At 38.7% G+C, this 61,906-nt stretch overlaps 1 protein-coding gene and 1 long non-coding RNA gene across 5 annotated transcripts; one reads left to right on the top strand and one right to left on the bottom strand.

Moving 5' to 3' along the window:
- The first annotated feature begins 16,182 nt into the window (after positions 1 to 16,182).
- Positions 16,183 to 50,837, top strand: Lrrcc1 (leucine rich repeat and coiled-coil centrosomal protein 1). Of its 4 annotated transcripts, none has more exon segments than NM_001100645.3 (19): positions 16,183 to 16,326; positions 18,364 to 18,569; positions 18,832 to 18,897; positions 19,563 to 19,730; positions 22,090 to 22,265; positions 22,364 to 22,564; positions 23,712 to 23,908; positions 25,438 to 25,585; positions 26,278 to 26,426; positions 30,401 to 30,605; positions 31,527 to 31,666; positions 34,407 to 34,608; positions 36,976 to 37,161; positions 38,030 to 38,204; positions 39,037 to 39,200; positions 40,006 to 40,214; positions 40,310 to 40,447; positions 41,026 to 41,161; positions 43,799 to 44,320. In NM_001100645.3, coding segments are annotated over 19 exon segments (3,078 nt in total). In that variant the 5' UTR covers positions 16,183 to 16,237; the 3' UTR covers positions 43,922 to 44,320.
- Positions 34,314 to 37,717, bottom strand: LOC147996149 (uncharacterized). Its single transcript, XR_015671234.1, has 2 exons — positions 37,660 to 37,717; positions 34,314 to 35,477 (listed from the first exon to the last, which is right to left on the bottom strand). It is a non-coding gene; the product is annotated as an uncharacterized LOC147996149 (long non-coding RNA).
- Positions 50,838 to 61,906: the final 11,069 nt, after the last annotated feature.

Here is a 61,906-nt window from a genome sequence, read left to right as displayed (position 1 = left end):
CAGAAAGTCTGGGTCATGAAAAGACCAGATCTAAGAATATTAGGAATGGAAGAATGAGGTGAAAAACAGTGTATAGGCTCAGAAAATATTTGACAACAAAATCACATAAAATTTGTTCTAACTTAAAGTCATAGATGCCTACAAAGGTACAAGAAGAATACAGAATGACAAATAGATTGTAATAGATAATAAAATCTCCTAGGCACATAATTATCAAAATACTAAACATACAGAACAAGGAAAGAATTTTAAATTCTACAAGGGAAAAAAACCAAGTAACATATAAAGCCAGACCTATTGGAATTACATCTAACTTCTCAATGAACAAGATAATTGTTAGAATATCCTGTTTATACGTACTGGATACTCTAAGAGAGATCACGTCAGCCAAGTCTACTAGACCCAGAAAATCCTCAACTATCATAGAGGAAGAAAGTAAGATATTCTATATGTCATTGTTTGAATATGCTTGGTCCAGGGACTAGCATTATTTGAAGGTGTGGCCTTGTTGGAATAGGTGTGTCACTGTGAGCATAAGCTTTAAGACCCTCATCCTAGCTGCCTAGAAACCAGTATTCCCCCAGCAGGATTCTGATGAAAATGTAAAACTCTCAGCTCCTCCTGTACCATGCCTGCCTGGATGCTACCATGTTCCCACCTTGATGATAACGGACTGAACCTGTGAAGCTGCAAGCCAGCCCCAATTCAATGTTCTTATAAGTGTTGAGTCACGAGTCAAGGTGTCGGGGTTGGGGATTTAGCTCAGTGATAGAGCGCTTACCTAGGAAGCACAAGGCCCTGGGTTCGGTCCCCAGCTCCGAAAAAAAGAACCAAAAAAAAAAAAAAAAAAAAAGGCTGCCGCCGCGGAGAGCTCCTAGGCAGCACCCCACGAGCAAACGTGAGGCTCGGGAACACAGGTAAGACCAACATTTCTGCTGCAAGAGACCTGCCTGGTGAACTCAGGACACACAGAGGCAAAATTCCTCTAGGACCGGGCACTTCCTGTGTTTACCGGGAGTCCCAAACCCGCGGATCCCGGCCCGCAGCAGCTCTCCGCTCCCAAACCCCGTGGGAGAGAGACCTCACCGCCTGGTCAGGTGGGCACTCCTGAGGCTGCAGAGCGGAAGAGACCACCAACACTGCCCACCTCTGCCCACATCTCTGGCCCAAGAGGAAACTGTATACGGCCTCTGGGTTCCCGTGGGGGAGGGCCCAGGATCGGCAGGACCCCTGCGCCTGAGAAACCAAAGGAACCTGAAGGGACAGACCTGATAAACAGTTCTCTGCACCCAAATCCCGTGGGAGGGAGAGCTAAACCTACAGAGAGGCAGACACTCCTGGGAAACCAGAAGAGATAGCACTCTGCACACATCTCTGACGCCAGAGGAAAACACCAAACGCCATCTGGAACCCTGGTGCATGGAGGCTCCCGGAAAGGAGGGCGCAGATCTTCCTGGTTGCTGCCCCCGCAGAGAGCTCGTAGGCAGCACGCCACGAGCAAACTTGAGCCTCGGGACCACAGGTAAGACCAACTTTTTTGCTGCAAGTGACCTGTCTGGTGAACACCAGACACAGGCCCACAGGAACAGCTGAAGGCCTGTAGATAGGAAAAACTACACGCCCGAAAGCAGAACACTCTGTCCCCATAATTGGCTGAAAGAAAACAGGAAAACAGGTCTACAGCACTCCTGACACACAGGCTTATAGGACAGTCTAGCCATGGTCAGAAATAGCAGAACAAAGTAACACTAGAGATAATCTGATGGTGAGGGGCAAGCACAGGAACCCAAGCAACAGAATCCAAGACTACATTGAATCATCGGAGCCCAATTCTCCCACCAAAGCAAACACTGAATAACCAAACACACCAGAAAAGCAGGATCTAGATTTAAAATCACATTTGATCATAATGATGGAGGACTTCAAGAAAGACATGAAGAACTCCCTTAGAGAACAAGTAGAAGCCTACAGAGGGGAATTGCAAAAATCCCTGAAAGAATTCCAGGTAATCATAAATAAACAAGTAGAAGCCCATAGAGAGGAGTCAAAAAAATCCCTGAAAGAATTCCAGGAAAACACAATCAAACAGTTGAAGGAATTAAAAATGGAAATAGAAGCAATCAAGAAGGAACACATTGAAACAACACTGGATATAGAAAACCAAAAGAAGAGACAAGGAGCTGTAGATACGCGCTTCACCAACAGTATACAAGAAATGGAAGAGAGAATCTCAGGAGCAGAAGATTCCATAGAAATCATTGACTCAACTGTCAAAGATAATGTAAAGAGGAAAAAGCTACTGGTCAAAAACATACAGGAAATCCAGGACTCAATGAGAAGATCAAACGTAAGGATAATAGGTATAGAAGAGAGTGAAGACTCCCAGCTCAAAGGACCAGTAAATATCTTCAACAAAATCATACAAGAAAACTTCCATAATCTAAAAAAAGAGATACCCATAGGCATACAAGAAGCCTACAGAACTCCAAATAGATTGGACCAGAAAAGAAACACCTGCCGTCACATAATAGTCAAAACACCAAACGCACAAAATAAAGAAAGAATATTAAAAGCAGTAAGGGAAAAAGGTCAAGTAACATTTAAAGGCAGACCTATCAGAATCACACCAGACTTCTCGCCAGAAACTATGAAGGCCAGAAGATCCTGGACAGATGTCATACAGACCCTAAGAGAACACAAATGCCAGCCCAGGTTACTGTATCCTGCAAAACTCTAAATTAACATAGATGGAGAAACCAAGATATTCCATGACAAAACCAAATTTACACAATATCTTTCTACAAATCCAGCACTACAAAGGATAATAAATGGTAAAGCCCAACATAAGGAGGCAGGCTGTACCCTAAAAGAAGCAAGAAACTAATCGTCTTGGCAAAAAAACAAAGAGAAGAAAATCACATAAACATAACCTTAATTCCAATTATGAATATAATAGGAAGCAATAATCACTATTCCTTAATATCTCTAAACATCAATGGCCTCAACTCCCCAATAAAAAGACATAGATTAACAAACTGGATGCACAACGAGGACCCTGCATTCTGCTGCCTAGAGGAAACACACCTCAGAGACAAAGACAGACACTACCTCAGAGTGAAAGGCTGGAAAACAACTCTCGAAGCAAATGGTCAGAAGAAGCAAGCTGGAGTAGCCATTCTGATATCAAATAACATCAATTTTCAACTAAAATTCATCAAAAAAGATAAGGAAGGACACTTCATATTCATCAAAGGAAAAATCCACCAAGATGAACTCTCAATCCTAAATATCTATGCCCCAAATACAAGGGCACCTACATACATAAAAGAAACCTTATTAAAGCTCAAAACACACATTGAACCTCACACAATAATAGTAGGAGACTTCAACACCCCACTCTCATCAATGGACAGATCATGGAAACAGAAATTAAACAGAAACATAGACAGACTAAGAGAAGTCATGAGCCAAATGGACTTAACAGGTATTTATAGAACATTCTACCCTAAAACAAAAGGATATACCTTCTTCTCAGCTCCTCATGGTACTTTCTCCTAAATTGACCATATAATTGATCATAAAACGAGCCTCAACAGGTACAGAAAGATAGAAATAATCCCATGCGTGCTATCGGACAACTACGGCCTAAAACTGGTCTTCAATAACAATAAGGGAAGAATGCCCACATATACGTGGAAATTTAACAATGCTCTACTCAATGATAACCTGGTCAAGGAAGAAATAAAGAAAGAAATTAAAGACTTTTTAGAATTTAATGAAAATGAAGGTACAACATATCCAAACTTATGGGACACAATGAAAGCTGTGCTAACAGGAAAACACATAGCGCTGAGTGCCTGCAGAAAGAAACAGGAAAGAGCATATTTCACCGGCTTGACAGCACACCTAAAAGCTCTAGAACAAAAAGAAGCAAATACACCCAGGAGGAGTAGAAGGCAGGAAATAATCAAACTCAGAGCTGAAATCAACCAAGTAGAAACAAAAAGGACCATAGAAAGAATCAACAGAACCAAAAGTTGGTTCTTTGAGAAAATCAACAAGATAGATAAACCCTTAGCCAGACTAAAGAGAGGACACAGAGAGTGTATCCAAATGAACAAAATCAGAAATGAAAAGGGAGACATAACTACAGATTCAGAGAAAATTCAAAAAATCATCAGATCTTACTATAAAAGCCTATATTCAACAAAACTTGAAAATCTGCAGGAAATGGACAATTTCCTAGACAGATACAAAGTACCGAAGTTAAATCAGGAACAGATAAACCAGTTAAACAACCCCATAACTCCTAAGGAAATAGAAGCAGTCATTAAAGGTCTCCCAACCAAAAAGAGCCCAGGTCCAGACGGGTTTAGTGCAGAATTCTATCAGACCTTTATCGAAGAACTCGTACCAATATTATCCAAACTATTCCACAAAATTGAAACAGATGGAGCACTACCGAATTCCTTCTACGAAGCCACAATTACTCTTATACCTAAACCATACAAACACCCAACAAAGAAAGAGAACATCAGACAAATTTCCCTTATGAATATCGACGCAAAAATACTCAATAAAATTCTGGCAAACCGAATCCAAGAGCAAATCAAAACAATCATCCACCATGATCAAGTAGGCTTCATCCCAGGCATACAGGGATGGTTTAATATGCGGAAAACCATCAACGTGATCCATTATATAAACAAACTGAAAGAACAAAACCACAAGATCATTTCATTAGATGCTGAGAAAGCATTTGACAAAATTCAACACCCCTTCATGATAAAAGTCCTGGAAAGAATAGGAATTCAAGGCCCATACCTAAACATAGTAAAAGCCATATACAGCAAACCAGTTGCTAACATTAAACTAAATGGAGAGAAACTTGAAGCAATCCCACTAAAATCAGGGACTAGACAAGGCTGCCCACTCTCTCCCTACTTATTCAATATAGTTCTTGAAGTTCTAGCCAGAGCAATGAGACAACAAAAGGAGTTCAAGGGGATACAGATCGGAAAAGAAGAGGTCAAAATATCACTATTTGCAGATGACATGATAGTATATTTAAGTGATCCCAAAAGTTCCACCAGAGAACTACTAAAGCTGATAAACAACTTCAGCAAAGTGGCTGGGTATAAAATTAACTCAAATAAATCAGTTGCCTTCCTCTATACAAAAGAGAAACAAGCCGAGAAAGAAATTAGGGAAACGATACCCTTCATAATAGACCCAAATAATATAAAGTACCTCGGTGTGACTTTAACCAAGCAAGTAAAAGATCTGTACAATAAGAACTTCAAGACACTGAGGAAAGAAATTGAAGAAGACCTCAGAAGATGGAAAGATCTCCCATGCTCATGGATTGGCAGGATTAATATAGTAAAAATGGCCATTTTACCAAAAGCAATCTACAGATTCAATGCAATCCCCATCAAAATACCAATCCAATTCTTCAAAGAGTTAGACAGAACAATTTGCAAATTCATCTGGAATAACAAAAAACCCAGGATAGCTAAAGCTATCCTCAACAATAAAAGGACTTCAGGGGGAATCACTATCCCTGAACTCAAGCAGTATTACAGAGCAATAGTGATAAAAACTGCATGGTATTGGTACAGAGACAGACAGATAGACCAATGGAATAGAATTGAAGACCCAGAAATGAACCCACACACCTATGGTCACTTGATTTTTGACAAAGGAGCCAAAACCATCCAATGGAAAAAAGATAGCATTTTCAGCAAATGGTGCTGGTTCAACTGGAGGGCAACATGTAGAAGAATGCAGATCGATCCATGCTTATCACCCTGTACAAAGCTTAAGTCCAAGTGGATCAAGGACCTCCACATCAAACCAGACACACTCAAACTAATAGAAGAAAAACTAGGGAAGCATCTGGAACACATGGGCACTGGAAAAAATTTCCTGAACAAAACACCAATGGCTTATGCTCTAAGATCAAGAATCGACAAATGGGATCTCATAAAACTGCAAAGCTTCTGTAAGGCAAAGGACACTGTGGTTAGGACAAAACGGCAACCAACAGATTGGGAAAAGATCTTTACCAATCCTACAACAGATAGAGGCCTTATATCCAAAATATACAAAGAACTCAAGAAGTTAGACTGCAGGGAAACAAATAACCCTATTAAAAAATGGGGTTCATCCCGGCCCGCAGCAGCTCTCTGCTCCCAAACCCCGTGGGAGAGAGACCTCACCGCCTGATCAGGTGGGCACTCCTGAGGCTGCAGAGCGGAGGAGACCACCAACACTGCCCACCCCTGCCCACATCCCTGGCCCAAGAGGCAACTGTATAAGGCCTCTGGGTTCCCGTAGGGGAGGGCCCAGGAGCGGCAGGACCCCTGCGCCTGAGACACCGCCGGAACCTGAAGGAAACAGACCGGATAAACAGTTCTCTGCACCCAAATCCCGTGGGAGGGAGAGCTAAACCTTCAGAGAGGCAGACACGCCTGGGAAACCAGAAGAGACTGCACTATGTGCACATCCAGACGCCAGAGGAAAACACCAAACGTCATCTGGAACCCTGGTGCATGGAGGCTCCCGGAAAGAGCGGCGCAGATCTTCCCAGTTGCGGCCGCCGCGGAGAGGACTTAGGCAGTACCCCACAATCAAACTTGAGCCTTGGAACCACAGGTAGGACCAACTTTTCCCCTGCAAGAAACCTACCTGGTGAACTCAAGACACAGGCCCACAGGAACAGCTGAAGACCTGTAGAGAGGAAAAACTACACGCCCGAAAGCAGAACACTCTGTCCCCATAACTGGCTGAAAGAAAACAGGAAAACAGGTCTACAGCACTCCTGACACACAGGCTTATAGGACAGTCTAGCCATGGTCAGAAATAGCAGAACAAAGTAACACTAGAGATAATCTGATGGCGAGAGGCAAGCGCAGGAACCCAAGTAACAGAGACCAAGACTACATGGCACCATCGGAGCCCAATTCTCCCACCAAAGCAAACACGGAATTCCAAACACACCAGAAAAGCAAGATCTTGTTTCAAAATCATATTTGATCATGATGCTGGAGGACTTCAAGAAAGACATAAAGAACTCCCTTAGAGAACAAGTAGAAGCCTACAGAGAGGAATCGCAAAAATCCCTGAAAGAATTCCAGGAAAACACAACCAAACAGTTGAAGGAATTAAAAATGGAAATAGAAGCAATCAAGAAAGAACACATGGAAACAACCCTGGACATAGAAAATCAAAAGAAAAGACAAGGAGCTGTAGATACAAGCTTCACCAACAGAATACAAGAGATGGAAGAGAGAATCTCGGGAGCAGAAGATTCCATAGAAATCATTAACTCAACTGTCAAAGATAATGTAAAGCAGAAAAAGCTACTGGTCCAAAACATACAGGAAATCCAGGACTCAATGAGAAGATCAAACCTAAGGATAATAGATATAGAAGAGAGTGAAGACTCCCAGCTCAAAGGACCAGTAAATATCTTCAACAAAATCATAGAAGAAAACTTCCCTTACCTAAAAAAAGAGATACCCATAGGCATACAAGAAGCCTACAGAACTCCAAATAGATTGGACCAGAAAAGAAACACCTCCCGTCACATAATAGTCAAAATACCAAACACACAAAATAAAGAAAGAATATTAAAAGCAGTAAGGGAAAAAGGTCAAGTAACATATAAAGGGAGACCTATCAGAATCACACCAGACTTTTCGCCAGAAACTATGAAGGCCAGAAGATCCTGGACAGATGTCATACAGACCCTAAGAGAACACAAATGCCAGCCCAGGTTACTGTATCCTGCAAAACTCTCAATTAACATAGATGGAGAAACCAAGATATTCCATGACAAAACCAAATTTACACAATATCTTTCTACAAATCCAGCACTACAAAGGATTATAAAGGGTAAAGCCCAACATAAGGAGGCAAGCTATACCCTAGAAGAAGCAAGAAACTAATCATCTTGGCAACAAAACAAAGAGAAGAAAAGCACACAAACATAACCTCAATTCCAAATATGAATATAACGGGAAGCAATAATCACTATTCCTTAATATCTCTCAACATCAATGGCCTCAACTCCCCAATAAAAAGACATAGATTAACAAACTGGATACGCAGTGAGGACCCTGCATTCTGCTGCCTACAGGAAACACACCTCAGAGACAAAGACAGACACTACCTCAGAGTGAAAGGCTGGAAAACAACTTTCCAAGCAAATGGTCAGAAGAAGCAAGCTGGAGTAGCCATTCTAATATCAAATAAAATCAATTTTCAATTAAAAGTCATCAAAAAAGATAAGGAAGGACACTTCATATTCATCAAAGGAAAAATCCACCAAGATGAACTCTCAATCCTCATCTTCGGTTGGTTTATACACACGTGTGCAATTTCTAGGCTTGAAAGTAAAATGATGCTATCTGGTGCTGGATAGAGGAGCCTTATTTTTTATTATGGCAGCTTGCTATTTTTGTAACATAGTGATTTGGTTGAACACAATAAAGTACAGTAGTAACTGATCTCCCCTTCTTCCTGGATGAGTGAGGGATTATTAAATGTTGATGTCAGCATCCTTGAGCATATTCAGATGAGCTTCTGCTTCTGTTGAAAAGGATGCTGTGTTTGATTATGGTCCGAAGCTTTGAAGCACTACTTGGCATCTCCTTCCTTGGAGGTCTCACTGTTTAAACATAACAGATTTGATAGCTTGTTGGTAAGGTGAGGTCCAGCTTGTCTCCACTAGGTCATCTTCATGTGAATCCGGTGGTTATACGGTTTTGTTCTAGGGATATTTCATTTTTTTAATAACGGTTTTAGCTGACATTCATGGAGAGAATGAATCCTTAGAACTGTGCCACTAGTGAAAGGAAATCCTGTCTAGAGTATGTTTCTTTACAAAGCTGTGTCATACCATCATTTGGGCCCTCTGCTGGAAAAGTAGAATCAAGTCTCAAATAATGCCTTTTAAATTGTATCCTCTAGTATTATAGATGTAGGACAGTACTGTATCATACCTCTGTGAATGTAAAATAGCTTGTACCTGCTTTATGATACGTAGTAGTGACCGTGCTTTATCAGAGCTGTTTTTAATGATTTTGCTCAGAATGTTTTCTTTCCAGATGATGATTGAGAAGCTAATTTAAAAAAAAAATGGTGCCAGGTACCACAAGAGTAACAGAACTGTGCTGTTTTCTCGGGTTTTGTTTTTTTACTTTTTTTTTTTAATGGAGTGTGCTGGATGTCTCTACAGTTTTGTTCAGATGACTGCAGAACCTGGAAAAGCGGTTGCTTCTGTTGATGCATAACACACTGCTATTATTGGTCTTTTTATATAAATATAAATATATATATACAGATATATAATTTGAATTTTTTGAAACTTTAGCTGTGCTGTCAACTTTGGAAAAAATATCCCCGTTTACTGTGTTGAGTTGGCACTGTACAGAAATTAACAGCCATATTGGTCTAGAAATGTTTAACTTAAGTTTTTTCCATTTGTACAGGGGTAACACACTGTATTAAATATGTAAGGTCTTATCTACGTGGGTTTGATTACAAAAACTAATAAAGTATTCTCTAAATTTAAAAAAAATGGGGTTCAGAGCTAAACAAAGAATTCACAGCTGAGGAATGCCGAATGGCTGAGAAACACCTAAAGAAATGTTCAACATCTTTAGTCATAAGGGAAATGCAAATCAAAACAACCCTGAGATTTCACCTCACACCAGTGAGAATGGCTAAGATCAAAAACTCAGGGGACAGCAGATGCTGGCGAGGATGTGGAGAAAGAGGAACACTCCTCCATTGTTGGTGGGATTGAAGACTGGTAAAACCATCCTGGAAATCAGTCTGGAGGTTCCTCAGAAAATTGGACACTGAACTGCCTGAGGATCCAGCTATACCTCTCTTGGGCATATACCCAAAAGATGCCTCAACATATAAAAGAGACACGTGCTCCACTATGTTCATCGCAGCCTTATTTAGAATAGCCAGAAAATGGAAAGAACCCAGATGCCCTTCAACAGAGGAATGGATACAGAAAATGTGGTACATCTACACAATGGAATATTACTCAGCTATCAAAAACAACGAGTTTATGAAATTCGTAGGCAAATGGTTGGAACTGGAAAATATCATCCTGAGTGAGCTAACCCACTCACAGAAAGACATACATGGTATGCACTCATTGATAAGTGGCTATTAGCCCAAATGCTTGAATTATCCTAGATCCCTAGAACAAATGAAACTCAAGACGGATGATCAAAATGTGAATGCTTCACTCCTTCTTTAAATGAGGAAAAAGAATACCCTTGGCTGGGAAGGGAGAGGCAAAGATTAAAACAGAGACTGAAGGAACACCCATTCAGAGCCTGCCCCACAGGTGGCCCATACATATACAGCCACCCAATTGGACAAGATGGATGAAGCAAAGAAGTGCAGACCGACAGGAGCTGGATGTAGATCGCTCCTGAGAGACACAGCCAGAATACAGCAAATACAGAGGCGAATGCCAGCAGCAAACCACTGAACTGAGAATAGGTCCCCCATTGAAGGAATCAGAGAAAGAACTGGAAGAGCTTGAAGGGGCTCGAGACCCCAAAAGTACAACAATGTCAAGCAACCAGAGCATCCAGGGACTAAGCCACTACCTAAATACTATACATGGACTGACCCTGGACTCTGACCCCATAGGTAGCAATGAATATCCTAGTAAGAGCACCAGTGGAAGGGGAAGCCCTGGGTCCTGCTAAGACTGAACCCCCAGTGAACTAGACTATGGGGGAGGGCGGCAATGGGGGGAGGGTTGGGAGGGGGACACCCATAAGGAAGGGGAGGGGGGAGGGGGATGTTTGCCCGGAAACCGGGAAAGGGAATAACACTTGAAATGTATATAAGAAATACTCAAGTTAATAAAAAAAAAAAAAAGTTCCCAACATTTTCCACAGTTATATGTGATGAAATGTGTTTTTCACTTCTCTCATTATAAAAGTCTGTAATATATCCACTGGGGAAAAAAAAAGTCCTGGAAAGAATAGGAATTCAAGGCCCATACCTAAACATAGTAAAAGCCATATACAGCAAACCAGTTGCTAACATTAAACTAAATGGAGAGAAACTTGAAGCAATCGAACTAAAATCAGGGACTAGACAAGGCTGCCCACTCTCTCCCTACTTATTCAATATAGTTCTTGAAGTTCTAGCCAGAGCAATCAGACAACAAAAGGAGATCAAGGGGATACAGATCGGAAAAGAAGAAGTCAAAATATTACTATTTGCAGATGATATGATAGTATATTTAAGTGATCCCAAAAGTTCCACCAGAGAACTACTAAAGCTGATAAACAACTTCAGCAAAGTGGCTGAGTATAAAATTAACTCAAATAAATCAGTAGCCTTCTTCTACACAAAAGAGAAACAAGCCAAGAAAGAAATTAGGGAAACGACACCCTTCATAATAGACACAAATTATATAAAGTAGCTTGGTGTGACTTTAACCAAGCAAGTAAAAGACTTGTACAATAAGAACTTCAAGACTCTGAAGAAAGAAATTGAGGAGGCCCTCAGAAGATGGAAAGATCTCCCATGCTCATGGATTGGCAGGATTAATATAGTAAAAATGGCCATTTTACCAAAAGCAATCTACAGATTCAATGCAATCCCCATCAAAATACCAATCCAATTCTTCAAAGAGTTCGACAGAACAATTTGCAAATTCATCTGGAATAACAAAAAACCCAGGATAGCTAAAACTATCCTCAACAATAAAAGGACTTCAGGGGGAATCACTATCCCTGAACTCAAGCAGTATTACAGAGCAATAGTGATAAAAACTGCATGGTATTGGTACAGAGACAGACAGATAGACCAATGGAACAGAATTGAAGACCCAGAAATGAACCCACACACCCATGGGCACTTGATTTTTGACAAAGGAGCCAAAACCATCAAATGGAAAAAAGACAGCATTTTCAGCAAATGGTGCTGGTTCAACTGGAGGTCAGCATGTAGAAGAATGCAGATCGATCCTTTCTTATCACCCTGTACAAAGCATAAGTCCAAGTGGATAAAGGACCTCCACATCAAACAAGATACCCTCAAATTAATAGAAGAAAAACTAGGGAAGCATCTGGAACACATGGGCACTGGAAAAAATTTCCTGAACAAAACACCAATGGCTTATGCTCTGAGATAAAGAATCGACAAATGGGATCTCATAAAACTGCAAAGCTTCTGTAAGGCAAAGGACACTGTGGTTAGGACAAAACAGCAACCAACAGATTGGGAAAAGATCTTTACCAAACCTACAACAGATAGAGGCCTTATATCCAAAATATACAAAGAACTCAAGAAGTTAGACCGCAGGGAAACAAATAACCCTATTGAAAATGGGGTTCAGAGCTAAACAAAGAATTCACAGCTGAGGAATGCCGAATGGCTGAGAAACACCTAAAGAAATGTTCAACATCTTTAGTCATAAGGGAAATGTAAATCAAAACAATCCTGAGATTTCACCTCACACCAATGAGAATGGCTAAGATCAAAAACTCAGGTGACAGCAGATGCTGGCGAGGATGCGGAGAAAGAGGAACACTCCTCCATTGTTGGTGGGATTGCAGACTGGAACAACCATTCTGGAAATCAGTCTGGAGGTTCCTCAGAAAATTGGACATTGAACTGCCTGAGGATCCAGCTATACCTCTCTTGGGCATATACCCAAAAGATGCCCCAAAATATAAAAAGGACACGTGCTCCACTATGTTCATAGCAGCCTTATTTATAATAGCCAGAAGCTGGAAAGAACCCAGATGCCCTTCAACAGAGGAATGGATACAGAAAATGTGGTACATCTACACAATGGAATATTACTCAGCTATCAAAAACAATGACTTTATGAAATTCGTAGGCAAATGGTCGGAACTGGAAAATATCATCCTGAGTGAGGTAACCCAATCACAGAAAAACACACATAGTATGCACTGATTGATAAGTGGCTATTAGCCCAAATGCTTGAATTACCCTAGATGCCTAGAACAAATGAAACTCAAGACGGATGATCAAAATGTGAATTCTTCACTCCTTCTTTAAAAGGAGAACAAGAATACCCTTGGCAGGGAATAGAGAAGCAAAGATTAAAACAGACACAGAAGGAACACCCATTCAGAGCCTGCCCCACATGTGGCCCATGCATATACAGTCATCCTATTAGACAAGATGGATGAAGCAAAGAAGTGCAGGCCGACAGGATCGGATGTAGATCTCTCGAGAGAGACACAGCCAGAATACAGCAAACACAGAGGCGTATGCCAGCAGCAAACCACTGAATTGAGAATAGGACCCCCGTTGAAGGAATCAGAGAAAGAACTGGAAGAGCTTGAAGAGGCTCGAGACCCCATATGTACAACAATGCCAAGAAACCAGAGCTTCCAGGGACTAAGCCACTACCTAAACACTATACATGGACTGACCCTGGACTCTGACCTCATAGGTAGCAATGAATATCCTAGGAAGAGCACCAGTGGAAGGGGAAGCCCTGGGTCCTGTTAAGACTGAACCCCCAGTGAACTAGATTGTTGGGGGGAGGGCGGTAATGGGGGGAGGATGGGGAGGGGAACACCAATGAAGAAGGGGAGGGGGAGGGATTAGGGGAATGTTTGCCCGGAAAACAGGAAATGGAATAACACTCGAAATGTATATAAGAAATCCTCAAGTTAATAATTAAAAAAAAAAAGAATTCAAAACAGAGGAATCTCAGATAGCTAACAAGCACCTAAAGAAATGTTCAAAGTCCGTAGTGGTCACAGAAATGCAAATCAAAACAACCCTGAGATTCAACCTTATACCAATCAGAATGGCTATGATCAAAACCTCAGGTGACAACATATATTTATGAGTATGTAGAGAAAGAGGAACACTCCTCCATTCTTGGCAGGATTGCCAGCTAGTATAATAGTCTGGAAATCAGTCTTGGCAGTTTTTCAGAAAACTGGACACAGTACTACCTGAGGACCTAGCTATACCACTCCTAGGCATATACCTGAAATATGTTCCAACATATAACAAGGACACATGCTCCACTATGTTCATAGCAATCTTTTTTATAATAGCCAGAAGCTGGAAAGAATCTAGATGTCCTAAAACAGAGGAATGGATACAGAAAATGTGGTAGATTTACACAATGGAGTACTACTCAGCTATTAAAAACAATGACTACATGAAATTCATAGACAAATGGATGGAACTAGAAAATATTCTGATTAAGGTAACCCAGTCACAAAGGAACACACATGGTATGCACTCAATGATAAGTGTATATTATCCCAAAAGCTTGGAATGCCTAAGAAAAAATTCACAGATCATATGAAGCTCAAAAAGAAAGAAGACCAAAATATGGATGCCTCCTTTCTTCTTAGAAAGGAGAACAAAATATTCATGGAAGGAAATATAGGGACAAAGTGTGGAGCAGGGACTGAAGAAAAGGTCATCCAGAGACTGCCCCACCTGGAGATCCATCCTATATGCAGCCACCAAACTCAGTCACTATTGCTGATGCCAAGAAGTGCTTGCTGACAGGAGTCAAATATGGGTGTCCCCTGAGAGGGTCTGCCAGAGCCCTACTGATACCCAATGGAGGAGTTAGAAAAAAGACTGAAGGAGCTGAAGGGGTTTGCAACCCCACAGAAAGAACAACACCAACCAGATCCCCCCAAGGCTCCCAGGGACTAAACCACCAAACAATGAGTACACATGGAGGAACCCATGACTCCAGTCACATATGTAGCAGAGGCTGGCATTGCCCAGCTCAATAGGAGGAGAAGCCCTTGGTCCTGTGAACACTCATTCCCTCAATGTTGGGTAATGCCAGGCCGTTGAGGTAGGGGTAGGTTGGTGGGAGTGGGAGCATCCTCCTAGAAGCAGGGGGAGGGGGAGGGGGATGGGAGAGGGGAGAAAGGAGATAACATTTGAAATGTAAATACATAAAATATCCAAGAAAAATAAAAATTAAAAAAAAATTGGACAAGTTGCAATGAACCTCCCTGGTCTTACATAGGTTTACGCAAGCTAAGTACTTGAATAATAAAATAGTGTATCATATACAGAAAGATGTTCAAAATTATAATGTTTTAAGGAATAATCTGGAGCCGTTATCAAAATGAGATATGTATATGGTAGCCAGGAAAACTCAATTTTGGTGTCTGTGTCTCATCTTTGCAATGTCTTACGTGGCTAAATATTCTTGAGGCTGTAGATAGATTGTATGAAAAAACTAAAGTGTCAGGATATTTTCCTGTATGTATGAGCTAACAAAATTGCTTTGTCTTTGTTAGAGTGCACTTTTCAACATGGTCTGAACAACCCCTACCATTTTGTGAGATTTTCCGAAGAACTGTTGAAATAAGGTTCCTGAAAGGAGATCAATCTATGTCATCACCTACCAAAATAATTTTTAATCCACAGTGGAAAACCATTGTACTGGAAACTCTAGTTTGGAACAGCCCAGAGAAATATCTTTGAGGTGTTTGCTTTACAGAGGCATAAAGAGTGTCTCTTGAGCGAATTCATTAAAAAGCTGATCAAGAGACTGGAGGCCCCAGGAAGTTTAGAGGTCTGGTGGGGACATCCTTGTGGAGACTGGGGGAGGAGGGGGTGAAGAGGGCAGGGAGGAGGTATGGGATGTGGAACAGTGGGGGGGGGCTGGGGGTGGACCAGGAGGGGAATAAAATCTGGAGTGTAAAAGTGAATGAATGAATGAATGAATGAATGAATAAATAAATAAATAAATAAATAAATAAATAACTGATAACCAAACAAAAACAAAGGCTGAACATTCTTTTCTCAACACATGGAGACCCACATACATAAAGGCATTGTCCAAATACTTAACGACTTACTATGTCTGCAAGATCATGTCATGAAGTATAAAACTAGACTATTGTGGGAAACGCCTTCATAGGGTAGTAGGCTATAAATAACGTTCGTAAACAGCGACCTAGGATAGCCCCACTCTTTCCAAGCCAACAGATGGAAAGGTTGTACTTTTAAGGCAGATGCCGTAAAAGTCAAGCCCTCTTTGAGCGGCACGGTCGTGTTGCTTTGCGGCCGCGCAAAGCGGGAAAGTGCGGCGGGCGGTTAGAAAGTCCTCGCCCCGCCCCTTGCCCACGCCCCGCTCCGGCACTTGGAGGCGTGAGCAAGCTGGGACCCAGCGCTGGGCGCCAATTAACACCCACTCCCCGTCGCTGGTACCATGGAGGCGGCGGCATGTACGGAAATCGAACCGGAGGATGGCGACAGCAGCTGCGAGGATGTGTGTTTCATGGACAAAGGCCTGCACAGGTAGCAGCCGCCACCTGGTCGGACCTCGGATTGGCAGGCTTCGGGGTTGGGGGGTGGTTGGGGGGTAGCGGATTCCTCGTATCCTCCCAGCACATCCTGGGCCTCTTCCCTCTTCCCCCAGCATAGCCTGGGGTTCCTCTCTCCTCCCAGCGTGGCCAGGGACTCCTCTCTGCCCTCTCTTAGCACCGCCTGGGGGCTCCTCCTCTCTGTTCTCCCTGCACCGCCCGGGGCTCCACTCTATCCTCCCAGAACGTCTTGGAGCTCCTCCCTGTCCTCCCAGCGCGGCCCTGGCCTCCTCCCTGCCGAACTAGGAATTCCTCCAGACTCACTGCGGAAGCCGGGGTTCTTCTTATCCTCTCCGCAGATCCTGGGGTGTCTTTCTTTCCCTCACCCATGGGAGCCTCCTGTTCTTTCTTAACCCCCTGCCGTGCCCAGGCTTCCTCCTTCCCCTCGTCTCAGCCCCACTTTCGCTCACTCTTGCTGTTCCTCTTCCTGGTCTCCTTTCCTGAGCCTGAGAAGTGGCCCTAGGGCTTGCATCCCAAGCTAGCAGCACAGCAAGCCTTTTCTGTACCCTGCTTACACCTCTTACCTCAATTCTCATCCGTTTTTTAAGTTCTTTTACTAAGGCATAATCCAATATCCATATACTTGTTGTAGGTACCAAATGTAACTCTTTTAGCTGATCCTGTTTTATGTTGCCCAGACCATTCAGTGTTTTTTCTGGCCCCTTGATTTTCCATATTCTTTGAGCCCAGTTTACCAGTTCAACCTAGACCCTTTCTTGAGTTTCACTGGACAGCTAGCTATTTCTGAGATCCAGGCATTTCCATTACAGTAGTCTCTGTGTCTTTGGGGAGGTACCTGCTCCATTCCGTCTGAACCCTGGTATTTATAATATAATGAAAACAGCTTAGTTCCAGTCCTGATCTAAGGGTTGCCAATGAAGAGGTTTTTCAAAAGAATGCTTACATTTATATTTAATAATGGTTAGCACTTCGAGGATGATGTCTATGTGAATGTTTATGTGTTAATACTCATCACCACAGCAATTAGGCAAGATCGTTTTTTTCTACTAAGCAATGAATCTAAGAATTTATATTTTAGATACATTATATAATTTGACAGTGCAACTAGTGAACAATTAAATTCAACGTAAAACAGATTGCAATTAACAGCGTATAGTAATAGCACAAAATCTGTCCTTAAATAATTCTGTAAATGATAGAAGCTAGATAATCGGGAAATACTTTAGACAGCTTTAGAAATTGGTGTTTTGAGGTTTGCAAATGTGTCCGGCAACTTTATACTAGCCAGCACAAAAGTCTACCACAGATGCCCTTAACATTGTGTGTACTGTTCAAACTACTTTTAGCACCTCTGAACAACACACTATAGTTCTTTGGAAATAATGTTCTATTCAGCAAGTTTAACTTATAAGTGGTTATTTAGGGAGTAAAGAGATGATTTCTGTTTAGAGGAAATGCATTCCAACTTGCAGTTAGAGAGGACCTGAGCCTTTCCACTGAGAAGAGCAATAATTAGTGAGTTTTTGTTTTTGTTTTGTTTTTTATTATTATTATTATTTTTTGGAAATCAATTACATTCTCACTAACTAGCTATCATTGGCAGTAAAGAAAAAAAAGTTATAAACTCATGCATAAGATCCAGATTCATGTCAGGTCACTCTTGGTCTGTTTAACTGTCATAACCATACACCAACCACTTAAGAGTTTGAAAATTAAGAAAGAAAATACCTTTAAAGCTTGCAGTTGCTCATTTTTAGCTACCAGAAGAGGGTCAGTTTTCTCTAAGAATGCTCCTCTTAATAAGCCTGCCAAACTCTAGTAGAAGGCTGCACATGCAAGGATATTTGGTCAGTACACATTGGTCTTGATAAGGACACAAGTTGGGTAGGAAAGGAAGGGAGTCTAAGACAGATTTTTTTTTCTGAAGTGAGTAGAGCAAATATTCATTATAGTTACCTACTTAATTCTAACTATTTGGTTATGCTTCTAAATATGTTTTTATGTTTTATAGTATATCAGAGTTATCTTTAGATTCATCCCTTCATGCCATCAATTTGCATTGTAATAACATCTCCAAGATCACATCCATTGACCACATTTGGAACCTGCGACATTTGGATCTGTCATCTAATCAAATAAGTCAAATTGAAGGCCTGAACACACTGACAAAGCTATGCACTTTAAACTTGTCCTGCAATTTGATCACAAGAGTGGAAGGTTTGTAAACGATTACATGGGGCATTTTCTGTGAGGAGAAAAAAAAGTAAAAAATAAAATTATGTGTGTATTTTCTTCCAATGAATGGAATTAATAGAATCATAAACTTTTGAAAATTGACCCTAAAACTACCTATGCATTTTTTCCATAAAACTAAATAAATAACTCCCCAAATGGCAGTTGATTTCACTATTAATGTGAAACAGTGCTGTTTCTTTATTTAAACCTTATAAAGGCTATGTACTTCCTCCCTCTTTTTTAGGACTCGAAGCACTGGTAAATCTGACTAGACTGAATTTGTCTTATAATCACATAAGTGATCTCAGCGGTAAGTACATTCGTTCATATTTCCATAATGCTGAAGCTTTGTAGGCTCTGAGGACTTAGCTCACTGTTGGAAAACTACGTCAAATGATAATAATGACCAAGTGTTTTATCTGAGTGATGTCCTTCTATTAAAACTTTTGTTGCTGCCAAAATAATACCTGAATAAAACAGAAATGAAGGCAACTCTGATCAGTAGCAGAAAAAGCTAAAGTGAGGAAAGCTTACTTTAGGAGGGTTCTGCTTAAGCTTCAATGATTATGTACTGTACTCACATAGTAAGGGGCAGTAGAAGATCAGATGTGATGAAAGCTTTGGTGCCCTCCTACACGGCTACTAGTAACCAGATGCGACTATTGACTTGAAATTTGACTGGTGGTACAAGGCACTGAGTATTTAATTAAATATTAATTTAAATATAAAAACAACTAGTGACTACTACATTGTACAATATAGATATGGACAATTCCAGGAACTTGTATCTTAAAAGTTAAACTCAGTTTTTCATGTGCTCTGCATTTCTAAGAAGATTTTGAAATTATTATCTTTTATGAAAGTGATATAACTGATTTACAATTTTTAGAATTACTTGTTAGAAGTAACAGAATTTTACTAATTATCCTCATATGCTGTTTCTTTGCCTTAAAACATTTTTTTTTCCTGTTGCAGGGTTGATCCCCCTTCATGGACTAAAGTATAAACTTAGATATATTGACCTACATAGTAATTATATAGATAGCATCCATCACTTACTTCAGTGTACAGTAGGATTACACTTCCTAACCAATCTTATTTTAGAGAAAGATGGAGAAGGTAATCCTATCTGTCTTGTACCAGGTATGAAATAGTTAATTAAATGCATTTCTAATACTTAAATATGAAAGCATTTATTTCCTGAAGTTATGATCCCTTTATTTTACTCTTAAGATTTCCATGTGTCTGTGTGTGTGTGTGTCTGTGTGTGTGTGTGTGTCTGTGTGTGTGTGTGTGTGTCTGTGTGTGTGTGTGTGTGTGTGTGTCTGTGTGTGTGTGTAAACACACACACATGTGTATGTTTAGGGAAACAAAGAATTTATTGGAAAACTAAATTGCTTCTATGTTTAAAGTGTGTAGGATTCCCTCCCTTCTCCCTCCCTCCCTTCTTCTTTCTTTCTTCTCTTCTTTTTTCCCTAAGACAGTATTTCTTACACCCTAGGCTGGCTTCAAATTTGATGTGTAGTACAGGATAAGCATGAACCTCCCTCTGGAGTCCTGGGATCATGGTCATACACCTCTATGCCCAGCTAAGTGGTGCTATGAATTGAACCCAAGGTACCATCGCAATTGTCCCCAGGTATCATGCACTGAGGCAAACACTTTACTAGGTTAGCTGCGTCCCCAGCAGGGTACATAGGTTAGTGGTATTATTTAGATAGTTTATATATTTGATGGTGAATATTTCACATTTTTATGACTATGGTTTTGTCTTAGTTGGGGTTTTACTGCTGTGAAGGGACACCATGATCATGGCAACATTTCCTTGCTTTTCTTTCTCTTAATATAGGCAGGGATTCAAAGATTGCATTTATTTGGGACCGGCTTATAGCTCAGAGGTTTAGTCCATTATACTCATGGCATGAAGAATGGTGGCATGCAGGCAGACATGGTGCTGGAGAGAGAGCTGAGAGTTCTACATCTAGATCCATAGGCAGCAGGAAGAGAATGTGAGCCACACAGGGTCAGCTTGAGCGTATGAAACCTCAAAGCCCAGCTCCTAGTGACACACTTCTGCTAATAAAGCCACACCTACCCCAATAAGATCATACCTCTTGATAGTGCCAATCCCTATGAACCTATAGTGGTCCATAGGGATTTTATTTTTATTCAAACCACCGCAGTTAGATTCTAGTATTGTAATATTATGTCACCATGAAAAGAGAAAATAGAATATTTCTATTCACTATAGCTGGTCCTTTATCCCCAGCTATACTAAGAGAAACAAAAGCAAGTATAATTTATGTAAAAACTAACACCACCCTTTATCCTACATATATACTTAAAAATAGCATGCCTATATATTAATGTGTATGACATCTAGGAGATTGCACAGTAACTCCTGGTAACAGGACTTAAAAGCAGGAAGTGAGTATTGGGGAATCTCTGATTTGTAGCTTTTGAGGTTTATACCATGTGAATTCATTAATGTGTCTTGAGTGCTTAAACTTACAAGTCCATTTCCCAGCAGCCATACGGTGGCTCACAACTATACATAACTGCACTTCCAGGAAATCTAATGTCCCCTTTTTTATAGTCACCAAGCATTCATGTGGCACATACATGCAGAGGCAACACTCAAATGAATAAAATAAATCTTTTATAAAAAAGTTCTGTCCTTGGTTTTGTAGGTCACACTCTTTTTTTTTTTTTCAACCACTTAGTTGATCCTTTTGAGAAATAATTAGTATTGAAGTTACTCGAGTGGTTAATGAGATAATATAACTTGCCACCAAGCCTGATGACCTGAGTTCAGTTCCTGGGATCCCCATGGTGAAAGAAGACAAATGACTCCCACAAGTTGTCCATTGATCTACACACATTAAAAGAGGGAGGAATTGAATGAATCATAAGAGAGATGGCTTGATGGTTAAGAGCACTGGCTGCTCTTCCAGAAAATCTGGGTCATTGGTTTCATAACAATGTAAAGTTAATTTGACAGATTTCTCATTTAATTGTTCTTTAGTGAATATATTTTTATTTAATACATGACATATTACATATCCTAATATTAATGATGAGTAATTAAGAAGAAAAAGTGAGCTATTTCACTAATGTCTCACTATGGGGAATTCTGCCACTCACATCACAATTTTGATTCATTTATGATGGTCATATTAAACTAAGCAAAAGCCCTGTTTATCATCCTTCTCAGAGAAGAATTCTGTTGGTTTCATGTGTTTATAATCCTGAGGTAATTTTTCACGCTTACGGTTCAGTGATCTGGCTTTATCAGGAATGGTGCTTGGGATAAGGCAGGACTGCTTTGCCTCTTCTGTATTTACTGACTGCATGTTGAAGATGTCGAGTTCATAATGTTTATTCTCAGTTTATTAGTACATCATGGGACTGATATTCAGGCAATATACCTAGTAGCTTGGTTGGTTTTAGACATAATCTCTTAAAGTGTCTATGCTTTGATTTTGAACTCTTTGTTTCCCAGGGTACCGAGCAATCATTCTCCAGACTTTACCACAGCTGAGAATCTTAGACTGCAAGAATATATTTGGTGAGCCAGTAAGTTTGGAAGAGATGAACTCATCGCACCTACAGTGCTTCGAAGGTCTTCTGGATAATTTAGTTTCTTCTGATTCCCCCCTGAATATAAGTGAAGATGAGGTAAAGTAGTAATGGTTTTCTAAGAGAAATGATAGCGTCAAGAGTAAATGAATCAGAATATGAACTTTAAAGGACTTTGGTTTGTCTCTGTGTCATAGGTCGTTGATAATATGTCAGCACCACCAATAGATGTGTTGCCTCCTTTGGAGGAATTTACAAGTACACCAGAAGAAAATGTTTTGACCTCACTTTTATCTGCGTGTTCATCTGAACCAGAAAAAATTAATCATGAAAACAATTTTCAAAATGAGATGAAACTTCAGAAATTAGATGATCAAATCCTACAGCTGCTCAACGAAGTAATGTATTTTATTGAAGAAAAAGTAGTTAAGAATATAAAGTAGAAATTGTACATAAGTTGACCAACCAGAAACATCATATTGACTGTATCTGTATTTTTTCTTTACAAAAATAGAATTATGTACAGTAACAGTGGCAGAAAACAACGGGAGATGGTTTTCACTCATTTTCTTTGTTGCCTTCCTTCATGGGTGTCAGTACCTGTATTGCAATAGTACTTTCTTGTTTTGTATATGTGATATCAGTTCATAGACATTTGACTAGTGTTTCCATGGCAGCTGAATGACACTACTATAATGCTACCATTCAGGATTTGAATTGGATGTGTGTTTTGAATCCTCTTGGCTGGACACCTCCATGTGCAGTTGCTCATCCCTAGATTGATTTGGAGGCCTGCCAGATTTTTCAGAGTTGCTGCAGTGTTCTGTGTCCCTAATGACAGTTGATGGGAGATCTAGGTTTTTTCTTCCTTAGTTGCTTTAGTTTTTTAAGATGAGTTCTTAATGTGTAACACAGATGACCTTGACGTCCTGCCTCTGCTTCTAGAATTCTGGGATTACAGTAATATACCACCATACTTAACTCTGATTTGTCTTTTTCATTATCAACCTTCCTAGTGAACACTTGGAAGCTGAATGTTATGAATGTTTGCATGCTATTATTTAGCACTAATTTGATTTGACTTGAACTCTAATTTGGTCTGTTAGGTATCAATTCATATTTCATTTGCTTTTAGACACTGCCTTTTATTGCCTCTGGTTTTCAGCCCAAAAGTCTTAACCTTGTATACCTGGCAGTCAAAATTTCTCCATAGTAAACTGATAGTCTCAGATAGAAGCATGGTCTCATTCTGGTTTATTTTGCTAAATTATTCTTAGCATTTTTTCCCACTTCTGAAGTCTTTAAAATAGTTTTATCTTTTCCTGGTTTTGTTTTCTTTTTATTTTCCCAGATTTGAGTTGCTAAAAACTTTTTCCCCTTTTTCTCTTGTGCCAGAGCTGGATGTCTTGTCTTCAGTTTCAAAGATATATAATTTATAAATCTTTAATCTTATAAAGTATCTTAATATTTAAGAAGGCATTAAATTTTAATTAGTTATTCTGAGCAGAACTTTTAACAGACTTCCTTTCTCTTTTTATGTTCTAGACTAATAATTCCTTAATAGATAATGTTCCTGAGAAAGACCTCAGACCAAAAAGAGACACAGATATAACTTCTGAAAGTGACTATGGAAACAGAAAAGAGTGCAGCAGAAAAGTTTCCAGAAGAACAAAAATCCCATACTATACCAGAACTATTCAAAGTATTAAGCACCACAATAAAAACAATGGTGCTTTTGTAAGGTACTTGGCTTTGGTCTTAGTAGTCCAAATAAAGCACACAGGTAGGGGTAACTGACTGGCTTCCCCCTTGCTGTTTCATGATGATAAACTTCTCAGTTTATTGACATCAAAGATTTTTTTTTCCTTTTTAGCCTGGGAGCTCAGATTTGGTCTACTATTGGCCTCCCGTATCCTATATTTCTGCATCCATGGATTCAACCAACCTCTGATCAAATGAAATCAAAGAATTACATCTTTACTAATATGAACTATTTACTAGTTTTAAAGTTATTGCTTCTCATTGAATTTTTCTTGTCATTTTTTAAATAACAGAGTATAATAAATTAGCTTTTTAGGTATCATGTCAGATATTGTATTGGATATTGAAATTTGTCTAAACACTTTAATATATACTCAAATGTGTTATGTATAAAAATGCTATGCCATTTTATATAATGAAGGGAGCATTTAGAGATTTTGGTGTCTGTACTTGGTTCTACACCCAATCCCTGCAGAAACTTGAGAACTGTATACTCATAAAAGACGGCTTTCTCTTTGAGAAATTAATGTATAATACCAAACAAAAGGCCACTATACTACTTGCAGGAAGTAGGAAGTAAATCTGATACACTTGTGTTTTATTGGCTAATTTCTACCCTATCTGTGGGCAGATCTTGCTGGGAGGCCAAGGCCTAGTTAAACAGTAAACTAAGCTAGGATCAGAGGCAAACAAAATGATTATTTTTGATATGCAGATGTAGAAATCTAATGTCTATTTTCATAGCTGGGGTATCAACCATGAGCGGTTAAGAAAAGACTGTACCTCAGAGTAGGTACAATCCACTTTTTACCTGCATGATTCTTTTTTAAATGTACTCATTGGTTATTTCAATTCTTCATAGTAATCCATGTATAAAATTTCATGTAATAAAAAAAAAAAAACATTTAGTACTTTTTAGTTAGGATATGCCCAAGAATTTCTTTTTATTCTGACTACTGATAGAATCCATTTACTCTGGTTTATTGTGTCAATTTTAAGCTTTCAAGTGCCATAGGGTAATTAAATCATCCTTTTCAAATTCTTCTCTTATATGATCATAGTGCATTTCATCTTGCGTATGTTGAACACTACACAATAAAATCATTATCTCTTGAAACTCTAAATAGTGAATTAGAAAAGCTCATTCCTTATAAAATTCATGAATTAGTTTCCCAAGTTAATTATTACCTTACTTAATGCATTTTTTGTTAAAATAATTATTTATTGTATTGGTATGGGTGTTTTGTCTGCATATATGTCTGCACTGTGTCCTGATGCCTGCTAATAACAGAAGAGGGCATCAGGTCCTCTGGGACTGGGTTACAGATGGTGATGAGCTGCCATGTGAATGCTAGGAATGAACCCAGTTTCCCTGGAATGCCAGTGATTTTTACCACTGAGCCACCTCTCAAGTTCCTTAATTTTAAATACCAGATATGTGGCTACAGGTGTTTGTATTGAAAAACATAAACTGTACTTTTGATTATTTCCTGCCTTTTATTCTTTGCAGTTGTAATCGTAAAATGAGACAGCCTTACTTGAGAGATTTATATGTAAGATCATCGTTAGTAAACTGTAATAACTTAAGAGAAGTAGATGAGCAGAAGAATGGCATGATTAAAGTAGACAAAAGTGCTTCGAACGACAACACTTACCGGGTATGGTTTAGAAAATTAAGAAAACTGAATCTTAGATTTAAGTACAAAGTCCTAGAAAGTTAACCAATTTTTCATGAGCAATAAATGTTTGTAGTTTTATCAGAGTGATGAAAATTGGCTAATTTTACCCTTCCTAGTTTCCATATTTTGTGTGATATCACTGCTGTTAACATTTGCTAGATCAGTTGAAATGATGTTTTATTGGGAAAATCTCAGTTCCTATTTCCCAAACTAATAGTTCCTACTTTGAGAGATATAAAAAAGTAAATCTCTGTGTTTTCTCACAAAAGTATTCTTTATACTGTCGTGTTAGTTGTCCTGAAACCCAGTTTTGGAAAAGGATGCAGAGATGCTGAAATTATTTTACAAATTCAAGACTTGCTGAATATATTAATTAGCTTGTTCTCATTTTACATGTTAGAGAACTGGTTATTGTATTCTACTCTATAGTGTAAAAAATATAATCTAACAATAGGTTTGCCTTCTATAATAGTCATGACAGTACCAGCTAATGCTCATTTGAAATGATTATGTACCCAGCAATATCCACTCTCTTCTGTGTGCTTTACGTCCATACTGTAAATCTCATTGTAACTTTTTACAATAAGTTACTGTAAAATAAATGAAACAACTCAGGCGGTGAGAAGTTTGCTGACTTTTTCCAAATTTTGAAGCATTGCTGTTTTCTTTAGTCCCTTGTGGAACAGTTAGACCAAGAGAGAGAGATGAGGTGGAAAGCGGAGCAAACGGAAAAGAAACTTATGGACTATATTGATGAGCTACATAAGCAAGCAAATGAGAAGAAAGATGTTCACAGCCAGGCAATCATTACCACAGATAGGTAAGGCAAAGATATGGCTCAAATCCTTCAGAAGAGGGGTGGGGAGGACCTTGATCAGCAGGGCCAAGAACACTGACAGAATCAACTAACTAGCTCAGAGAGGCTTACAGAGGCTGCACTGACAACCAGAGAGCCTGTTAAATGTGAGGTAGGTACTCTGCATATGGAACCTAGCTGTGAGACACGTTTCCTCCCACTGGGTTACCTTGTCTAGCCTCGATATGAGGGAGACGCCTAGAACTTTCTTTCTGAAACTTGATATGCTCTGTTTGGTTGATATATCCCTGGGAGGCCTGCCTTTTTCAGAAGAGTGAATGGAGGGAGGGGCACTGTGGGGAAAAAAAGGAGGATAAACCAGTGCTCTGGATATATGAGATAAATTAAGAAAAGTAGGGAAAAATAGGAGTCTAAAGGTGTCTCTCAGAACACGAAAATTACTAGACTTGGAATAGGAATGCCTTGGTTTAAAATAGTGATAGTTAGGAAAATGAATATATGTGACTTTCATTTGATTTGAATATTTAGTGCTTTGAAGGGGTAACATGCTTTGTCTAATGCTGTATTTGTAAAAAGGGCTGGCATTGCCAAATTTCTCTTTAAGGTTTATGAATCCTAGTCTCTTTAACATAATCATTTCCTGTGTTAGCTTTGGTACTATGTAGGTCAAGTTCCTTAATTCTTTCTTATTTTTTTCTTGTCTATTCAGTCTCCTATTTGCCTAAGGAGTTTTTCACTCCAGTACATTCTTATTACATTGTGTAAAGATACATTGTAGTAACCCCCTCCACTTTGATTTCAATAGTTAAGTTATCCCTTTCTTCAAATGGTTATTGTTTTTCCTCAGAGTTATTTTCTGATTCTGTTTTTTCTTATTTTTAGAGGAACACTAGGTCTCCAGACTTGGTATTGGTCATAAGTAGGATCTGGAAGTTTTAGTTCAATTTTGTGTCTATAGACAGGATAATTCTTCTTACAAGATCTCATGTGAATATGAAATTGAGGGAAACAGTTTCCCACCTGATCCCTCATTTATTTTATACATTTGGTTGTGTGATACTGATACTTAAAGAAAAGAAAACAGAAAAATGCCTCTCCTACCTGCTTCTTTTATATGTTGTACCTGTGTGAGAGAGAAAAAGAAGCCATGCTACCTAAATATGTTCACTATGAAAATCACTGTGACTGCATATTTTGGTGCACTCTGCTCTTATGTGAGTCTATCTGTCACCGTCTGTGGTGGTTTGAATAGGTATGCCCCATATCTTGTGTGTGAATGCTAGGCCCATGGGAAGTGGTACTTTTAGGAGATATGGCCTTGCCAGAGGAAGTGTGTCACTGTGGGGGCAGTCCTTGAGGTCTTCTGTGCTCAAGTTATGCCCAGTGTGGCACACAGTCTCCTTCTGCTGCCTGTGTGTGAAGATGTAGAACTCTAGGCTTCTCCAGCACCATATCGGCCTATATGCTGCTGTGCTTCCTGACATGATAGTGGACTGAACCTGTAAACCAGCCCCAATTAAATGTCGTCCTTTATAGGAGTTGCCTTGGTCATAGTGTCTCTTCACAGCAATTATACGCGAAGACACCATCTTCATTTGTGTTTTAGGGATCACTGTCTCTGAATAGATAGAAGAAAATACTAATCAGGAAATGAAAGCATGACATGAGAAAGGGAACAGTGCTCAAACTTCCTCGGAACAGCCCCATTACATGACAGGCTTACAAAGATCCCAGGATGTATCACAGGGAGACTGTAGAAGACAGGATTCCCCTTCTCTTCAGAATGAAGCAACGCTTATTTTAGAAATTGTTTTTATTAAATGTTATTTCCCTTCGTATTATAATTGGAATTCCTTTTAGTGTTGGCATGTTTTGTTTTGTTATGTTGAATGTTTGAGGTAGTGTCTCACTATGTAGCTCTGGCTCAGAAGATATCTGCCTGCCTCTGCCTTCCAGGTGTCTGCCACCATGCAGTTTGACATTCTTGATCTTTTGGTTTTGGCTATATGCAAATAGTTTTTGCTTTATTTCATAGTATAGATATTAACTGTGGTATACTAGAAAAAAATATCTTAACTGCTCACCAGTTTGGATTTGGGAGGTTTGGAACATACACCTCCATGGTCCTTGCTCTCTTGAACAGTCATGGTTATTCTAACGCTACTTCTATCTATACCCATGTTGTTGGGGGTAAAATCTTGAGATTAATGTCCCCTGGCTCTTGATGTTCTTGAGTATGTCTTGTATCCATTGCCCCGAATACCAAGTCTGACAGCTTGGTGCCACCCTCTGAATAATGTTGTGTCAAAAGTAGATCTCGTTTAGTATGTTTATTGTTTCAACCTTCTTGGACTTTATCGTTCTAGTCGGTACCAAAAGTGCCTTCCCTGTATTTCTCATAAGTGTTTTCAGGTTAGCCCATCCTGAGGAAGAAGCATATTTTGTCTTATTCTGTATTCTTTGCCTTAGTAACTGGTGTTCCATGAATATGCTGTCTGCTATCAAAACTAGAAAGAATCTCAAAGCTAGTTGGTATTGATATCTTCTTGATTCTGTTTCTTAAAATACCTATCTCCTCTGTATCCTAAAACTGTACTCTCGGTTTAAGATTTACTACTTAGATTATTATTTAAATCTTATTTATCTACAGCTCTTTGCCCTCATCTTTTATTTTCTCATGTCAACCTGGAATTGACTGAATAAAGGAAGACTATTTTGAAAACTGTTCTCATTAAAGACAAAAGGAAAGACAATAAAAATCGAAGAAATTACCATCATAGAACAGTTGATGGATACATACATATATAGCATATATATGTGTGTGTGCGTGTACATATATGCTAGGAATTACAGTTGGCAAACATTAAACAACTTTCAGTAATTAATTCATGAGATTCTTCCACAAACTAGAGTTATATCAACCATTTAGCTGCTTCTTATATCTGGCTGAGGTATGAACTGAAGCTAATAATATAATACCATATCACAATGACTGGTTCACAGGGTGCACATATAAACCAAAATGAACTAATCCGAGCCTCTTATGGCTCTTCTAAGTTGTGTCAAGCAAAGATCGTTCCTGTTGTGACTGTTAGAATGTAAACCCAGGCCTTACAGGATGGCTTAGTGGATAAAAGCACGTGCCCCACAAGCCTTACAACCTGAAATCAATTCTTGAACCCACAATGCACGGAGGGACCTATATATTAAAATTGTTCTCTGACCTTCATGCATGCACACGTGTTCACACATATATACAAACACAAATAATAAAAAGTTTAAAAGACAGTGCGCCCAAGTGTTTGTGGCTTGCCCTTAACTTCTTGTCATACTACAAATATAAAGACACACTAGGAAATGCTGAAGCCAATTCCTGAGAATGAACTCCGTGGAATGGAATCCTAATGGGATTCAGTGCAGAAGAGTTCTAGCAGTCTAAGTTTAGTAAACTTTCCCTATTTGTTTATGTAAGTTACGTTTTCAGTTGCAAGCAAAATATTCTAGCCCATAGCTGGGATCAGTACTTTGGTCTGGAAGATACTGGGAAGTCAAAATTGACCAGCTACTTATATAGCACTTACATCTCATAGCTTTAGAGATTCCAAGTCAATTTTCTCTGTTTGACATTGAGCTCTTTGAGGGCAGTGACTATATCTTATTTACACTGAATGCTTTTTAAAAATTCACATCTAGCTCAAAACTGAAACACTAGGGATAAACTGTTGCTGTGAAATAGTACAAGTTTATGTAAATTTCTTTAGTTTATGATAAATGTTTTTCCCTTACAGGAAAATGTTATTTCCAGGGTCAGGACAGAGACATACACTGCTTTGTTGCCCATTTTTTCTCTTTAATATAATTAGAGTTTGACAATACTTCAGACACTGATCACTGTTTTAAGCCTTAACACTGATTGCAATTTTCCTTATTTTTAAATATGTAACACTCTTGTCATTATTATATAATTAATGCTCCAGGCTAAAGGATGCTATTTTCAAGGAGAGGCATTGCAAGGCTCAACTTGAAGTTATAGTTCACAGACTTCAAAATGAAATTAAAAAACTAACTATTGAATTAATGAAAGCACGAGATCAACAGGAAGATCACATCAGACACTTGAGAACTCTGGAAAGAGCATTGGAAAAAATGGAGAAGCAAAAAGCACAGCAGCAGCAGGCACAGGTATCCCTGAGTGGATCAGTGATGTGGGTGAATGGATTGACGGCTCCCCCTAAAACTAATTACATTCTATAGTAAGTTCAAAAGATATCAGGCTATATGCAGAAATTACATAACTGTTATTTTAAATATCACAGTTATACAGCCTGCCAATCACATCTTTATTCTACCAACATTTACATAAAGAATTTGGTAGAAATATTACAGGGAGATAGTTTTATGTTTTTGAGAGACAGCTTTCAGATCTGTGGGGTACTTGAAAGACTTTCAGTTTCATGCTGTTGGCATGGAATTCCTATCAAAAAAAATGTATGCAACTAAACAGTAATTCATGCCAGTACAATCGATGCTTCTACATTGACAATGGCATTCTTAATTCAATAAAGTTTATAAAAACGGCTTAGTTGTTAGGCCATGCAATTTAATGAACATTACAGGAGCTAAATAGAAGCAGGGACAGTTACTGGGGTGGCCATGAAGCTCTGAGGTAGGCCAGTCTTTCTAAGTAAGGACTTTCTCCTTTTCTTTCCTATTTTTTCCTCTTTCTTTCAGATACTGGTCTGAGTCTGGGAATGCCCTCCCTAACACTCTCAGCTTCAGCACTCCCAAAGCTACCTTTTCCTCACCGTGTGCCTGCCTGCATGCCCTCCATGCCTAACTTTAGCTCCTTTAACTTTTTCTCTTTTCTCCTTCAGACAGCTGAAAGATCTCCAGCTTGCCTGCCCTGTGGCTTTCTTCTAAGCTAATGAAACTACTTTTGCCCTTTAAACAAAGTGACCAAGTAGAAAGTAGAAGCAGGGGAATGGCTGTGTAAGAGCTATGACCATGTCCTTCACTCAGATGAGACTATGAAGTGGCTAAGGATAAGAACTAGAAGCAGGGGCATGATTGTGTAAGAGCTGTGACCATGTGTACTTCACTCAGATGAGACTGATCCAAGAGGTGGAGCTCAAAGCCTCGGCTGCTGATCGAGAAATAAACTTACTTCGAACCTCTCTTCGCCAAGAAAAGGAGCAAGTACAACAACTTCATGACCTTCTGGCACTGAAAGAACAGGAGCACAGGTGAGTGAACAAGTATCAACACTAACATGTAGAAGTAAAAGGGAGTTCCTGGCTCTCTCCTTAGTCTTCCTCACCCAGTGATTGACCATTGGTGAAATCTGGCAGAATTAACCCATGGAGGGCCGGCACAGTGGCTTAGCCCCTAAGCCTCAATGGTGTGGTTCCTAGGATCCACATTCTAGGAAGAAAGCTAACTCCCACATATTGCCCTGTGCCTCCTATGCATGACACACGTACAAGTAATCCATCAATCAATGTAGTGAAAGAAAGATTAAAATCAGAATTAACTCATGGAAAACACCATGTTTGCATCTGTATTAGATTGAGTCCATAGAAATAGCTAGGAACTAAAAAATAAATATGTGACTTTAGTGTCATTGTGAAAGGGGCTTATAATAATGCATCTTGTTTTTATATTTCCTCAGACTTGACCAAAAATGGCTCATCATATAGAGGAAGCTATGCTAATTGACTTCCAAATAACTTTTTGTAAAATTAATCCATATTTATTCTGCTATAGCAGTAGACTGTACACTCTCTTTGTCTACCTAAGTACCATTTCTGTAATTTTAAAAAAGGAACTTGTTTCTATTAACCTTGGGGGATGCAAAATGTTAATAGCTATTTAAAGACCATTGAGGTGTTGTTTGTTTATGACTTTTAAAATTTTACAATCCAGTCAATCCCACAGTTCCTCATCCCATTCTTCCTCCCACCCTGTCTCAAAAGGATGTCCCCACCCCAGCTCCTACCCCAACTAGGCCACTTAACTCCCTGAGGCTTCAAGTCACTAAAGGGTTAGGTGCATCTTCTCTCACTTAGGCCATACCAAGCAGTCCTCTGCTGTATATGTGTGGGGTCCTCCTACCAGCTACTTACTGTATGCTGCCTAGTTGGTGGCTCAGTGTCACAGACCTCGGGGGTCTCGGTTAGTTGAGACTGCTGGTCTTCCTATGGGGTCACCCTCCTCCTCAGCTTCTCCCAGCCTTTCCATAACTTCACCACTAGGGTCCCTGGCTCAAGTCCATTGGTTGGGTGTGTTTGCCTCTGTCTCAGTCAGATGCTTGTTGGGCCTCTCAGAGGGCAGCCAGGCTAGGCTCCTGTCTGTCATGGCATCAGTAATAGGCTCTGGAGCCTCTCCTTGAGATGGATCCAAAGTTGGGCCAGTCACTGGATCTCCTTTCCCACAGACTCTTCTCTATTTTTGTCCCTGCAGTTCTTTTAGACACGAACAGTTTTGGGTCAGAATTTTTGACTGTGGGATGGCAACCCATTCCTCGACTTGATGCCCGGTCTTTCTACTGGAGGTGGACTCTACAAGTTCCCATTCCCAACTATTGGGCATTTCATCTAATGTCCCTCCCTTTGAGTCTTGAGAGTCCCTCCCCTCCCAGGTCTTTGGTACCTTCTAGAGGGTCCCACTACCTCACACCTCACACCTCCCACTCCAGATGTTGCATATGTCCATTTATTCTGCTGGCCCTCAGGGCTTTAGTCCTGCCCTCCCCCCAATACCTGATCATGTTCCCCTTTTCCCTCCCAGCTCCCTTCCTCCCTCCCTCCCTCTGCCTCCTGTGATTGTTTTCTTCTCCCTCCCAAGTGGGACTGAAGCATCCTCACTTGGGCTTTTCGACTTGTTAACTTTCTTGAGTTCTGTGGATTGTATCCTATTCTGTACTTTGTTGGGGTAGTACCCAATTATTAGTGAATACATAGCATGCATGCCCTTTTGGGTCTGAGTTACCTTGCTCAGGATGATATTTTTTAGTTCTGTCCATTTGTCTGCAAAACTCAGGATGTCCTTGTTCTTAATAACTGAATAGTATTCCATTGTGTAAGTGAACCACATTTTCTGAATCCATTCTTCCTTTGTGGGACATCTAGGTTGTTTCTAGCTTCTGGCTATCACAGATAAGGCTACTGTGAACATAGTGGAGCATGTGCCCCTGTGGTATGGGGGGCATCTTTTGAGTATATGCCCAAAAGTGGGTATAGCTAGAACTATTTCCATTTTTCTGAGGAACCTCCAGATTGATTTCCAGAGTGGTTGTACCGGTTTGCAATCCCACCAGCAACGGAGGAGTGTTTCTCTTTTTCCTCATCATCACCATGTGCTGTGACTTGAATTTTTGATCTTAGACATTCTGATTGGTGTAAGGTGAAATCCCAGGTTCATTTTGATTCGCATTTCCCTGATCACTAAGGACTTTCAACATTTCTTTCAGTGATTCTCAATCATTCGAGATTTCTCTTGTTGTGAATTCTCTGTTTAGCTCTCTACTACATTTTTTGATTAGGTTGTTTGGGGTTTTTGTTCATTAGTTTCTTTATATATTTTGGGTATTAGCTCTCTATCAGATGTGTGGTTTGTGAAGATTTTTTTTCCAATCTGTAAGTTGTCCTGTTGACTATGTCCTTTGCCTTACAGAAGCTTCCAGTTTCATGAGGTCCCATTTATCAATTCTTGATCTTAGAGCCTGAGCCATTGGAATTCTGTTTAGGAAATTTCCCCACCCTGTGCCAATGAGTTTGAGACTCTTTCCCACTCTCTTTTCTATTAAATTCATCGTATCTGGTTTTATGTTGAGGTCCTTGATCCACTTGGAGTTGAGCTTTGTGCAAAGCGACAAATACGGATCTGATTTCATTTTTCTACATATCAACTGCCAGTTGAACCAGCACCATTTAAGACCACTGAGTTTTATTAATGTGAACTGCATTGCTTTGGTTTTCATTTCAGACAAGAAATTGAAACTCGGGAGTTTTTCAATGATGCTGAGTTCCAGGATGCATTAACTAAACGATTGTCCAAAGAAGAAAGAAAACATGAGCAAGAAGTAAAAGAATACCAAGAAAAAATTAATATATTAAACCAGCAGTATTTGGATTTAGAAAATGAATTCCGTATTGCTTTAACTGTTGAAGCTAGAAGATTTAAAGATGTAAGAATTGATATCTAGCTCTCTACTAATAAGAGGACCACATTTTAGAATCCCACCCAAAACGAGATGACTATATGATGTTTAAAAAAATGAATTCTTACTTCATTTCCTCATATAACAATAGCCATTTTTATTACTGTTGGGAAAACTAATTATGGTAATAAATGGAGATCTAAAGTGAGAATCAGGATAGGAATGGGAAACCTAAATGTACAGCAGGGGCCAGCAAAGCTGACACTTCCACATCTGCTCCCAGGCCAAAGGTGGCCCACTGCCTAATTAACATTTCTTTATTATTATTACTATCATCATCATCATCATTAAACTTACTGTACATCTCAATCTAGTTTCCCCTCCATCTTCTCCTTTCATCCCTCCTTCTCCATTCCCCCCTCCCCATCCTTTCTCCTCAGCAATGGGGAGACCTCCCATAATATCAGCTCACCTTGACATATCAAGTTGGAATAGGACTAAGTGCATCTTCTTCTGTTGTGGCTAGATGAGATACCCCGATTAAGGAAAAGAGATCCAGAGGCAGGCAGCTGAGTCAGACACAGCCCCTGCTCCTGATGTTAGGAGTCCTGCATGAAGACTGAGCTGCAGAACTGTTAGATATGTGCTGAGGGCCTGGGTACATCCCATGCTTGCTGTCTGTTTGGCACTTCAGTCTCTGAGCCCCAGTGGGCCCAGGTTAGTTGATTATGTGAGTTTTCTTGTGGTATCCTTGTCCTCTCTGCCTTCTGCAATCCTCCCTCCATCTTCCATAGGATTTCCCAAGCTCCACTTAATGTTTGGCTGTGGGTCTCTGCAGCTGTTTCCATCAACTGCTGGGTGGAGCATCTCTGATAACAGTTATGCTAGGCTCCTGTCTGCAAATATAGAAGAATATCATTAACAGTGTCAGGGGTAGGATTCTCTCATGACATGGGTCTCAAGCTGAATCAGCTTTAGGCGGCCATTTCCTCAATTTCTATACTGTCTTTATCCCTGCACATCTTGTAGGGTAACAAATTGTGGGTGGATTGATATTCCAGTCTCTCTATTGGAAGTCTTTTCTGGTTACCAGAGATAGCTGTTTCTGTATCCCCCATTGCTAGGCATCTTAGCTAGGGTCACCTCATAGATTCCTGGGAGTTTCCATTGTTCTAGGTTTCTAGTTTATCCTAGGGTTCCCCTACCACCACCAGTTCAAGTTGTCTCTCCCAGTACTTTTGTCCTCCACTACCCAGTTCTATGTCTTATTCTGTTTCCCCTTCTTAGTGAGATTCAAGTGTCCTTATATCCTCCTTGCTACTTAGCTTTTAGGGTTCTGTGGATTGTAGTGTAGTTATCCTGTACTTTATGGCTAATGTATACTTAAAAGTTAATACCGTGTTTGTCTTTGTGGTTCTGAGTTTCCTCAACTCGGGATGACCTTTTCTAGTTCATCCATTTATCTGGAGATTTCAGAATGTCATTGTTTTTAATAGGTGGGTTAAATCTTTGGCCATGTACTAGTTAGCATTTCCCTTGAACTGAAATTGTCTTTTCATCTCTATTAATGCTATTCCCAGCTTTCTAAGTGCTTGTGTGAAAAATTAATCCTCCTCTTTTTCTGATTCTTGTTGACCCTTTTTTTTCTGGTATTCCATTACATTAAGAGCTGCTTATAATAATTATATTTTTAAAATAACCTTCTTTCCTACCACCTTTGTGTTAGAATTTCTAAGTTAGCTGTTATGCCACTCCTCAAATACCTCTGTTCAGAATGATAATCAAAACTCTTTGTATTCTCTCTGATTTCCTGCTCCGTCATCTCCCCACTCCTGCCACTCTAACGTCGCCCACGCCTTATACTGATACTCAAAGCACCTTCCTGCCTGGAAAACCTTCCCTACATCCTTACAGCCTTTTATTCCCTGTTAACCTCTTGATAATAATGTTCTTTAAAATTAAACATTCCCCTTACAATACTGTGCATCCCTCTAAGCTTTCCTCAGTAAAGGCATGTGCTTTCTGTACAGTTTCACGGTGCATGGTTTGTTCCTATTGCTAGATTGTTAGTCCCTACCTACTAAAGACAAGATAGTCTCTTTTGTCCACTGATCATTGTAGTACCGAACACTGGCTGATGTACAGCAGTTCTCAGTGAATAGGTGTCATGGTTCTTACTTTCAGTAGGTAATTCCCTGAGTAACTAGACAAATGAGTAGCAAATTCCCTAGGTCTATATTTTATCTCCTGGCTATTAAGTACATTGAAACATGATACCTCTGAGTTTTGTTTTACTAAACCCTAAAGGTTTTAAGATGAAAAATGTAACTATTTTTTAGAAGCAAGTATTTTCTATTTGGAAAGCTTCTGTTTATAATGTTTTTTGAAATACAGGTTCAAGATGGCTTTGAAGATGTCGCAACTGAATTAGCGAAGAGTAAACATGCTCTTATTTGGGCTCAACGTAAAGAAAATGAGTCTTCCTCTTTAATTAAAGATCTGACCTCTATGGTGAAGGAACAAAAGACAAAACTCTCAGAAGTCTGCAAATTGAAGCAGGAAGCAGCAGCAAATTTACAGGCAGGAATCTGCAGTGTGCTTTCCCTTGGGGCTTTCACATCATCTCACGTGTGAGCAGTGACTTTTAGGAAGTACTCAGGAGTAACTCTGAGATTGTGTTATTCATACAGCTAGTGTTCATAATGAAAGTATACCTAATGAGATCCATGACTTCATAGATGAGACTGCTGTCATCAAAAATGATGGTGGCATACCCCTTCAGCCCCAGCTCTTGGGAGGCAGAGGCAGGCAGATGGATCTCTGGATTTGAATTCATTGTAGTCTACATTTCAAGTTCTAGACCGACCAGATCTACACAGTGAGACTCTGTCTCAAAAATAAATAAAAATATGTAAATAAATGCCGTTGTAAATTTATTCTATATAGTTGTCACCGGTTGTACAATGGTGTGACAGAAATTGGAAAAGTGATACTGAAAAGGTGCTGAACTTTGAGAGACACTACGTGTATTACTAGTATTAACTGGATGGTGGTAATGATATTTTCAGATACACTTACCACAGTAACTTTTAAATTATCTCTTAATATGTGCTACTTCACCGAAGAACTCAACTTCTGGAAAATAAATTAAAGATTGTTGACTTAAATATTTCATGAGAAACTTTGACAAGTACAGATTGAGTTTTTCTCTTACAATTATGGAATAAAACTCAATGTTTAAAAAGTAGCCTTTTAAATGTTAGCATTTTTTTAATAGCATATACCTTAAAACTTTTGGTATAAAATTTGGTAGTCTTTACTTTTTAATTGCTTAAAGAGCATTTTTTCATAAGATACACAAAAGAAAGACCTACTTTAATAATTTATAGTGTATATAATTTTAATCTTTATAACTAAGTGAAATAATTTGTGTTTTGGCTATATACAGAATCAAATCAACACTCTTGAAATTTTGATTGAAGATGACAAGCAAAAGAGCATTCAAATAGAACTTCTCAAACATGAGAAAAACCAGCTCATTTCTGAGCTGGCAGCCAAAGAGTCGCTGATTTATGGCTTAAGGACCGAGAGAAAAGTATGGGGACACGAACTGGCATACCAGGGTAAGAGTCTCAGTACTTCAGTGGAAAATAGCCATTATTACAAAGCAGTATTATCTGGGTGTGAGAGGAAAGGATGCTTCACTGCCTCCCAGTGCTAAGTTAAAAAGGAGTGTGTTGTCTCGCAGGATAAGTAGGCATTTACCCGCCAAACAGGAGCACAAGCCTCTCGGGAAGTAAGGCATTTCAGTAATTAAGGTGTTTAAGTGGCCAGACATAGAGATATACGCCTCTAGGTGCAGCTGCTCTGGCAGCTTAGAGAAGTCACTCAAGAGTAGCTGAGGAACTGTTGTTTTGATACCTTTTTAAATTTATTTTTCACTAATACATAAAAACATCATGGGATACTGTGGTGATACTGTTCTTTATATTAATACTAAAAGATCTAAGATGAGTATTCATGTTTATCACATTTTCCATATTTTGCATGGATAGAAGTAAAGTTGTACGTGAATGAAAATCACTGTAGATTGCAGTTAAACCCTTAGTCTTTTTTCCAACTGCTATATAGCAAAAAATAATTATTACTATGTCTTGACTCTAACAGAAAGCTTAAAGTTACGAATAGTTAGTGGTCAAAATAAGGCATGCTTATTTATTTCATAGTAATTTTTACTGTGATTGTGTTTGCTTCATTTTACCTAAATAGAGGTTTTAATAGCTCAAATGTTTAAAAGACTTTCTCCTGTTGATTTGCATTATTGTATATTGTAGGCTTTACATCAGTTTTTTTCCTTTTTTTTTTTTTTTTTGATTTTCACCTTATTAGGTGGCGTAGTATAAGTACAAAAATCCCCAAGGTATATTAAGTTTCTAACTGGTAATTGTTTCTTAGGCACATCACTATCCCAGAGTCGTGGGAAACTAGAAGCTCAAATAGAAAGTTTATGCAGAGAAAATGAGTCTCTGAGAAAAACCCATGAAAGTGACTGTGATGCCTTGAGAATAAAGTGCAAGATCATCGAGGATCAAACTGAAACCATCCGGAAACTAAAAGATGTAAGCCTAGCATGTTCCTGGGGGAAAAGACCTTTGAGCATGTTTGGAAAATAATAATTTATCTTTGCAATCTTCAACTGTTGTAGATTGTAAAGAAAAGGGAATATCATACTTCTATCCTTTTATGGTTTCTCAGCCTTGCTCTTAATATCTGATACTGATAAACTTGAATTTTACTTTGACTTTTTGCTTGTTACTGCTTTTTGAGGCAGGTCTATGTATTCCTGGCTGGTAGGAGCCTCAAACTCACAGAGATCTGCCTGCCACTGCCTTGAGTGCTGGGACTAAGGGCATGTGGTACCAGGCTTGCCTTATTATTATCACCTGGGAAATAGCAAAATAAGAGTCATCAAAAAGATTAGAAATCACAAGAAAATTTAATTTTTATAAATTGGATATTTTATTTATATACATTTCAAATGCTATCCCCTTTCCTGGTTTCCCCTCTGCAAATCCCCATCCCATCCCCACTTACCCTGCTTCTATGATGGTGCTCACCCACCCACCCACCCACTCACACCTCACCACCCCAGCATTCCTTTACACTGAGGCTTCAAGCCTTCACAGGACCAAAGGCCTCTCCTCCCATTGATCCAGATAAAGCCTCTTCAGCACCTTCAGTCCTTCCCCTAACTCCTGAATTGGGGGTCCCTGTGATCAGTTCAATGGTTGGATTCAAGCATCCACTCTGTATTGGTCAGGATCTGGCAGATCCTCTCAGGAGAATATTTTTATGGTCCATATCCTTTTAGATCTTAACTCATACTGATATGAACATCTAAAATAAATTACTGTTTTTTTTAAGGGTTTACAAGAAAAAGATGGGCAAATCAAAATGCTACAAGAACAAATCACCATCATAGAAAAATGTTCTCAAGAGCAACTTAATGAAAAGACTTCACAACTAGATTCTATAGTTGAGAAACTGGAGAGACATAATGAAAGAAAGGAAAAACTAAAGCAACAGTTGAAGGCAAAGGAATTAGAACTTGAAGAAATCAGAAAAGCTTACAGGTATTATATAGTACTTGCCAGTGAGGAAAAGGTTTAGATGAATGATCCCATGTTCCTCACTTAATGCTATTTCTTATTAATTCTTGTCTTTCTAGCACACTAAATAAGAAATGGCATGACAAAGGAGAACTACTCTCTAATCTTGAAACACAAGTAAAAGAAGTAAAAGAAAAATTTGAAAACAAGGAAAAGAAACTGAGAGCAGAGAGAGACAGAAGCCTTGAGCTACAAAAGTAAGCCTTAAGTTATGAAGGATGGATGTGGGATCCCTTTAAACACAGATACTACATTGGAATGGGTGAAATACATGTATAGAAGGAAGATGCCCAAGATATGGAGGACATAATTTTCTAAGAAAGTTATTTTCATTCCACCCCTAAAATAAGAAAGAGTTCCCCTATACTAATTAGATATGAATATATATGTATTTCTTCTTATAGACTAGTAATTCCTGAAACATAGGAATTACTATATGATTTTTTTTTAAACATCAAAGAAAAGGTGTACTAACTGCCATTTTGATTTTATTTAGAAAATACTCAATAGAAAATAAAGATTTACCTTTTAATATACAAATCTATTCTAAAATAATTTATAAAATTGAATTCCTATAAAACATAGGTAACACAGTTTAATGACTAGTTTCAAGAGGCAGAGTGGTATTAGTAACAGAGCCTGCAGACAGCTTCTCACTAGAAAGCCCTCTTAATCTCTCTGTGAACCCATATGCAGAGGGGTTATTTTCTCTCTCTCTCTCTCTCTCTCTCTCTCTCTCTCTCTCTCTCTCTCTCTCTCTCTCTCTTTTTTAAAGGGATGCAGTAGAAAAGCTTCAGAACATGGATGATGCCTTTAAAAGACAAGTTGATGCAATTGTTGAAGCACATCAAACTGAAATAACACAACTAGCAAACGAGAAGCAGAGATATATTGAGTGTGCAAATTTAAAGGTACAGTAAGCTAAGATTTATTTTAATATTAAATTATTATGGTTAAATGAATTAGATTTTTGAAAAGTAAAAGTGGAAAGGGTGAACATTTTGGTGACATAAACTTTAAAGAACATACTGCCAAAGTTATGAATTTAGGCAACATTTCAGGCATTAGCAGGTAATAACTCCAGGGAGCTGATTAAGTAGTAGGTTAAATCCCTGCTTGCACCAGTCTACGATTTTAGCAGTCTCCCATGAACATCCCTTTGGTCACAGGCAAGGGGAAAATGGCAGTGCAATTTATCATTGCCTTGAGAAAGTTCTTGGTGATCACTTCCCTGTTCATTAGGGTTTAAGCCAAAGAGGTTTGTCATCTTAATAAGAATGAGTTTCTAGTGCTTCTAAGACAAACATCATGGGCTTTAACCTCATGAAAATAATGGATCAGATCAAGGTATTTTAACAATCACACAAATATTCTGATAAGATCACTTTTTTGCAATCCACTAGACTCAAAGATACTTATGAACTTTGCATCAATTTTCAAATGCTAATGAAAAGCAAACAAAAGGTATGTAAGATTCAGAAATAAGCAAGCAAAAAACATATAAGAATCAAAAGCACACAGTGCTTGCCTATTCTGTAATATCAGTACTCAAGGTTAGGCAGGAAGATCAAATATTTATGCCAGACTGGGCTAGACAGAAAGACCTGTCTGCAAAAAAATGGGGAGAGGAGGGACTAAAAAGATGGCTCAGCTGTTATGAGCACTAAGCTCTTAATAAGGCCCAGCGTTTAGATCCTAGCACCCATGTAACAAGCCAGGTTGCTGCAATCTGTAAATACCTATAACTAGGTCTAAAGGTTCCAGTGCTATATTCTGGCTTCCACACACATTCAGAAATGTGCATATAGACAATACTAACACATAAGAAAGTTTAGATACAGAGGAAAAGTCTTCATCAGAATATGCTTAAGGTAGAGTTACCCTTAGGACTCTACAAGGAAAGAGACCAGTGTTATATAATCAACTGTTAGGACCATAATGGCCAAGTTACTTCACTTGCAGTCAGTGGTGATTTCCGGTATTTTATTTAACATGATACAAGGATACTGTGGACAATACCAAACAAAGCAGGAATTGGGCTTTCTGCTGAAAGTATTGAATATAATGTTGGACCTACGACCAACATGACATGGTAAAGAGTTAAAAGAAATGCTTTCTTATATTGTTTTTGACAGACAGGAAACTTATTAGAGTCTTACTACCTGAGGTTTAGCACACGTTCAAGTTTGTGTTGTATTAGAAGTTACAAGCCTTTCTTTTCAGGATGATCCTGAGAGACTCCCTGGTGCTGCACAAGTCTGTTTCATGATGTAATAAGTTCTTGAGAATTCTTAAGTCCAAAGATCTTGCTCCTGATTGTCCTGAAGATCTCTACATTTAACTAAGAAAGCAGTTGCTGTTCCCAAGCCTCTGAGATGAACAGAAAGGACATGGATGCTAAATTCTACCTGATTCTCATAGAGCCGGATTCACCGATTGGCTCCTTATTATAAGCTTAAGTGGGTCTTTCCATCCAACTGGAAATATGAGTCTTCCTCAGCCTCTGCTCTGATGGCATAAATTTGCCTTCTATACTTAAACAATAAAATCACTTTAAATTAAAAAAAAAAAGTAGAACCAGAGCTTTAAAATAATAATCAGGCATAAAGTATACAGATCCTGAGGCATCACAGATAGGTAGTAATTTAAATTAGGAGAAATTGGGACTGGAGAATTAGTTCTGCCTATAAGAGCACTAGTTACTCTTGAAGAGGACCCAGGTTCTATCGCCAGCACCCATATGGCAGATCACAACCGTCTATAACTCTAGTCTCAAGAGATCCAATGCCCTTTCTGACCTCCATGGGTCCTAAGCATGCTTTTGGCAAATATGCGTATATGCAGGCAAAACACTCTTACACATAAAGTAATAAAATCTAAAAAAAATAATAAATTAAGAAAAGTCATTTTCTAAGGGAAAATAGGAGTTCTGTATTAAGGGAATGTAGTAACAGAAAAAGATTGTCACAGTAGCTATATCTGTCAGACATGTTGAGGTAAATAGAAGAAAGTTTCAAGCAAAGGTCTGTAGTATGCAATACACAGATCTTAGGGGACTCTGGGCTAAGAATGAATGGTAAAATTTTATCTCAAAGAGAAAACCCCACCAGAACTTTCAGAAATGCTGGAGGGACCACAATGAAAAGACTGCTTTGGGAGGAAGTTGTGTGAGTTGCAAGTCTTTAAGGTGTGGGTGTTTTAAGTTAAACTCAGCATTGACAGGCTGCTCAGGACAATGGGATAATGGAATCAGAAAACTAGGTTTCTGTTCTCTGTAAAATAGGAATTTCACATTTTCTAAACTCAAAATGCAGTCAAAATACATTACGTTAGCCTTTGCAAGAGAATCTTATGAGGACTAAATAGGTTATACACATGAAAGTACTTTATATAGATTTCCATTTTATCATTTGAAAAAAGTTGCATCTTACTAACTTCATTTAATGAATCACAAATTATAGAGTACAAAAAGTACATCGTTGACTTTTCAAAATGCACCTAAAAATATTTTTAGAAAATTAAAATGTAAAATGTATACATTGGTTTAGGTTCAACAGATTGAAGACGAAATGCGAGGACTTCTGGAAGAAACATGCAAGAACAAAAAATTGATGGAGGAAAAAATTAAGCAACTTGCTTGTGCTATAAGTGACATACAGAAAGAAATGTGATGTTTAGTTGAAATGGACCAACAGACCTATTGTAAAAATGATTAAATATTGTAACAGTAGTATCTGCTATGTCTCTTTCTACACATTTCATTATGAATATATTTTAAGAGACTTGATGAAATATTGTATATGTGGGGTTTTTATAATAAAGCATTATCAATTATGTTTATTAGATGGACCTATCATAATAACTAGACTTAAAGCACTTTTCTTGTCTCTGTGCTGTACCTTGTTGATAATTACTCACTTACAGATTTGTAAAGGAATGTTACAATTTGACTATAGGAAAGATACGAAAATAATCATTGTTGAGTTGTTCTAATGCAGAACTACTTGTATTTACAGGTTATCCTTTAGTAAATGCAACTCCCTTCTTCTAAAGTGTCTGTAAGATGTAAGCAAAACAATATTGCAAGTCTACAGGATAAACAAAAATGTGTTCTCATTCAGAAAGATTTAGCTATCTCCACATGACTCAGTTTCCTCTTTTCTGGTGCATTTGTTCATTAAAAGTGACATTTATAGTTTTATAAATGTTGTGTTCTAGAAGAGCACAGCATAACCACCCTCATTCACACCTCCACTCACTGAATGAAGAGACTTTTGACTCTGCAACTGGAAACACTCATTTCACTTCCTATCTAGTCTCGTATTGCTAATTCACTGTTGTCACCACTTTTGTTGGTAAATATGTGTCCTTACCCCTGTGCCGATGCTGAGAGGAAGAAAATATAACACATTCGAAAACTAATATCATTAATAAACTAAAATTTAAAAAGTAAATAGAACCCAAATAATCTTTAAATATTCCTGAAGAGAAGGTCTTATAGTGTTATTGTAGCTGAGTAATAAATATACTCAGTCAAATGGTAGCTGACAGTGTAATTCTTGCCTGACACTTCCAGTTTTATCCATCCATAAGTTTGCTGTCTGATGGTAACCATGGAATTGGGTTGGCACAGATTTGTCAGCACAGATGCTGTAATACAGGGGACGTTTCAGGAAGGCTGTGGAACCTTTGGTGTTGTCCATAGAGGCAAACAGTCCATGAACCTTGCTTAATTATTACCGCATGTGCACTCGGTATTCCATTTCTGCTTGTTGACATACTGGCCCCCTATCTGTGAGATGGAGGAATAGAATGCTGAAGTTCACAGTAGGAGAACAGATTATGGTATGATTGGATTGGGGTGGGTGGGGGTGTGTGTGTGTGTGTTGTGTGTATTTTTGTTTTTGTGGTTTTGTTTTCATTTTTAGTGGGAGCAGGAGGAATCAGATAATCCATATAGTCACTGAAATACCAGTTTTAGAAATCATTCAGTTTTAGGAATCTAAAGGATTCTCCAAGAATACTGTATCCAGCAACTTACCTTCAGATCTAAATTCTTGACTTAAAAGCACATAAACTTAATGATCTTTGAACTTACACACTATGATCTGAATTTGGGTTCTAATACATACTTACATCCCAACTTAGATGTTATTCATAAAACTAACCAAATTCCCAAAGCCAAGGTTCCCTCTCCAAGACCACTGAACTTCTCCTGAACTGATGGTAGATTCAGAGGGCTAGTTGAGTACTTTGAGTAATAACTAGAAAAGATAACTTATCTACTGTTGTCCATTGGATTCCCAATACACTTGTGCATGGGGCAGGATCCTGAATGTTTTCAAGGATAACAGCCTAACTCTTCTTTGTCAAGGTGTCGGGAATACAGAGCAGTGCTCCTAACTCTAGTACTGTTTTATATATCACTCTTGTGGCTAATGACAAATATCTGTAGGTTAGTAGTATTACATGCCATTTAAACATTTCTGTGACAAATAATAGAGAAACATACATGTAGTAGAGAGACAGTAGAGTTGCCAACACTGGTAACGGTTTAGTTGCCAAACTATAACTATGGATAACTCATCTTGTTTACCATTTAAGGGCATACTATGCTAGAAGCAGATGTGGAAGAGTGGGAATGATAAGGTAGTCCTAATTATCTTCCGTTCTGCTCCCCATTACCCACACTGTTAGGGACAAGACATGGGTTTCAATGTCATCAGCTTCAGTAAGGGACCACAATCTGGTTTTCCATTTTATCCATAAGAATAGACTTTCTCGAGTTAAGTTCCCAATATATACTATTTTATTATCTTATTTTTTGTATATGAATGTTTAGCCTGCATATATGTCTATGCACCAAGTGTATGCCTGATACCCGTGGAGACCAGAAAATGATAGTAGATACCCTGGACTCAGAATTCCAAATGTTTCTAAGCCGCCATGTGGGTGGTAGAAACTGAACCCAGGGTGTCTAGAAGAGCACCCAGTGCTCTTACCCTCCATCTCTCCAGCCCTTCCATTGTATTCTTGTTGAATTCGTTTTGTTATAACAAACTTATATTTCTTATATTTTAATATGCATTGTTTATGCATAAATATGATTTCAGGCTTCACTTATCAAATTATAAGTACTTAGTGAAGGTGAAGATTAGAATTCTCATTGGTGAGCTGGTGAAATGGTCAGCTAGTAAAGGCACTTGCTGCTAAACTTGAGTGTCTGCGTTTGATCCCTGGGCTCACATAGTGGAAGAAAATTAACTCCCACAAATTGTCCCCTGACCTCCACATAAATGCACATGTGTCAACACACAAATATAGTACAATTTTTAAAACTTCAGTGCCACAATAGAGAAGGAGCAAAAGGAAGGGAGACAGAGTGAAAGAAAGGTGACTCAGTAGAGAGAGGGGGTGTGGAAGAAGGAAAGAAAGAACAAAGGTGACTCGAGTGAAATACCTATACCATTAAAACTAAGATATGAAAGAATTGAAGACACAAGAAAATCAAAATAATTTCAAGGATTGGAAGAACTAATACTATGAAAATATACTATGAAAAGTAGTATATGAACTCAATGCAACCCCCCCAAAGACATTCTTTACAGAACTAGAAACAGTTCTAAAATTGATATAAAACTGATATGGCAGCACAAAAGGCTCTGACTAGGTAAAGCAGTCCTTTTCTGAAACAATGCAAAATGAAAAATACTTTATTTCCACTTCCATAATAAAGCCTAGTAACATTGCCATAAAAATAAACAGTAGACCTAAGGAACAGGCCAGAGGACTCAGAAGTAAATCCACAGCTGGAGCCACTGGCTATCTGATAAAGCTCTTGGAAATAAGCATCAGAGAAGCAACAACCCCTTTAACAAATGATGCTGAGGAAATTGGGCTTATAAATGCAGATAAAAATAGGTCAATATCAACTACCTTCCACAAAAATCAATGCAAAAATGGATCAAGACCTTAATTTAAGATCTGCAGCATTGAAACTTGCAGAAGAAATTATATCTAACGCATCTCAAACTATAAATATAGGCAAGCATTTTCCGAAAGACTCCAATAGCACAAGAAATAACTAAGATTTACTAACAAATAAGAATTGGCATGAAATTAAGAAGCTTCTGAACAGCCAAAGAAATAACTGAGGGTGTGAGAAGACAACTTAATGGGAAAACAGAAGCTTCACCAGCTACATATCAAGCAGGGGATGAAATTGAAAGAAGGTATATGAAGAGTGTTGAAAGTTTAGCCCCCAAAATTCAAATCGTTTAACCATAAATAGGTTAAATGATCAATATATACCTGAAAATGCTTCATCATCAAGGAAATACAAATTAAAACTGCTTTGGTAGTCCTCACCACCCCAATCAGAATGCTATCCTACATAAAATAAATGGTGGCCAGTCAGTGTTGGTCCACATCTTTAGCTCCAACAAAGGCAAGCAGATCTCTGAGCTTGAGGCCAGCCTCATCTACAAAGCAAAAGCCAGGGCTACACAGGGAACCCCTGTCTCAAAAAACAAAAACAAGCAAAAAATTAAAAAAGAAGGGAGGAAAGAAAGAGAAAAACAAGAACAGAAGGAAATGAGAGAAACTGCTGGTGAGGATGTGGAAAAGAGAAGGATGTTGGGAAGAGGAATCTTTATCAAGATTCATGCAAGTACTTTGGAAATCAAGCATGGAGGTGCCTGCTATAGAACACAGCTGTACACTCCTGGATATATAGCCAAAGGACTCTTTTTTTTTTTTAAGATATATTTCTTTACTTAGATTTCAAATGTTATTCCCCTTCCCAGTTTCCTGTCCATAAGCCCCCATTCCTTCCCCTCCCCCTTCCCCTCTCCCATATGGTATTCCCCCTACATATCCCCCTTAATGCTCCCCCTCCATATTCCCCTGCACTGGACCAAGGGCTTCCCCTTCCACTGGTGCCCTTTCTAGGCTATTCTCTGCTACATATGCAGTTGGAGCCCTGGGTCAGTCCATGTATAGTCTTTGGGTAGTGGTTTAGTCCCTGGAAGCTCTGGTTGGCTGGCATTGTTGTTCTTATGGGTTGTAAGCTCCTTCAATTCTTTCAATACTTCTTCTAATTCCTCCCAAGGGGATCTTATTCTCAGTTCGGTGGTTTGCTGTTAGCATTGACCTCTGTATTGGACATGCTCTGGATGTGTCTCTCAGGAGAGATCTATATCCAGTCCCTTTCAGCATGCATGTTTAGCTTCATCAATCTTATCTAGTTTTGGTGGCTGTATATATATATATATATATATATATATATATATATATATATATATATATATATATATATATATATATATGGGCCACACATGGGCAGGATGAGGCCATCCTTGAGTCGCTGCTCTAAACTTTGCTTCCATACCCCCTCCTATGGATATTTCCCGCCTTTTAAGAAGAGTGAACATACCATACAGGTGATTTTCAGTATTAGTGATTACAACTGTGAAATCGATCCGTAGATGAAAGGATAAAGAAAATGTAGTACATAAACACAGTGGAATTTTATGTACATGTAAAGAAAGAAAAATCACAGCTGTAGGGAAATAGATGTAATTAGCAAAATAAGCAGATTCAAAGAAAAATACATTTCTTCTCATATGCAGAACTTAATTTAAAACTGTGCACATGTGCACATATGTGCATGCATGTATATTTTTGTAAGTCATGATAAGATGAGGGTAATAAAGAAGAGACTTTAAGGGGGTAGGAGTTAAAGTAATGGAATGCATATAATAAGAAAGCAGAAGGACTATGGGGAAGAAACAGCTATAGAAGGGGAGGGCACAAGGAAAACCAGTGGAGAGGATAAGTGAAAACAGAATAGTGACACATACAGATGAGGATATCTTGATGAAAACCATTGCTATGAATGCGACTTAAAAAAATTAATGTCAAAATGGAAAATATTCTCAATTCCACTCTTCCAGAGCAAAAATATTTAATCGTATACTATATATGTTGTTTTTGTTATTATCTTTGAAAGGCAAAAAGAGTATAAAACTAAAAATCATTCTGCTGCACATTCTGTTTAAATACAGTCTGTACCTTCTGTTTGTAATTACTGGATATAACTTTCAAAAGGCCCTTGCATTATCTGTCAGATTGCTATGCCACGAGTGCTATGAGCAGGGGCATCTATCATAAGAGGATTAACTATCCTTGAAACCTCTTTTAACCTAGAAAATGCAGAAGATAAATGTATGCTGCGAGCATTTGAAGAAAAAATGGGCAAATTTAAATTTAAAAATGTGACAGTGAAGAGTTGTGATATAGAAGCTTTTGATGGACCATTAGCTCAAGGGAGAGCTGACAGTTGAACTTTGATATTATTTATTATCACGAAATAAGATTATTTAAAATTCACTCAGTTATGCTTGAGGACATGCCTCAATGTTAGGGCATTTTCACAGGCCATAGGTTCAATCCTCAATTCTCAGTACTTCTTCCCCTGCAGATGTGGGAGTGGCAAAAAGAAGAGGAGGAGGAAGAGAAGGAGGAAGCACTGGTGTACTGCCATCATCAAATAAAAATTTATTTTCTTAACTATTTACTACATTATGATAATACAGTACACATTTTTAATTTATCCTGTATATATGTGAAAGGTGTATGTGATGTTCCACAAATGTCACATACTGTAAATCCAATAAGCTGTAAACTAATAAATTATTCTCTTTATTACAAAATACTTGCAAATCATCCCTCAACCCAGTCCTGAATTACAGTCGTTTTCTAAAATATATGAAAAATTACTATTATATAGTTATAACACGTCACAGTATTTGTCCAAACAAATCTATGTGATTAACCTAAATTTATTAAAAGATTGCTGGCATGGAAAATACTACTCTACAGGTCAGTGAAATTCAGGTTAGTTCCATTGTACTGGCAAGTGCACAAACATCTGACTTGGAACTTGCCAACTGGTTTGAACACTGACTTGAGGTAAAGATCTCTGAGACCTTTCTCCAAAAAGGCACACATAAGTGTGTAGCAAATTGATTCTCTTTTGAGAACTATCTCCTTTATAGCCAAAAAAGTCATGGAAAGCAAAATCAGACTGAAACTAAAAACATGTTTTTAGTCACTTAATAGTTGTTAAGTGAACAGTATTCAATAGTAACCAGTAGTAGCATCTTAAAGGTTTTTTGTATTCTGGTTTCTAAAAATTGCATTATGAACAGAAATTTCAAAAAGGTCCTGCAGTATTACAAAGGTTTTTCATCATCAATCTCATTTTCAGCAATGTTTGGGGAAAAATAAACATCATTATTTTTCACTGTGCTGTTCATTATTCACAGGGTGACTATGCACGTGAGGACTGAAACTGAAAAACACCACCTACCAGGTCATTTTCTCATCTCAGTTGCGGATGTGCTTCTGAGAGCTTGGACTTAAGCACCAACATTTATTGTTCTGTGTTTGATTATGCTGATGACATTTGCACAGCTCTATATATTAAAACCCATAAAGACTGAATTGTATTGTGTATAAATTTTACATCTATGAAATGTTTTTACAACAAATAAAAGAATAAAGACAAAAGTCTACAATTATAACAGTTTTCTCTCTGAAATTAGGAAAACAATAGTGTAATTTTATTTTCAATATCAGGCAACAAAACAAAAAATTTTGATGGCTACTTAAAATGTTTGTTAACTTGTTAATACATTTATACTTGAGACCCAGAAAATTTAAACAAATGAATATTCTAATCTGAAAACCACAATTACCAATCAAAATTTTAGAGTCGATTGCCATATTTCCCTTTTTAAGATATCTAGACTATTATATTAAAATGTGTTTACAAAATTACCCAGAAAATTGTAGAAAAAAAGTAAAATTGTATGGTTGCTTCCCCAAAACTAATCTTTTGAAACACTATACCCCAGTCCCCAACCCTGTCCTTCCTTTTGATATGTGGAGATACTTTATGAGAGATGTCATTAGAGTGTGAAGTTTTCATGGTGGCATTAGTACCTTTGTAGGAAAATAAATCCAAAACTGTTCACTAGCCACTCAAAGATAAAGTGCAAAATTCTACCTACTGTCCACAAGCCAGCAAAAGATTCCTAACCAGAACTCAGGAAGTTCTATGCCTTGATCTTAGACTTGCAGCTTCCTGAACTGTGAGAATATTTCCAGTTTAAGTAACCAGTTTCTGATGTAGTATGGGAACATGAGCTAAATAAGACACACAAAAATTGTCTTAGAAATGATGATAATTTTATTTCACATCGATTTCTGACCTAGCATATATAGCAGAATGTTCCTTAATTAAAATCTCAAGAAACAAAACATATACAAACATACACACAAAACCACCAACAATAACTACAATGAAATAGCAGGAATTAACAATCTTTGGCCATTGACATTTTTCAATAACAATGGACTCAATTCCCTAATAAAAAGACACAGAATTTCAGAATGGATGCAAAAACAAAATCCATCCTGCACATAAGAAACACCTCGACGTCAAAGATAGATACTACCATAGAGTAAAAGATTAGAAAAAAAATGCCAAGTAATGGCCCCAAGGAATGAGCTGGTGTAGCTGTTCTAACATCTAAAAAGTTTACTTCAAGCCAAAGTTAATCAAAAGAGATGCATAAGGACACTTCATACTCATCAAAGGAAAAATCTACCAAGATGCCATTTCAATTCTCAACATCTATGCCCAAAATGCAAGAGCACCTACATTTGTAAAAGAAACATTACTAAAGCTTAAATCACACATCAATGCTCACACATTGACAGTAGGAGCCCTCAATTCCCCACTCTCACTAATGGATAGGAAAGCCATGCATAAATTAAACATAGAAATAATGGACCTAACATGTTTCTAACCAAATAAGCCTAACAGAACATTTTGCCCAAATGCACGCCTCATGGAATGTTCTCCAACACTGAACACCTACTTGGTCACAAAGCGTCAACAGATAAAAGAAAATTGAAATAACGTCCTTCATCCTAGCAGAACAAATGAAAGCCGGATTTTAGCAATAACAGAAACAACAGAAAGCCTACAAACTAGTGGAAACTGAACAACTTTAAGGCTAGAATTCACTGAAAAAGAATGCACAACTACCCGTATTCGTGGGACATGAAGAAAGCTGTGTAAGAGAAAAGTTCATAACACACTTTCCTTCCTAAAGAAATTGAAGAGATCTTATACTAACAACAGTACCCCTGAAAGCTCTAGGACAAAAGAAACAAACACCCAGGAAGAGTAGAAGGCAGGAAATAATAAAACACAGGGTTGAAATAGATAAAATAGAAAGAGAACATTATGAAGAATCAAACAAAGAATTTGTTCTTTAAGAAAATCAACAAAGACCAACCCTGATCCTAACTAAAGGCAGAGAACGAATATCCAAATGAAAAAACAGAAAAGGTTACATAACAATGGACAACGAGGTAATCCAAAGAATCATTAGGTCCTACTTCAGAAACCTATATTTCACAAAATTGGAAAATCTACAAGAAATGGGCAGTTTTCTCAATGGATACTACTTACCAGAGTTAAGTCAAGATCAGATAAACAACTTGAATAGACCTATAACCCCCAAGGAAATAGAAATGACACTAAAAGTCTCCCAACCAAAAAAGACCCAGGGCCAGAACATTTTCACCCAGAATTCTATCAGAGTTTCAAAGAAAAGCTAACACCAATACTCCTATTTTATCCCACAAATAAAAACAGAAGAAACATTGCCAAATTCATTTTATGAGATCATAGTCACCCTGACACCTAACACACACAAGGACTCAGCAAAATGAATTATACAACCATTTTCCTCATGAAGACTGATGTAAAAATACTCAATTTTTAAAAATGAAACAGCTGGTTGCTGCCGCTGCAGAGAGCCCCTGGGCAGCACCCCACGAGCCAACCTGAGCCTCAGGACCACAGGTAAGACCAAATTTTCTGCTGCAAGAAAGCTGCCTGGTGAGTTTGGGACACACGGAAGCAGAATTTCTCTAGGACCGGGCACGTTCTGTGTTTACCGGAAGTCCCACACACGCGGATCCCGGCCCGCAGCAGCTCTCTGCTCCCAGACCCGGTGAGAGAGAGACCCAACCGCCTGGACAGGTGGGCACTCCTAAGGCTGCAGAGCGGAAGAGACCACCAACACTGCTCACCCCTGCCCACATCCCTGGCCCAAGAGGAAACTGTATAAGGCCTCTGGGCTCCCGTGGGGGAGGGCCCAGGAGCGGCAGGACACCTGCCTGAGACACCTCCTGAACCTGAAAGAAACAGACCGGATAAACAGTTCTCTGCACCCAAATCCCGTGGGAGGGAGAGCTAAACCTTCAGAGAGGCAGACAAGCCTGGGAAACCAGAAGAGACTGCTCCCTGCACACACATCTCGGACGCCAGAGGAAAAAGCCAGAGACCATCTGGAACCCTGGTGCACTGAAGCTCCCGGAAGGGGCGGCACAGGTCTTCCTGGTTGCTGCCGCTGCAGAGAGCCCCTGGGCAGCACCCCACGAGCGAACTTGAGCCTCAGGACCACAGGTTAGACCAAATTTTCTGCTGCAAGAAAGCTGCCTGGTGAACTCAAGACACAGGCCCACAGGAACAGCTGAAGACAGTAGAGAGGAAAAACTAAACGCCCGAAAGCAGAACACTCTGTCCCCATAACTGACTGAAAGAGAGGAAAACAGGTCTACAGCACTCCTGACACACAGGCTTATAGGACAGTCTAGCCACTGTCAGAAATAGCAGAACAAAGTAACACTAGAGATAATCTGATGGCGAGAGGCAAGCGCAGGAACCCAAGCAACAGAAACCAAGACTACATGCCATCATCGGAGCCCAATTCTCCCACCAAAATAAACATGAAATATCCAAACACACCAGAAAAGCAAGAGCTAGTTTCAAAATCATTTTTGATCATGATGCTGGAGGACTTCAAGAAAGACATGAACACACTTAGGGAAACACAGGAAAACATTAATAAACAAGTAGAAGCCTACAGAGAGGAATCGCAAAAATCCCTGAAAGAATTCCAGGAAAAACACAATCAAACAGTTGAAGGAATTAAAAATGGAAATAGAAGCAATCAAGAAAGAACACATGGAAACAACCCTGGATATAGAAAACCAAAAGAAGAGACAAGGAGCTGTAGATACAAGCTTCACCAACAGAATACAAGAGATGGAAGAGAGAATCTCAGGAGCAGAAGATTCCATAGAAATCATTGACTCAACTGTCAAAGATAATGTAAAGCGGAAAAAGCTACTGGTCCAAAACATACAGGAAATCCAGGACTCAATGAGAAGATCAAACCTAAGGATAATAGGTATAGAAGAGAGTGAAGACTCCCAGCTCAAAGGACCAGTAAATATCTTCAACAAAATCATAGAAGAAAACTTCCCTAACCTAAAAAAAGAGATACCCATAGACATACAAGAAGCCTACAGAACTCCAAATAGATTGGACCAGAAAAGAAACACCTCCCGTCACATAATTGTCAAAACACCAAACGCACAAAATAAAGAAAGAATATTAAAAGCAGTAAGGGAAAAAGGTCAAGTAACATATAAAGGGAGACCTATCAGAATCACACCAGACTTCTCGCCAGAAACTATGAAGGCCAGAAGATCCTGGACTGATGTCATACAGACCCTAAGAGAACACAAATGCCAGCCCAGGTTACTGTATCCAGCAAAACTCTCAATTAACATTGATGGAGAAACCAAGATATTCCATGACAAAACCAAATTTACACAATATCTTTCTACAAATCCAGCACTACAAAGGATAATAAATGGTAAAGCCCAACATAAGGAGGCAAGCTATACCCTAGAAGAAGCAAGAAACTAATCGTCTTGGCAACAAAACAAAGAGAATGAAAGCACACAAACATAACCTCACATCCAAATATGAATATAAAGGGAAACAATAATCACTATTCCTTAATATCTCTCAATATCAATGGCCTCAACTCCCCAATAAAAAGACATAGATTAACAAACTGGATACGCAACGAGGACCCTGCATTCTGCTGCCTACAGGAAACACACCTCAGAGACAAAGACAGACACTACCTCAGAGTGAAAGGCTGGAAAACAACTTTCCAAGCAAATGGTCAGAAGAAGCAAGCTGGAGTAGACATTCTAATATCAAATGAAATCAATTTCCAACTAAAAGTCATCAAAAAAGATAAGGAAGGACACTTCATATTCATCAAAGGAAAAATCCACCAAGATGAACTCTCAATCCTAAATATCTATGCCCCAAATACAAGGGCACCTACATACGTAAAAGAAACCTTACTAAAGCTCAAAACACACATTGCACCTCACACAATAATAGTGGGAGATTTCAACACCACACTCTCATCAATGGACAGATCATGGAAACAGAAATTAAACAGTGATGTCGACAGACTAAGAGAAGTCATGAGCCAAATTGACTTAACGGATATGTATAGAACATTCTATCCTAAAGCAAAAGGATATACCTTCTTCTCAGCTCCTCATGGTACTTTCTCCAAAATTGACCATATAATTGGTCAAAAAATGGGCCTCAACAGATACAGAAAGATAGAAATAATCCCATGCGTGCTATCGGACCACCACGGCTTAAAACTGGTCTTCAATAACAATAAGGGAAGAATGCCCACATATACGTGGAAATTGAACAATGCTCTACTCAATGATAACCTGGTCAAGGAAGAAATAAAGAGAGAAATTAAAAACTTTTTAGAATTTAATGAAAATGAAGATACAACATACTCAAACTTATGGGACACAATGAAAGCTGTGCTAAGAGGAAAACTCATAGCGCTGAGTGCCTGCAGAAAGAAACAGGAAAGAGCATATGTCAGCAGCTTGACAGCACACCTAAAAGCTCTAGAACAAAAAGAAGCAAATACACCCAGGAGGAGCAGAAGGCAGGAAATAATCAAACTCAGAGCTGAAATCAACCAAGTAGAAACAAAAAGGACCATAGAAAGAATCAACAGAACCAAAAGTTGGTTCTTTGAGAAAATCAACAAGATAGATAAACCCTTAGCCAGACTAACGAGAGGACACAGAGAGTGCGTCCAAATTAACAAAATCAGAAATGAAAAGGGAGACATAACTACAGATTCAGAGGAAATTCAAAAAATCATCAAATCTTACTATAAAAACCTATATTCAACAAAATTTGAAAATCTTCAGGAAATGGACAATTTCCTAGACAGATACCAGGTATCGAAGTTAAATCAGGAACAGATAAACCAGTTTAACAACCCCATAACTCCTAAGGAAATAGAAGCAGTCATTAAAGGTCTCCCAACCAAAAAGAGCCCAGGTCCAGACGGGTTTAGTGCAGAATTCTATCAAACCTTCATAGAAGACCTCATACCAATATTATCCAAACTATTCCACAAAATTGAAACAGATGGAGCACTACCGAATTCCTTCTACGAAGCCACAATTACTCTTATACCTAAACCACACAAAGACACAACAAAGAAAGAGAACTTCAGACCAATTTCCCTTATGAATATCGACGCAAAAATACTCAATAAAATTCTGGCAGACCGAATTCAAGAGCACATCAAAACAATCATCCACCATGATCAAGTAGGCTTCATCCCAGGCATGCAGGGATGGTTTAATATACGGAAAACCATCAACGTGATCCATTATATAAACAAACTGAAAGAACAGGACCACATGATCATTTCATTAGATGCTGAGAAAGCATTTGACAAAATTCAACACCCCTTCATGATAAAAGTCCTGGAAAGAATAGGAATTCAAGGCCCATACCTAAACATAGTAAAAGCCATATACAGCAAACCAGTTGCTAACATTAAACTAAATGGAGAGAAACTTGAAGCAATCCCACTAAAATCAGGGACTAGACAAGGCTGCCCACTCTCTCCCTACTTATTCAATATAGTTCTTGAAGTTCTAGCCAGAGCAATCAGACAACAAAAGGAGATCAAGGGGATACAGATCGGAAAAGAAGAGGTCAAAATATCACTATTTGCAGATGACATGATAGTATATTTAAGTGATCCCAAAAGTTCCACCAGAGAACTACTAAAGCTGATAAACAACTTCAGCAAAGTGGCTGGGTATAAAATTAACTCAAATAAATCAGTTGCCTTCCTCTATACAAAAGAGAAACAAGCCGAGAAAGAAATTAGGGAAACGACACCCTTCATAATAGACCCAAATAATATAAAGTACCTCAGTGTGACTTTAACCAAGCAAGTAAAACATCTGTACAATAAGAACTTCAAGACACTGAGGAAAGAAATTGAAGAAGACCTCAGAAGATGGAAAGATCTCCCATGCTCATGGATTGGCAGGATTAATATAGTAAAAATGGCCATTTTACCAAAAGCAATCTACAGATTCAATGCAATCCCCATCAAAATACCAATCCAATTCTTCAAAGAGTTAGACAGAACAATTTGCAAATTCATCTGGAATAACAAAAAACCCAGGATAGCTAAAGCTATCCTCAACAATAAAAGGACTTCAGGGGGAATCACTATCCCTGAACTCAAGCAGTATTACAGAGCAATAGTGATAAAAACTGCATGGTATTGGTACAGAGACAGACAGATAGACCAATGGAATAGAATTGAAGACCCAGAAATGAACCCACACACCTATGGTCACTTGATTTTTGACAAAGGAGCCAAAACCATCCAATGGAAAAAAGATAGCATTTTCAGCAAATGGTGCTGGTTCAACTGGAGGGCAACATGTAGAAGAATGCAGATCGATCCATGCTTATCACCCTGTACAAAGCTTAAGTCCAAGTGGATCAAGGACCTCCACATCAAACCAGACACACTCAAACTAATAGAAGAAAAACTAGGGAAGCATCTGGAACACATGGGGACTGGAAAAAATTTCCTGAACAAAACACCAATGGCTTATGCTCTAAGATCAAGAATCGACAAATGGGATCTCATAAAACTGCAAAGCTTCTGTAAGGCAAAGGACACGGTGGTTAGGACAAAACGGCAACCAACAGATTGGGAAAAGATCTTTACCAATCCTACAACAGATAGAGGCCTTATATCCAAAATATACAAAGAACTCAAGAAGTTAGACCGCAGGGAAACAAATAACCCTATTAAAAAATGGGGTTCAGAGCTAAACAAAGAATTCACAGCTGAGGAATGCCGAATGGCTGAGAAACACCTAAAGAAATGTTCAACATCTTTAGTCATAAGGGAAATGCAAATCAAAACAACCCTGAGATTTCACCTCACACCAGTGAGAATGGCTAAGATCAAAAACTCAGGTGACAGCAGATGCTGGCGAGGATGTGGAGAAAGAGGAACACTCCTCCATTGTTGGTGGGATTGCAGACTGGTAAAACCATTCTGGAAATCAGTCTGGAGGTTCCTCAGAAAATTGGACATTGAACTGCCTGAGGATCCAGCTATACCTCTCTTGGGCATATACCCAAAAGATGCCTCAACATATAAAAGAGACACGTGCTCCACTATGTTCATCGCAGCCTTTTTTATAATAGCCAGAAAATGGAAAGAACCCAGATGCCCTTCAACAGAGGAATGGATACAGAAAATGTGGTACATCTACACAATGGAATATTACTCAGCTATCAAAAACAACGAGTTTATGAAATTCGTAGGCAAATGGTTGGAACTGGAAAATATCATCCTGAGTGAGCTAACCCAATCACAGAAAGACATACATGGTATGCACTCATTGATAAGTGGCTATTAGCCCAAATGCTTGAATTACCCTAGATCCCTAGAACAAACGAAACTCAAGACGGATGATCAATATGTGAATGCTTCACTCCTTCTTTAAATGAGGAAAAAGAATACCCTTGGCAGGGAAGGGAGAGGCAAAGATTAAAACAGAGACTGAAGGAACACCCATTCAGAGCCTGCCCCACATGTGGCCCATACATATACAGCCACCCAATTAGACAAGATGGATGAAGCAAAGAAGTGCAGACCGACAGGAGCTGGATGTAGATCGCTCCTGAGAGACACAGCCAGAATACAGCAAATACAGAGGCGAATGCCAGCAGCAAACCACTGAACTGAGAATAGGTCCCCTATTGAAGGAATCAGAGAAAGAACTGGAAGAGCTTGAAGGGGCTCGAGACCCCAAAAGTACAACAATGCCAAGCAACCAGAGCTTCCAGGGACTAAGCCACTACCTAAAGACTATACATGGACTGACCCTGGACTCTGACCCCATAGGTAGCAATGAATATCCTAGTAAGAGCACCAGTGGAAGGGGAAGCCCTGGGTCCAGTGAACTAGTCTATGGGGGGAGGGCGGCAATGGGGGGAGGGTTGGGAGGGGAACACCCATAAGGAAGGGGAGGGGGGAGGGGGATGTTTGCCCGGAAACCGGGAAAGGGAATAACACTCGAAATGTATATAAGAAATACTCAAGTTAATAAAAAAAAAATGAAACAAAAAAAACAAACATAAAAAAATGAAACAAATCCAAGACTGTAGAGATTGCTTAGTGGGTAAGAGCACTGATTGCTCTTCTGTAAGCCCTGAGTTCTATTGCCAGCGACCACATGATGGCTCGCAACCATCTGTAATGGGGTCCAATGCCCTCTTTTGGTGTGTCTGAAGACAGCTACAGTAAAAAATCCAAGCCAATCATGGTAGTACATGCCTTTCACAGTGGCAAGCAGATATCTGAGAATGTAAGGCTAGCCTGTTCTACAAAGTCAGTCCAGGACAGCAGGACTCTGTTATTCAGAAATACCTTATTTTGGAAAAAAAAATCCATGAACACATCAAAAAGATCGATCCACCATGATCAAGGAGGCTTCGTCCAAGACACACAGGAAGCATTCAACACATGAAAATCTGTCAATGTAATCCACCAAATAAGCAAAGTGAAAGAAAAACATGTGATCATTTCATTAGACACTAAAAAGAAACTTTGACAAATTCAACACCCCTTCATAATAAAAGTCTTGGAGAGATCAGGAATATGAAGGACAAACCTAAACATAATAAAGGCAATTTACAGCAAATCTATAGCTAACATGAAATTAAATGGAGAGAAACTCAAAGCAATTCCACTAAAACCAGAACAAGACAAGGCTGCCCACTCTCAGTATCTATTCAATATTTTAATTGAAGCTCTAGCTAGAGCAATAATAAAACTAAAGGAGATCAAATGGATTCAAATTGGAAAGGAAGAAGTCAAAGTATTGCTATTCACATATGATAGTATCTTATACATAAGAGACTCCAAACATTTAACCAGACAACTTCTTCACCTGATAAATAACTTCAGCAAAATGGCTGGATATAAAATTAACTTAAAAAAAAACAAAAAACAAAAAAATACCCCAACAATCAATAACCCTCTTATATACAAATGACAAAAGGGGCTGAGACAGAAATTAGGGAAATAATACCTTTCACAATAATCACAGGTAATACAAAATATCTTGGGTAACGCCAACCAAACAAGTGCAATACCCACATGATTAAAAACTTAAAAGTCTTTCGTGAAGGAAATTAAAGCTTTCAGACAATGGAAAGATCCTCCGTGTTCATGGAACAGTAGAGTCAACATAATGAAAATGTCCATCCTAACAAGCAATCTACAGATTCAACACAATCCCCGTCAAAATTCTAACACAGTTCTTTACTGACCTTGAAAGAATAATGTTCAACTTCATGTGGGGGAAAAAAGAACCCAAGATAGCTAAATCAATCCTTATACAGAAGGTATCATCATTGCCATCATCAATTTCAAGCAGTATTACAGAATAGTAGTAATAAAAACTGGATCGTCTGGGCATAAAAATAGACATATTGATTAATGGAATTGAAGATGCAGAAATAAATCCATACACCTATGTAACCTTATTTTTGACAAAGAAGTCAGAAATATACAATGGAAAAAGAAAGCTATTTCAACAAATGGTGTCTACATGTAGACGAATAAAAATAGATTCATATCTATTACCCTGCACAAAATCAAGTCTGAGTTGATCAAAGACCTCAACATGAAACCAGACACACTCTTCTTTGAAGAGAAAGTGGGGAATAGCCTTGAAAGCACTGGCACAGAAGACAACTTCCTGAACAGAACACGAATTGCACATTCACTAAACTCAATAAGTGGGACCTCATGAAACTGAAAAGTTTCTATAAGACAAAGGACACCATTAACAGGAAAAAAACAATCAAACAAACAAAAACCAGCAACCTACAGAATGGGAAAAGATCTTCCCCAACTCCACATCTGACAGAGGGCTAATTAATATCCACGATACATAAAGAACTCCAAAAATCAGACATCAACAAATTAAATAATCCTATTAAAAATAGGGTAAAGATCTAAACAGAGAATGCTCAACAAGGAAATTTCAAATGGCCAAGAAACACTTAAAAGAAATGGTCACAAAAAAAAAAAAAAAAAAAAAAAAAAAAAAAAAAAAGATGGTAAGGGGTTGGGGATTTGGCTCAGTGGTAGAGCCCTTGCCCAGGAAGCGCAAGGCCCTGGGTTCGGTCCCCAGCTCTGAAAAAAAGAACCAAAAAAAAAAAAAAAAAAAAAAAAAAAAAGAAATGGTCAGCAAGCGTCCTTTGCCATCAGGGAAATACAAATCAAAACAACTTTGAAATCCCATCTTATACCTGT

This window comes from Rattus norvegicus, chromosome 2 (genome assembly GCF_021556685.1).
Source record: "Rattus norvegicus strain SHRSP/BbbUtx chromosome 2, alternate assembly SHRSP_T2T, whole genome shotgun sequence".
NCBI classification, from domain to species: domain Eukaryota; kingdom Metazoa; phylum Chordata; class Mammalia; order Rodentia; family Muridae; genus Rattus; species Rattus norvegicus.
The sequence above is the reverse complement of the archived record's forward strand: the minus strand, read 5'-3'. Positions and strand labels throughout refer to the sequence as shown.

What these genes read in the sequence shown, in the direction of transcription:
- Lrrcc1 (XM_087616656.1), top strand. Translation starts at nt 16,275, where the DNA reads ATGGCGACAGCAGCTGCGAGGATGTGTGTTTCATGGACAAAGGCCTGC. An exon ending in ACACGAACTGGCATACCAGG is followed by an intron (nt 38,205 to 39,036) that starts GTAAGAGTCTCA and finishes ATTGTTTCTTAG; the next exon opens with GCACATCACTATCCCAGAGT. An exon ending in TTGAGTGTGCAAATTTAAAG is followed by an intron (nt 41,162 to 43,798) that starts GTACAGTAAGCT and finishes ACATTGGTTTAG; the next exon opens with GTTCAACAGATTGAAGACGA.